This window comes from Antechinus flavipes, chromosome 2 (genome assembly GCF_016432865.1).
Source record: "Antechinus flavipes isolate AdamAnt ecotype Samford, QLD, Australia chromosome 2, AdamAnt_v2, whole genome shotgun sequence".
Taxonomy (NCBI): domain Eukaryota; kingdom Metazoa; phylum Chordata; class Mammalia; order Dasyuromorphia; family Dasyuridae; genus Antechinus; species Antechinus flavipes.
The window spans coordinates 492482065-492553289 of record NC_067399.1 but is presented as its reverse complement, the minus strand read 5'-3'; the positions used below and the strand labels follow the sequence as shown (position 1 = coordinate 492553289).

The following is a 71225-nucleotide window of genomic DNA, read 5'->3' as shown; positions in this document are numbered from 1 at the left end:
AGGAGTTATTTACTTTTTCCACTTCACAAATTCTGTTTTCCTGAGAGTTACATACCTTTTCCAATTTACAAATTGTTTTCCTGGGAGCTTTTTTACCTTTTCCATTTCACAAATTCTGTTTTTCAGGAAGTTCTTTTCATTTTCCATTTTATCAAATCTATCTTTTAATGAGTTATGTGCCTTTTCCAAACTCTCTTGCAAAGTTTTCCTTTCCTTTCCCCATTTTTCTTCTAGCTCTTTTTTGAGATTCTTTTTAATTTCTTCTAGAAGAGCCTTGTGTTATATCACCTTTTGGAGTTCCCTCTGTAGACATTCTGCTTTTAGTCTCCTCACTATAGAAACTATCTATAGTTAGCATTCGCTTTGCCTTTTTACTCATTTTTTTTTTTTAAGTTGGGATCTGCTTTTAGGGCAGGCTATGTTCCATGAGACTCCAGAGCTTTGATATTTACTTTTTACCTTTTGTGTTTGTGTTGGACATTTTATAACTTCTCTGATGATCTACTGGCTTGCAATCAGGGCAGAATGGCCAACACTTTGGTAGAGTCCTTCCCATAGATTCTTCACTGCATGGAATCTGCACCATCCTGTGGAGACTGCACCCAGCTCCATGTCTGCACAGCATACACTGGCCTCCATGCTCTGGCTGCCTGTCTGCCTGCACCTGGCCACCTCCCATCCTGGACCAAAACAGACTTTTCTAGCAACCTTCAAAATTATTTTGTGCTGTTAATTTGCTGCACTCCCAATATTCGTGGATTCTGCCAAGCTAGAAGTAATTCAGAGGTGATTTGATAGTTAGTTGAGGGTCCAGGGAAAAATTCAGAAAGAAGCATGTGATCTCTCCACCATCTTGGCTCCAACCCCTCCAGTTTCTGCATCTTTATTTCAATATTGTGGTGATAATTTTATGTGCTTTATTTTATGCTTTTAAAAACATTATTCTAAGAACAGTACCATGGGCTTCACCAAACTGCCAATGGAGTCCATGAAACAAAAAGATGGTTAAGAACACCCCATGAAGTATGTAAGTACAATTTTTCATAGATGGAAAGACCTCAGCTTTCTTGAATTGCTATACTTAAACAGGAATATCCTTTATAATATAATAGATATTGAGTACTCATGGTAGTGATAGTAGTGGTGGTGATGTGTGTGTAACAATCACTATAAAAGCATTCTATTTTGGGAATTCTGTTACAAAGGTTTTTTTTTTTTTCCTCAAATGGAAATAAAGTTTACTTTTTCTGAAATTTTTATTACTGTTTCTCTTTTAGCCCAACAAATCCATGAGTCTAAAACTTCCTTTTTATGATAGGCCTTCAAATCCTTCAAGAAAAGTTATCATGTTCCCCCAAAATCTTTCTTCCTCCTGGTTAAAAATTACCTACTTTATTCAACTGACTCAAATGTGGGAAATTCAAGATTACTTCCTTTTTTCCTCAAAAACAATACATTTTCCAAATCAGTGAGATAATTAGAGCATAGAAATCTACATTATTTTTCTGATTTGTTGTTTATATGATAATGTCAATTAAATGGAATGGTTATAGAGACATTTAACCCAAAGATAAAGTTAGGGAAAATATGATGATCTTTCTTAAAGTGATCCATCCTGCTTTCTCTCATCCCTATATGTAAGACTCTGTCTGAGGAAACACAATTGTATAATCAGAAGTAAAAAGGATCTTAGTAATTATCTAGTCCAAATCCTTTCTTTCAGACAAATGGATGACTTGAGACACAAAATTAAAGTTTGTTTCCTCAATTCATACAGCAAGTTAATAGACTTCCGGCCAAGATGGCAGAGAGGAGGCACACTGCTGTGTAACCTCCATGTTTTTCTCTCACACAGCAAGTTAATGATAGAAACCAGATTAGAATTCAGTTATTCTAGTTTAGGTTACATTCCAAAATACCCTATCATCTCTAAAGAGATCTCTAGAAAAGGTAGTTTTCAACTGCTTGGCCTGGATAGTTTCAACAGATACTTTCTGAAGTTCCTTTTTCTTTAGGTATTCTTTGACAAATAAGATTCTTCTCTCATTCCCCAGGTCTTCAGTGGATCCATGGAGAGGATTTATTGTTGTGTGGAAGATTCAATTCTTTTTTTTTTTTTTAATTTTAATTTAATTTTATTTTATAATAACTTTATATTGACAGAATCCATGCCAGGGTAATTTTTTTTTTTACAACATTATCCCTTGCATTTGCTTCTGTTCCGATTTTTCCCCTCCCTCCCTCTACCCCCTCCCCTAGATGGCAAGCAGTCCTATATATGTTAAATATGTTGCAGTATATCCTAGATACAATATATGTGTGCAGAACTGAGCAGTTCTCTTGTTGCACAGGGAGAATTGGATTCAGAAGGTAAAAACAACTCGGAAAGAAAAACAAAAATGCAAATAGTTCACATTCGTTTCCCAGTGTTCTTTCTTTGGGTGTAGCTGCTTCCGTCCATCATTTATCAATTGAAATTGAGTCTTTGTCAAAGAAATCCACTTCCATCAGAATACATCCTCATACAATATCGATGTCGAAGTGTAAAGTGATCTCCTGGTTCTGCTCATTTCACTTAGCATTAGTTCATGAAAGTCTCTCCAAGACTCTCTGTATTCATCCTGCTGGTCATTTCTTACAGAACAATAATATTCCATAACATTCATATACCACAATTTACCCAGCCATTCTCCAATTGATGGGCATCCATTCAATTTCCAGTTTTTAGCCACTACAAACAGGGCTGCCACAAACATTTTAGCACATTCCCTTCTTTAGTATTTCTTTGGGATATAAGCCCAATAGAAACACTGCTGGATCAAAGGATATGCACAATTTGGTAACTTTTTGGGCATAATTCCAGATTGCTCTCCAGAATGGTTGGATTCGTTCACAGTTCCACCAACAATGCATCCGTGTCCCAGTTTTCCCGCATCCCCTCCAACATTCATCATTATTTTTTCCTGTCATCTTAGCCAATCTGACAGGTGTGTAGTGGTATCTCAGAGTTGTCTTAATTTGCACTTCTCGGATCAATAATGATTTGGAACACTCTTTCATATGAGTGGTAATAGTTTCAATTTCATCATCTGAAAATTGTCTGTTCATATCCTTTGACCATTTATCAATTGGCTTGATTTCTTATAAATTTGAGTCAGTTCTCTATATATTTTGGAAATGAGGCCTTTATCAGAACCTTTAACTGTGAAGATGTTTTCCCAGTTTGTTTCTTCCCTTCTAATCTTGTTTGCATTAGTTTTGTTTGTACAAAGGCTTTTTAATTTGATATAATCAAAATTTTCTATTTTGTGATCGGTAATAATCTCTATTTCATCTTTGGTCATAAATTTCTTTCTCCTCCACAAGTCTGAGAGATAAACTATCCTATGTTCCTCCAATTTACTTATAATCAGTTCTTTATGCCGGTCATGGACCCATTTCGATCTTATCTTGGTATATGGTGTTAAGTGTGGGTCCATGCCTAATTTCTGCCATACTAATTTCCAATTATCCCAGCAGTTTTTATCAAATAATGAATTCTTATCCCAAAAGTTAGGATCTTTGGGTTTGCCAAACACTAGATAGCTATAGTTGACTATTCTGTCTTGTGAACCTAACCTTTTCCACTGATCAATTAATCTATTTCTTAGCCAATACCAAATGATTTTGGTGATTGCTGCTTTATAATATAATTTTAGATCAGGTACAACTAGGCCACCTTCATTTGATTTTTTTTTTCATTAATTCCCTTGAGAGTTTCAACTTTTTATTGTTCCATATGAATTTTGTTGTTATTTTTTCTAGATCATTAAAATATTTTCTTGGAAGTCTGATTGGTATAGCACTAAATAAATAGATTAGTTTAGGGAGTACTGTCATCTTTATTATATTCGCTTGGCCTATCCAAGAGCACTTAATATTTTTCCAATTATTTAAGTCTGACTTTATTTGTGTGGAAACTTTTTTGTAATTTTGTACATATAATTCCTGACTTTCCTTTGGTAGATAGATTACCAAATATTTTATGCTATCAACAGTTATTCTGAATGGAATTTCTCTTTGTATCTCTTGCTGTTGGATTTTGTTGGTGATGTATAAAAATGCTGAGGATTTATGGGGATTTATTTTGTATCCAACTACTTTGCTAAAATTGTGAATTATTTCTAATAGCTTTTTAGTAGAATCTCTGGGGTTCTCTAGGTATACCATCATATCATCTGCAAAGAGTGATAGTTTGGTTTCCTCATTGCCTACTCTAATTCCTTTAATATCTTTCTCGACTCTTATTGCCGAGGCTAGTGTTTCTAATACGATATTAAATAATAATGGTGATAGTGGGCAACCTTGCTTCATTCCAGATCTTACTGGGAAAGGTTCCAGTTTTTCCCCATTGCATATGATGCTTACTGATGGTTTTAAATATATGCTCCTGACTATTTTAAGGAAAAGTCCATTTATTCCTATGCTCTCAAGTGTTTTTATTAGGAATGGATGTTGAATTTTATCAAATGCTTTTTCTGCATCTATTGAGATGATCATATGGTTTTTGTTTGGTTGGTTATTGATATAGTCAATTATGCTAATAGTTTTCCTAATATTGAACCAGCCCTGCATTCCTGGTATAAATCCTACTTGGTCATAGTGTATTATCCTGGGGATGATTTTCTGTAATCTTTTTGCTAATATTTTATTTAAGATTTTAGCATCAATATTCATTAGGGAGATTGGTCTATAATTTTCTTTCTCTGTTTTCAACCTACCTGGTTTAGGTATCAGTACCATGTCTGTGTCATAAAAGGAGTTTGGTAGGACTCCTTCAATCCCTATTTTTTCAAATAATTTATTTAGCATTGGAGTTAATTGTTCTTTAAATGTTTGGTAGAATTCACATGTAAATCCATCTGGTCCTGGGGATTTTTTCTTAGGGAGTTGGTTGATAGTTTGTTCTATTTCTTTTTCTGAGATGGGACTGTTTAGGATATTTACTTCTTCCTCTGTTAGTTTGGGCAAGCTATATTTTTGGAGGTATTCTTCTATTTCATTTAAGTTGTCAAATTTATTGGCATAAAGTTGGGCAAAGTAACTCCTAATTATTGCTCTTATTTCCTCCTCGTTAGTGGCGAGTTCTCCCTTTTCATTTTTAAGACTAACAATTTGATTTTCCTCTTTCCTTTTTTAAATCAGATTTACTAAGGGTTTGTCTATTTTATTGGTTTTTTCATAGAACCAACTCTTAGTTTTATTAATTAATTCAATAGTTTTTTTACTTTCAATTTTATTGATCTCTCCTTTTATTTTTAGAATTTCAAGTTTAGTATTTGACTGGGGGTTTTTAATTTGTTCCTTTTCTAGCATTTTTAGTTGCAAGCCCAATTCATTGAGCTTCTCTTTCTCTATTTTATGCAAATAGGCCTCTAGAGATATGAAATTTCCCCTTATTACCACTTTGGCCGTATCCCATACATTTTGGTATGATGTCTCATTATTATCATTTTCTTGGGTGAAGTTATTAATTATGTCTATGATTTGCTGTTTCACCCAATCATTCCTTAGTATGAGATTATTTAGTTTCCAATTATTTTTTGGTCTACTTTCCCCTGGCTTTGTAATTTTATAGGAATGTAATTTTCATTGCATCGTGGTCTGAAAAGGATGCATTTACTATTTCTGCCTTACTGCATTTGAATTTGAGGTTTTTATGTCCTAATATATGGTCAATTTTTGTATAGGTTCCATGAACTGCTGAAAACAAAGTATATTCCCTTCTGTCTCTGTTGGAATCCTTACTAACTGCTAAGTAATTAGAGTTGATCTAATCTTACAAGAAGTTGTTTTGGCCAGAACCTGAAACAAGGTACTAAGTAGAACTAATCAAGACAAGGCTTGTGTTCCCACCTTTACTCAAAGTCCACACCTTAAAGCTCTTTGGGCCAGAGAGCACTATGGGAGAAAACCCATAATCCCATTCTCTCAGAAGGTTCACATATAAGGCGAGACAGCCATTCCAGAATACACATTTTTTCCTCTTGGCTGGCTGATCGCGCTAGACTCGAGAGAAAACGACTCTGCTGCAGAGAACACTTTTGACGGATTTCAGTGGAGCTGCGCCAGAAGCCCTCTCTCCGCAGCAAATTGGTGGCTGGGCCCCCCAGAAAGAGATAAGAGAGATCTTCCATCTCTGTTGGAGGCAGAAGAAGGCAGAGGCAGAGGCTGAAGGATTTATAATGAGTCACATCCATTTGCCAGATTTCATTGGGTCTCAAACCAGAGGGTTCTTCCCTGGAGGCAGTGTAGGAGCGTGGAAGGGAAGGCAAGCTGTACAGCTTTTCACTATGCTCCTAGCTTCTTCTTTTGTAATCCCAAACTGTAAACGCAAAGCTCGAGCAGCCTGATGGTATTTAGAAGATCAAGGGCTACTTGTAACTTGGGGACAGGCAGCTAGACTTCTGGCTACATTAAAACGCACCTCCCCTTGGCTCTTAGAGGAAGAGAAAATCTCTCTAAAAAACTGGGCATTGGTTGGTCAACAGCTCTCCTCATATTACAATGAAAACGGTCCTCGTTCAGTTTCCATTGAAGTATTCTTTTTATATAATACGATACAGATGGCCTTAAAATACCGTACTTGTTCTAGGAGAAAAGGAAAAAAACTCTAGGAATAGCCAAAGGGGGAAGCCTGAGATAAAGGAGGAAGACAAAGAACAGATTAATGGCCATATCCCCACAGGGCAGGGAGACTTAAGTAAGGCTCAAGGGTGGGGTGAATCTGAGGCAGCCTCAGCCCCACCTGAGGAGCAGGTAATTGACTCTCCTTCATCAACTCCACCCTCCTGGATGGAGGGAGGAGGGGTAGTGGGGGGAGCAGTGACAGCAACAGCACCTCCCCCCCAGCATCTAGCACCTCCCCCTCAGCATCCAGCACCTCCCCCCCAGCATCTAGCACCTCCCCCTCAGCATCCAGCACCTCCTCCTATGAGTAGATTGCAAAAGGGACTAATTAAGGCCAGAGAAGAAGGGAAAAATGTATCAGAATTTCAACACCACATTTTTCCTGTAATTCAACAGTTTAATTCTTCAGGTCAAGAAAGTAGAAGATACTCACCTTTTGATATAGAAATCCTCAAAGACCTGAAAAAAGCTTGCACTCTTTATGGGGCTACATCAGCTTATGTTAAGATGCTATTACAAAATTTATCTTTTGAAATCTTGACCCCTAATGACTGGAAATCGATAGCAAAAATATGCCTAGAACCTGGACAGAACTACTTGTGGCTTTCTGAATATAGTGAACTCTGTAGGATACAAGCCCAACAAAATATTCAAAGTGGAGTTCATACGGCAATCACCTGTGACCTACTAACAGGTACAGGTCCTTATGCAGATGTCACAGCACAAATTAGTTATTCTGTAGCAGCATATCAGCAAATTGCTGATAATGCTATCAAAGCGTGGGCTTCTCTTCACAATAAAGACGACAAGGGGGGGGCCTTCACAAAAATAACACAAGGGCCAAATGAACCCTTCGCTGACTTTGTGGGACGCTTGCAGACAGCTATCATAAGAACAAATGGAGAAAATGCAGTAACAGACATCTTGATAAGGCAACTTGCTAAGGAAAATGCTAATGAGGTTTGCAGAAGAATTATACTAGGACTGCGCAAGGATGCTCCTTTAGAGGAGCTCATAAGACGCTGGCTTTTTCATCAAAAATAGGTGAAATTCACTTACTTCGTTGAATGTCCATCTTCTTTCCTGGAAAAAGATGCTCATTCTAGCTGGGCAAGTTATTTTTGGTTGCATACTAAGTTCTTTAGCCTTTCGGAATATCATATCCCAGGCCCTTCGATCCTTTAATGTGGATGCTGCCAGATACTGGGTGATCCTTATTGTGGCTCCTCAATACTTGAATTGGGTTTTTATAGCTGCTTGCAATATTTTTTCCTTCATCTGAGGGTTCTGGCATTTGGCCACTATATTCCTTGGTGTTTTGATTTTAGGATCCCTTTCAGTGGGTGACCGATGAATTCTTTCAATGTCTATTTTATCCTCTGTTCCTATGACTTCTGGGCAGTTCTCTTTCATAATTTCCTGGAAAATAGTGTCCAGGCTCTTTTTTTCATCATGTTTTTCTGGGAGTCCAATGATTCTCAGATTGTCTCTCCTGGATCTGTTTTCCAGGTCTGTTGTCTTCCCCAGGAGGTATTTCACATTCTTTTCCATTATTTGATTTTTTTTAATTTGCTTGACTGATTCTTCTTGTCTCCTCGAGTCATTCAATTCCAATTGTTCGATTCTGATTTTTAATGAAGTGTTTTCTTCACTCACTATTTTAAAATCTTTTTCTAATTGTCCCATTGAGTTCTTTTGTTCCATGGAATTTTTTTCCATTTTGCCAATTTTGTTTTTTAGAGAGCTGTTTTCTGTTTCCAATTCACTAATCCTATTTTTCAAGGATGTTATTTCTTTTTCCAGTCTCTCTTTAACTGAGTGGGATGACTTCTCCAGATTCTCTTGCCAAGCCTCCCTCTCCTTTTCCCATTTTTCTTCTAGCTCCCATGTGAGAGCCTTTTAAATTACTTCTATGAGGTTCATCTGTGCTGAGGAACAGATGATCTCCTCCTTTGGGGATTCACCTGGGGACTGTCTGTTTTTAGTCTCCTCAGGATTTGGAGTCTGCTCTCTTTCTGTATAGAAGCTGTCAAGGGTTAAGAATCAAAGACAAACTAGCAAAAAGAGAAAAAGAAATCACCCCTAATTTGGAGTCTGCTTTTTGGGGGGAGGGGCTGGGTGGTGTTACCGAGCTTCCTCTACAGACTGCGGTGGAGGGTGGGGGGCAGCAGTGAGGCACTAGCCCTACTGTGCTGCGCCTGCGTTCTGAGATCCCAGAGCGTGCTGAGTCACTGTGGTGTGGGGGGGGGGGGACGGGGGTGGTGGCCAGGTCTTGAGAGATTCCAGCTGTTTGGGGTTGTATTCTTCACCCTGGTGTTTTTATCTTCTCTGCTGGGCTGCTGGCTTGCTGCCGGAGCAAAGTATCCAAACCTGTAGCAAAGCTCTCTCCACAAAAACGGCTGTGATCACACCCCACCCCCTCTCCAGTCTGCTCGGCTGTGAGCCGCCTTCTGTGCTCTCAGCTGCCTGCCCGCACCCTGCGTCCGATCCAAAACTGTCCCAGCCCTCGCACAAAAACAGACCTTTCTTGGCGAATCTCAAGGATGGCTTCTCTTGGTAACTATTTGTGGGTTTTTTTCAGTCAAGCATCAATTCAGAGGCTTGTAATGAAGTGGATAGTGAGAGAAAAACGCGGAGCTACACAACTGTGTGCCTCCTCTCCGCCATCTTGACCGGAAGATCTGAAGATTCAATTCTTGATGGTACATACTTCTCAACTCTTGAGAATGTTGTCATGGTGACCATTCAGTACTATTCTAGGAATCTTTGGATTCAATAAGACGTAAAGGATGGAAATTTGGCTGACACAAAGTAGTCCAGAGTGCTTCTTACCTTTCTTATCAGAGGTTCCAATGGCATAAATTTAATTAATTGACCCTGGCAGAAAATGCCTTTTTTTCTTTTTTATCCTTAGACACATGCAAAATTATAGAACTTTTTCCATTATGTAGTCTCTGTGGGTTCAAGGATTATAGCAAGTATGGCAGTTAGTACACTGTGAACATATAACAAATATGACCAATGTTATTGAAAGCCTACAGTGTACCATCTGTACCTAGGTGGCATTACTTTTTAAAATCTAATTTAGTAAGCATGAATTGAATAAAAGCTATGTATTATCTTATTCAGGGAATATTGAGGATCTTCTTGAAGCATTAAGTGTACAATATGTATGCAATTCAGAAGTTGTGGGTAGAATATAAAGCTATGTATTGCTTCCAAGAGCTTACTATTTCATGGAGAAATCCAACTACGCAAATAAAGGATAGAAATAAGAGGGACATAAGTGGTCAGGGGAGATACAGGTAAAAGCACCATGAAAAAATAGATCAGGAAGAGAGTATATTCACCTGAGTGGGAAGGGAGATTAGGAAATGATTTATGTAGGGCATAAATCTGAGATGGTCTTGAAGAAAATAATGATTTTAATAGAGTAAATGGGATGAATTGTCAATTCTAAACATGGAAATGTGTTAGTAAAGTCTTGAAGAGAGAAGTCAGGAAGAGAAAATAGTGCAACTAAGTCTCATTACAACATAAAATATGTGGAAGGGATTAATTTATCTAATCCTCTAGCCAGAGATAAATTTAGTCAGCTTATACTCAGAGATCCTTAGTAGACTTAGTAGAGAATCACTAGTGCCATGGTCAGGAATATAGTTACTGGGAAAAAGAGAGACAATGAAGATTTTTAGAAGTAGAATGACATAATGTTAGAGTTGTATTAGATAGCTTATTGAGGCAGAAGTGATAATTTATTAACTATTTCTGGATCTTGGCATCAACTGCTCCTTTTTTCCCTCCTCCTAAGACACATTTATAATTCACAGATCTAAAAAACAGAAAATCAATTTTAGCCTAAGCTCTATCTGCTGAATTTTGTTGAAGCAGTAATCAGAACCACTTTGTATTGGATTAGAAATAGAATAGTGGATCGATAGAATAGGTTAGTTTCACAAGATACAACAGTCAATGACTGTAGTAATCTTATGTTTGATAAACCCAAAGACTCCAACTTCTGGAATAAGAACTCACTATTTGACAAAAATTGCTGGGAAAATTGGAAAATAATATATAACAGAAACTAGGCACTGACCAACAATTAACACCCTATACCAAGATAAAGTCAAAATGGGTTTATGAATTAGACATAAAGGATCATACTATAAGCAATTTAGGAAAACACAGGATGGTAGTGAAGGTAGGAATTTATGTCCAGAGAAAAAGTAGATAATATTATGAAATGGAAAATGAATAGTTTTGGCTTATATTAAATTATTATTTTTTTTTGTACAAACAAAACCAATGCAGTCAATATTAGAAGGGAAGCAGAAAACTTAAAAAAAAAATTTTAGATCCAAAGGCTCTGATAAAGACCTCATTTCCAAAATATATAGGGAATTGACTCAAATTTATAGAATACAAGCCATTCTCCAATTGACAAATGGTCAAAGGATATGAATAGACAATTTTCAGATGAAGAAATCAAAGTCATTTCTAGTCATATAACAAAGATCAAAGATGACAGAGAACAGAAATGACTTTCTGTGACTTCCCCTGGCCTTCTTGCAAACCAGCAATAAGTTGAGCCTCTAAACTAGTTTTTGAATAATTTAATTATATTATATTTAATATTTAATAAATATTTGGAGTACAACACATTTCCAGAAGATGATACCTTGGAAAAACTTCAGAACAGATCTGTTTAAAATGAGCAAAGAGACAGTCTGTGAGTCCAGACTGTAGTACATGGATCCTAGGGCAAGGAGCTGGGCTGGGGAGCTAGAGTGCTGTACATTCTGTACCTGGGAATCTTCTGCAAGGCTCTTAAATTACTCTGTCCTGTTTGCAAGCAGGTGGTTTGGCATATTTGCTACTAAAGGCAAATTGTAAATCACTGAGTGAGCTCCGGAAAAGCACAGGACCTGGCCAACATTACCCAGCACTGGAAGTCAATCAGCAGGACCACCCCAGGGCAAATTAAAATAGCTGTCACTCCTTTGCATTAAGAGCAGACCTCAATACTTAAAAAAAAAATGATGAGCAAAACTCCCCAAAAAGACCTCTCACCATAGACAGCTTTTAGGAAGAGAGAGAATAGACCTCAAATGCTGAGATTCCTAAAGGCAAATCAATTCCACATGAAGCCCCAAAGGGAGATAAGAGTTGGTCCCCATTTCACAAGACTTTCTTGGGAGATTTCAAAAAGAATCTTAAAAGAGGGTTAGAATAAAAATGGGGAAAGGAAATGAGATCTTTGCAAGAGGGTATGGAAAAGGAAAAACAGAAATTTTCTGAAGAAAACTCCTTAAAAAATAGATTTGATGAAATGGGAAAAGCATATATCTCTCTACAAAATAGATTTGATGAAATGGAAAAAAAAGCATATAATTCCTTACAAAATAAATATGAAAAAGATATCAACTTGTGGAAAACAGAATTTATGAAATGGAAAAAATGCAATGAACAAAACAACTCATTTAAAAATTAAATTGGCCAAATACAAATGGTGCTAAAAAGGTAACTGAAGAAAATAATACACTAAAAACTAGAATTGAAAAAATGGAAGTCAATGACTCAATAAGACTTCAACAATCAGTCAAACAACCCCCTCCCAAAAAAAAATGAAAAAAAAAATAGAAGAAAATATGAAATATTTTCTTGGAAAAACAACTGACCTGGAAAATAGATCTAGGAGAGACAATATAAGGATTATTGGACTTCCTGAAAGCCATGATGAAAAAAAGGACCTAGACATTATCTTACAGGAAATCATAAAGAAAAATTGTTCTGATGTCCTAAAATCAGAAAATAAAATAAGCATTGAAAGAATTTAGTGATCACCTCCTGAAAGAGACCCCAAAATTAAAATCCCACAGAATATGGTGGCTAAATTTCAGAACTATTGGATCAATATAAAAATATTTCAAAGAGCCAGAAAAAACAATTTAAATATGGAGGACCCACAATCAGGATTACCCAAGACCTAGTATCTTCCACTTTAAAGAATCAAAGGGCCCTGGAATCTGATATTCCAAAAGTCAAAGGAACTTGGATTACAGTTAAAAATAAGTTATCCAGCTAAAATGAGCATTATCTTTCAGTGAAGCTGGACATTCAATGATATAGGTGAATCTCATTTATTTATGATGAAAAGATGAGACCTGAAGGAAAATGATGCTCTATATCACTATTGATTAAAGAAATGTACGTTAAGACAACTCTGAGGTATCACTCCATACATCTTATACTGGTGAAGATGATAGGAAAAGATAATGATAAATGTTGGAGGGGATATGGAAAAACTGTACACTAATACATTGTTGATGGAGCTATCAACTGATCCAACCATTCTGATGAGCAAAATGACTAGTGATAGTTCTAGTTGAAGTGGGAGATCTTGGCCTTTCTAACTTAAGATTTTTAAAAGGTTTCAGTTTGACTGAGAAAATGCCCATTTAGTGATTAAGAGTAGGTAAGAATTGAGGAAAAGAGTGACCTCTTTTATCTAATCAAAAAGAAAAAATCCAATCTGTTATTGTTTTAGTGTTAGTGTCTTTATTTTGGTCTACATTTTTTACATCAACTTGAGTTGTATTATACATGTATAACTTAAATCAAATTGCTTAACTTCCTTTTTAAAAAAATATATTTTTTATTATTATAGTTTTTTATTTACAAGATATGTGCAGGGGAAATTTTTCAGTATTGACCCTTGCAAAACCTTCTGTTTGAACTTCTCCCTTCCTTAGCCTAGCCCTTCCCCCAGAAGGTAGACCTATATATGTTAAATATGTTAATGTAAATGTTAAATACAATATTTGTTTACATATCCATACAATTATCAAACTTTGAAATAAGGTAAAATTAACCTAAGAAAGAAATTAAAAAATGCAAGCGACAAAAACAGATGGATTAGAAATGCTATGTAGTAATTCACACTTATTTCCCAGAGTTCTTTTGCTGGGTGTACCTGGTTCTATTCATTATTGAACAAATGGAACTGATTTGGTTCATCTCATTGTTGAAGAGAGGCATGTCCATCAGAACTAATCATCATATAGTATTGTTGTTGAAGTATATAATGATCTCCTTGTCCTGCTCATTTCATTCAGTATCAGTTCATGTAAATCTCTCCAGGCCTTTCTGAAATCTTCCTGCTGGTCATTTCTTACAGAACAATAATATTCCTTAACATTCATAGACCACAATTTATTCAGCCATTCTCCAATTGATGGGCATCCATTCAATTTCCAGTTTCTAGCCAATATAAAAAGAGCTGCCACAAACATTTTTGCACATACGGGTCCCTTTCCCTTCTTCAGTATCTCTTTGGGATATAAGCCCAGTAGTAACACTGCTGGATCAAAGGGTAAATACAGTTTGATAACTTTTTGTGCATAGTTCTAAATTGCTCTCCAGAATGGCTGGATGTATTCACAATTCCACCAAGAATGTATTAGTGTCCCAGTCTTCCAACTTCCCCTCCAACATTCAGCATTATCTTTTCCTGTCATCCTAACCAATCTGAGAGTTGTGTAGTGGTTGTTGGTCTCAGAGTTGTCTTAATTTGCATTTCTCTGATTAATAATAACTTGGAGCATCTTTTCATGTGCCTAGAAATAGTTTCAATTTCTTCATCTGAGTATTGTCTGTTCATATCCTTGACCATTTATGAACTGGAGATTGGCTTGATTTCTTATAAATTTGAGTCAATTCTCTATATATTTTGGAAATGAGGCCTTTATCAGAACCTTTGACGTAAAAATATTTTCCCAATTTATTGTTTCCCTTCTAATTTTGTTGCATTAGTTTTGTTTGTACAAAAGCTTTTTAATTTCATATAATCAAAATTTTTTATTTAGTGATCAATAATGATCTCTAGTTCTTCTTTGGTCACAAATTCCTTCCTCCTCCACAAGTCTGAGAGGTAAACTATCCTATGTTCTTCTAATCTATTTATAATCTCATTCTTTATGCCTAGATCATGAACCCATTTTGACCTTTTCTTATTGTATGGTGTTAAGTGTATAACATTTAGTTAGTATAAACTAGGACAAGCCTAGTTTCTGCCATACTAATTTCCAATTTTCCCAGCAGTTTTTGTCAAACAGTGAATTCTTATCCCCAAAGCTAGGGTCTTTCAGTTTGTCAAACACTAGATTATTAAATTATTGACTATTTTGTCTTGTGAACCTAACCTATTCCACTGATCAACTCCTCTATTTCTTAGCCAATACCAAATGGTTTTGGTGACTGCTGCTTTATAATATAGTTTTAGATCTGGTACAGCTAAACTGCCTTCACTTGATTTTTTTTTTTTCATTAGTTCCCTTAAAAGTCTTGATCTTTTGTTCTTCCATATGAATTTTGTTGTTATTTTTCTAGGTCATTAAAATAGTTTTTTGGGAATCTGATTTGTATAGTACTAAATAAATAGATTAGTTTAAGCAGTATTGTCATTTTAATTATATTTGCTAGACCAATCCAAGAGGTCTTATTTTTTCCAATTGGTTAGATCTGACTTTATTTGTGTGGAAAGCGTTTTGTGTTTTTGCTCATATAGTTGCTGACTTTCCCTTGGCAGATAGATTCCCAAATATTTTTTACTATTGGCAGTTACTTTAAATGGAATTTTTTTTTTTTGTATCTCTAACTGTTGGATTTTGTTAGTGCTATATAAGAATGCTGATGATTTATGTGAGTTTATTTTGTATCCTGCAACTTTGCTAAAGTTTTGGATTATTTTAAATAACTTTTTAGTAGCGTCTCTGGGGTTCTCTAAGTATACCATCATATCATCAGCAAAGAGTGATAATTTGGTTTCATCATTACCTACTCTAATTTCGTTAATCCCTTTCTCAACTCTTATTACCAAAGCCAGCATTTCTAATACACTATTGAATAGTAATGGTGATAGTGGGCAACCTTGTTTCACTCCTGATCTTATTGGGAATGGTTCCAGTTTATCCCCATCATAATGATGCTCGCTGATGATTTTAAATAGATGCTATTGTTTTAAAGAAAAGTCCATTTATAGTTTCAATTTCTTCATCTGAGAATTGTCTGTTCATATCCATTTATCAATTGGAGAATGGATTGATTTCTTATAAATTAGAGTCAATTCTCTACATATTTTTGAAATGAGGCCTTTATCAGAACCTTTGACTATAAAAATGTTTTACCAGTTTATTGCTTCCCTTCTAATCTTATCTGCATTAGTTTTCTTTGTACAAAAACTTTTCAATTTGATACAATCAAAATTTTCTATTTTTTAATCAATAATGATCTCTAGTTTTTCTTTGGTCATAAATTCCTTCCTCTTCCACAAGTATGAGAGGTAAACTATCCTACATGCATATGTTTTGAAAATTAAAAAGCTTTAATAAAAAAGAATGAAGAGAAAACATTATTTATGACTTATTTATGTAGTAAACAATTTACAACTATTATCCAATTTGATTTTTATGACAATCTTGGGAGCTATATGCTATTATTACCTTTGTTTTTAAAATTTAGGAAATAGGATAACAGAAATTAAATGAGTTATCTAAGGTCACATAGCTAGAAAGCATATCAGCCAGTTATGAGTTCAAGTTTTTCCAGTTCCAAGACCATAGTTCTATCCACTGTGCCACCCAGGAGCCCAAGGGTGGGAAGATTGTCTGAAAAGATCAGTTGTAGTGATTTTTTGAACAATAAGAAAAGACAGGAACTCCCCAAGTTTCTCTTCTCGTGACTGTCTAGTAACAGATATTGATAAAAAATTTTCTTCCTTCTTTTAACTAAAAAATTTAATATATATTGATTTTTGACTGAAACAAAAAAAGTCAGGGATTAGATGGAGATGAATCAACATTTAAATTAGAAGAACTAAACTATCTCTAAATTTTCTGTATTATGGGTTTTAAGCTATTAAGATTGAACTCCAAAATAACTTTAAAAAGCAATTTTATGTAGTAACAATAAATTTTAATTGTTAAGAAGTTTTTCCTGATACAAGTTCTAAATGATACCTTTGTAACTTCCACTTATTGTTTCTGATTTTCCCCTCCTCTTCAACCACATAGTTATCCATATATTTGAATCTGGCTGTTATTACACTCCCTCAGAGCCCTAACTTTTGTAAGCTAAATATTTGCATTGTCTCTAACCTATCTTTATGTCACATGAATTTAATACCTTTTACAATTATTGTTGTACACTCCTAGCTGCTCTTTGTAAACTATGACATGCAGACTGAACAAAACATTCAAGAGGATGTCAGATAAGTATGCTGCTCCCTCCTCTTGGAAACTTTGCCTCTCTTAATGCAGTCCAAGATTACACTACTTTTTAGTTTCCATATTAGCTTCTGTTAACTTTTATTGATCTTGTAAAAAGTCCTCAGGCCTTTTTTGTGAACTTTTATTTGACTATAACTTCTCCACACAATATTCTGAAATTTACTTTTGAACAGAAGTGTAAGACTACATTTATATCTGCAAAATTTGATTTTGTTAAATTCAACTCTATGCTATAACCTAGACCCTCAAAATATTTTTTTTGAATTCTGTCACCTCGCTTATTAGCTTCCCATCCTGTCTTAAGGTTATTTGCAAATTTGACATTCCTGTCATTGAAATCAATGACAAAAACAAAACAAAACAAAAACAATACAAGGCCAGGCATAGATCAATGAGCCATTTCACTGGAAATTTCCCACCTATTCCCACCAATATTGAGCTATTAATAAACACTATTTGAGTCTGGTCATTCAATCAATTCCAAATTCATCTAATAAGAGTAACATCTGACCTTTATCTCCCCATACTTTCCACAAGAAGATTATAAGATGCCTTTTCAGATGTTTTGCTAAAAATAGAGAATAGAATGCCAGGCCTGAAGATTGAAAGAATCATTTTTCTGTATCCAAATCTGACTTCAGATACTTTCTAGTTGTGTTACTCTGGGCAAGTCACTTAATCCTATCTGTCTCAGATTCTTCATCTGTGAAATCATTTGGAGAAGGAAATGGTAAACCATTTCATATATTTGCCAAGAAAAAACCCAAATAGAGACACAAAGAATTATGACTGAATAAAGAAAGTAAATTATATCTGTAGCAATTACATCATTTCCAAATAAATCCTGTAAAAAATGTCTGATAATCTGAACTGACTGATAATATTAATGAAACATGCTGGCTCTGTGGTCAGCTCTTCTTTTGTAAAACTATCTCCTTAGTGATTCATTTTAGGATTTTCATAGCAACAAAAATCATTCTCACTGGCCCATAATTCTGTTATCTTCCATTTATTAAATAAAATAGTATTGCTTTCCCCCTTTCCTATATCTAATACTTCTATTCTCCACAAACTTTTATACATCACAAAAAAGGCTCAATAATCTCATATAATCCCTATGAACATTCAGAGTAAATTCCCTAACTTTGTGCATCTTGTGTTTCTTCTGAGCAATTCAATTTTGTTTTGCTTACAAAGCACAACACATTCTTTGATGAGGGCATACCATGGTCCTGTACCAGTATCTCCCATGTCATGCAATCAGGTTTAAAGTTCTTAAGAGAAACCTTGAAACTGTGCTTGCATTATTTTTTCTGAGCACCAAATGGGCACCTGCCTTTTGGGAACTCTACATTTGCCAAAAAGATGTACATTTGACATTTGAACAACATAGCCAGGTCAATGGAATTGCAGTCTCTGCAGTGTTTTTATGCTTGGCAGTTTAGTTTAGAAGGATTGCAGTATCTGGTACCTTATCCTGCCAGGTGATCTTCAAAATTTTCCTAAGACAGTTCAAATAGAAATGATTCAGTTTCCTGGCATGGCATTGGTAATTGCCCTGCTTCACAGACACACAATGAGCTCAGCACAATGACTTTGCAGACTTCAGTTTGGACTAATCCTTCTCCTCTCCCACACTTTCCTTTAGAGTCATTCAAACACTGAGTCTCATTATCATGGTGGATATCTCTGGAAAGTGTCCTGCCAAGGTGAGTGAACTTATCCACAGCATTCACATCTTCTCCATTTGCTGTCTTTGATGTTTCCACATATGAATAGCATAGTGCAAGCTGATGGAGTACTTGTTAGGCCAAAATTAGCATAAGCAGCAGAGAACTGATCCATACCTTGCTGCATCCCAGCTTCAGAGGCTGCACTGAGTGCACAATCATCTGCAAACAGAAATCATGCACCAGCACTCCCTCCACTCTGTTTTTAACCTGAAGCCTTTTCAAGTTAAAGAATTTATTATCAGTGCAGTAGCTGACCTTGATACCATGTTTGTCTTCATTGAAGTCATTTGAAAATATGGCTGAAAACACCATGCTAAAAAGCATGGGAGCAGGAACCCAGTCTTGTTTCACTCCATTCATGACTGGGAAAGATCAAGACAATTGTCTATTGTCTAGAACCTGGGGAAGCATGCCATTATCAAATTGACGTAAAACATGGATGAACTTTTCTGGTCAACCAAATTTTGACATAATTTTCCATGAGCCATCATGACTAACAAGGTCAAAGACCTTGGTCAGATGTACAATATGTTCTACTACCAACATTTCTCCTGGAGTTGTCAGGTAACAAACAGCATATTAACTGCTCCTAAACCCTTCTGAAACTACACTGGTTCTTAGGCAGATGACCACCTTCCACCTGTAGGATCAGTCTATTAAGGAGAACTCTGGCAAGGATGTTGTATCAGTGACTAAGAGAGATTTCTGCTGAGATTGTCACAGGACAATCTCTTCTCTTTACCTTTATAGAGATGCACAATGGAGGCATCCTTGAACTGCTGGGGCATAACTTCTTCTTATCATATAACCTGAAAAATTTCAATCAGCCTTTGAATGAGCAACTGACCCCAAACCTTGTAAATCTGAGCTGGAATAGAACCAGCATTAAGTGCTTTGCTGCAGGAACAAGCTTAATGGCATTGAAGACCTCTTCTTTAGTTGAAGCTTCACCTAGGGAAGGATTGATTTCAACTTGAGCTAAATGGTCAGTGATTTCAGCATTAATTGATGATGATCTTTTGAGAACACAATAGAATTGTTAATCCCATTTCTCTAGATTCCTGCCCTCATCACTCATCAATATAGCTCCATCAGCACCGAGTAATTGAGATACCCCATGGGTCTTTGACCTATAAATAATTTTCAGTGTATCATAAAAGTGTCTTGGATGGTTACTATCCATATAAAAGTGAATTTCATCTGCCTTCTTACTAAGCCAAGAATCCTTCATTTCTCGAAATTTTGCTTATACTTTACTTTTGAATGCTACCTTTTTGGAAATAGATAAACTATTCTATTGGTATACCCAGTGGAGTTCTTATTTTTTAATTGTTTCCCCATCATTTTAATCATTTATGTCCTAACAATGACAATTAATACAAAAAAGAATGTGCCACTATAGTAAATAATGAGTTTTATCATCTGGAGATCTTTGAAAAGTGATCATTTGTTTGGAATATTTTTATCAGGAATCATATTCATGCTTGAAGTTAATTAAATGGTCTAAGGAGTCCTTTTTTAATTCTACTATTCTTTGATTCTGAACCCCTTGGTTATATATTTTATCATTCTAAGTAATAAGTAATGACTAGGATTTACTTATACTTTTGTAAGAACTTTGGTCAAGAATATAGCTCCTTTCCTCTAATGTTTTTGCAACACAGACAAAATATTGACAATAAGACAACAATAATAGATAAGATAACAAACTGGTTTCTAGACTTTGTCCTATAGGAGGAGTTTCAAACCTGAGTCATACTCCATAATTAAGTATCTGAGGTGAAATGGGAAAGTTGTGGTTTAAGATAAATCAATGAAGTACTTCAGTTTGAGAAATTAAGTGCTTAATACTTTTTTGACCTAGACAATTCTCAAATACCAAGATTTTCACATTCAAAAGATTAAGCATTTTTCTAGTTAAGAGGAGAAAAATAAGGCAAAGGTTAAGTGACTGGTCAAATGCGACATGACTAACAAGTGACTAAGACTGGATTTTACCATCAGTTTTCCTGACACTTGGTCCAACAAATTTTTCTCCTGCAGATTCTTCTAAATGTAAAATAATTATGAATTATTCACATTTTGTACCCTTTGTATAGGAACATGGCTTACATGGTGGCGTAGAGAATTTGTTGTGTCTTTTGAGTTTTAAGTATAGTTATTATTTTTATTGTTATTCCCAGAGGTTAATCTGTGAATTCTTTCTATTAACTCTTTTTCTTCTGTGTTCAGAAGTTCTATAAAGTTTCCTTGTATTATATTTCTACATTATGGTTTTCAGGGTTTTTTTCTTGAAATATTATTTTGGGAGATCTCAAATCTTTAAATTGTTTCAACTCATAATATTTTCAAAATTCCAATGTTTTGCTTAAATGGAGATCTTATCTTACATTACTGATGTAATAGAACTGTATCTCCCTGATATTTGTGGAGATGGGCCACCTGGTCTGGGGAAATTCCTAAAAATGATTCCCATCCCCCTTCCTGGTTCCCAGGGGAGACTCCCACCTGCAATTAATCTAGGAATCATATTGGTCTGGGAAACAATCTCTACCCTTTATTGATTTGGAAATTAACCCCTAATTACTCCCAAGCCCCATACCATAGTAGACTAAATAAATAAATAGATTCTGTATCCAAACCTTTGCTCTCTTTCTAATCAGAAAGCAGCCTGCTGAGGGAAATAGTTTCTCAGTGAAAATAAAGCCATTTTTTGGCCAAAAACCTCCCTTGGAGATTGGGACTCTGTGCAAAAACCTACAGCCTGAGGACCCCTATCCTTGTTAGGGTATCTCTCACCCCTCAACATCACTGCTTTTTGCTTCTCTTCTTCCAGACTGTCTTATTTCTCAAAGATAAGTTTTTATATGTTAGAAAAGCATTTGTCTCACTCATTTCATAATAGAGTTTTATTTGGCAATGATCAGATTAGTCAGAGTCCAATTATATTTTTTCAACTTATAGTGTATTATATAATAAACAACTTTCATTCTGGTGCTGTACTTAAATATGTAAGGAAACTAGTAAGCACTTTATCCTTGATTGTGAGTGATCTTAATTCCTAATTGCCTCTTCCTTTTACAAAGTTTCTGATGTTTTCTAATTATCTAATCTAATTAGTCAGGAATTTTGGGTTTGGCTTTCATTAAACGAAGATTAATTTTATAATAGTTTTAAATTAACAAAAACTCTTCTCACACTAATTTTATTTTAGGATCCAATTCAATCAAATATAATTGAATAATCACAGTTAACAATTTATCTCATTTTTTACAAAGATCATTAAGGCTAGTATTGCAGTTTTAGGAACACTATTATCAATCAACTTATGCTTTACCTTTCAAAATTAACTCATGTTGAAAACAGCCAGACTACAATTGTTGGAATGCAATTGTCAGTACCACATTGATTTTATGAAATGTAAATTAAATCTATAGTATCTTTTGACAGTACACTCATACAAAACCTTTGACATTTAAAAATACTTATATAGCCTTGATATAGTCTTTCTTATAACTTTATATTCCTTTCATCAGCTCTTTGATAGTAAAGTTAATTATTACACTTTATGACCTATAATACACATTTGTTTCATTATCAAATGGTCAAGAATGATTTGCATTTGAAATATTCTTTGATTTGTATCATAATTTTTTCTTTTAAATATCTACTTTTATTTAAACTTCATATATTCATTAGAGTTAATAGGAATCACACTACAAAAAAGACTGGCAGAGGCTAGAATTTTCTGAAGGAATCAAGTTACAACTTTTTCTCTATTTCCTTGGAAATAACTCTAAGGTTATCTATTCTGTTTTCTTGCTCTAACTTAATGAATCCTTCATTTTAAAATATTATATTTTACTTGCTCTTCGACTGCTTCCTGACTCTAAAAAAAACTTTTCTTTTTCTGGGAACACTTTGGGATTCATTTGCAATCTGAGAGTTCCAATACATGGCCTATAAGAGGGTGTGCTTGATTTCTTCAGTTTAGTTGTGTAAAAGCAATAAGTAAAATAAGGATTAATAAATTCCAACTTTTCTAACTTTTATTCTTTTGAAAACTGAAGATAATTTAAAGATTTTCTTTGTGCTACCTAATCAAAAAAATTGCATTTCTATTCTGCAATAAACTTTACATTTTTTTACATAAAACTTTTAATGATATTTTTTCTCATTTTTATTTTATTCTTTCCTTTAGATTTAAAAAAAAAAACATTTTAATATATTTTAAATGTTTGAGTTCCAGATTCTCTCCTTTCTCTCTCCTCCCCCCTTCACCATATGTGAAGCTATACAAAAATTTCCATAAATGTTATTGTGAAAGAAAATATATATTCCTATCTCCCCCCACCAAAAAAAAAAACCCTCAAGAAAAGTAAAGTTTAAAAAGTTTGCTTCAGTCAATATTCAGATACAATCAGTTCTTTCTCTGGGTCTGAATTGTATTTTTCATTATATGTTTTAAAGGTCTTTTTTCAATCATTTTATTGCTGAGAATAACAAAGTCATTCATAGCTGATTATCTTATAGTATTGCTATTACTTTTTACACAGTGCATTTCACTTTGCATGATTTAATAGAAGTCTTTTTGAGGTTATCCTGATCATCATTTCTTATAGTTAAATATACCTTTTAAAGAATTTGTAATCTATATTAAAGTTAAAACCAATTTTCCAGAGTACCATCCAAAAACTTCAGATTAAGAGACTAAGAAACAGAAACTGCTTTGGAAGTATTCTACTGAACTTAAAGTGAAAGTGACTCTTCATATTATATGTGAGCCTCAAAGAACTAGAAATTTAATTTCAATCTTTAATTCTCCAACATATGATGTTAATACCAAGTATCAAATTTATTTTAAGTTATAAGTTGTATAATTATTTAAACTTAATGGGTTTTACTCTAATTTCTCCCATAATATTTTCTTAAATTCTTATTTTAATACTTCCTTGAACTTCACTAAATCTCTTGTGAATAGATTTCTCAATTAAGGTTATAGTTTTTAAAATTCAACTTACAACTTTAAAAGCAGTCTCAAGTCATTTAAAGTACCTCTTTTATGAAGTGACAATCTACCAATTTTTATTTTCATCAAACTTTACAAAGTTTACTCCTATACCCAAAACTTCTCAAAATACTCATAAAACACTGAAATCTCCTTGCACTTTGACCTTGTTTAATGATATAAGTATTTAATTTTGTAACAAAATGTTTAATGATTAAAGTCCTGCCAAGAAAGAAAGTGAGTTGATTGTGGGTGGAGTCTCAAGATATTAAATTTGGTTCTCATCAGGAAAGAGAAGAATTCTTTTCTTTTTGTTTGATTTGGTTTTCCTTCATTCAGGACTGGGGTGAGTCACTCAACGAATCTACACCTGTGCGTACAGAAGCAACTTCAACCCTTAAACACAGCTCAAATCACGGCACTCAGTATGTGGCAAAGAACTGCTGCCAATGAAATGTGGCTGATTTTCCTGGTTATCTGCTCCTTTATTGCATTCACAATTCAGGGTAAGATTTTGGGGGATAATTTTTTTCTCTTTCAGAAACAAAGAAACAGAAAAAGACAAACATAAAAAATTACAGAGAGATTTTAGTAATATTTCAGCTAAAATGTCAGCAGATACTGATCAATCTTTTTGTAAAAAATAAATTTTCATGATGAATTAAATTATCAGCAGTTAATGCATTTTGCATTACAAGTGGGAAAATGGGGTAAAATAGTTTTTGTGTTACAGATATATACACAAAATTAAAAAAAAAACCTTTTCCATAATAATGGACAAAGGAGTTGAATAAATATTTCTCAAAAGAAGAACTGAAGATTTTTAGCAGTTTGCTAAAAAAGAAAACTCCAAATAAATAAAAATAAAAACATAAACTGCAACATAGCAAAGATATTATAATAGTGAAATAGACAATTAAAGATTTATACAAGATAGACAAGATAGACAGTATTATGTTTTTCATGGAGCTGTGAATCAGTACAACCATTTTGGAAAGCAAATGTATAATTTTCCAAAGTGTCTAAAATATCTATACTTCTTGGCCCAGCAATTTTTCTACTTGGCTCCTAGCAGTGCAGAGATGAAAGGACCTTGGGATCCTATTCATATTCGTATTCTTTTGTCATCAGGCGTTTTTGATGTGTTGCTTAGTTTTAACAATTTTTTATATTTTATTTAAAACATTTGATACAGGAGATGACTGGGAAGAAGTAGAGGAAAAATACTGAAAGAAATTTCAATGGTGTTAAAAAAGAGATCAATAAAAATTCATTTTTAAAAAGGGAAACATTTAGACCTATGTGACTTTGAATAAGGCATTTTTAAGTTCTTCAGTTTCACTATCTATAAAATTGGGATAATATTACTATTTATCTTGTTTATTTGTAAGCAATGGTTTTTGTAAATAAAAAAGATCTCTAGAAACATAATTGATTATTATTATATATTATATATAGCAATTTTATTTCTATTCTCTCATTTGATAATTAAAACAATCCTCTGGGGAGTTATTATTTCTTCTTACTTAGAAGTGAGGAGCAGAAAGTCCAAAGAGATTTCCTTATTTTCCAAGGTCATTCAGTATGGAACAGAGGTAGGTTGATACACATACTCAGGAATCCTTGTTCAAAGAAAGTCAAAATTGAAAGAGAACTTAAAATCATCTAGTTCTACTCCCCATTTTTGAGAGAAAAAAAAAAAAACAGTGCCATAGGGAATTCTTATTCAATGTTTATTCTTTTCTGCCATTCTAGTGCCTTCTCAAGTGAAATCACCTTCTTTTCTCTTAATGTTGCCCAGGGCCACAGTCCTCAGCACCTATAGTGGACACTGAATATGGGAAAGTCCAAGGCAAACAAGTGATACTACAAGAATTTGACAAATCTGCCAATGTTTTCCTGGGAGTCCCCTTTGCCAAAGCCCCCCTTGGATCCCTGAGGTTTACTCCACCTCAGCCCCCTGAGCCCTGGGACTATGTGAAGAGCACTACTACAAACCCCCCCAGGTAAAGTCATCAGTCTTTAGGTTTTCTGTAGAGGGAGGATTTTAAGTAGAGAAAATCATCATTTCCTAATTAAGATAATTATCTCCTAATGCTTTTATTGGTTTTTGCTATTTTAAATCCTCAAATCATTCCATAATTCTTTTTTTTTTTTTTTTTGCCTCTCTTCTCCTTTCCCTCAGAAATGTCATTTTTCTTATTCTTAACGAAAGCTTTGAAGCTACAAGAAGTTGGAGGAGTTTTAGATAGTGAAATGATCCTGAACTATAAAGTAATGCATCTCTCTTAGAATCTTTAGCTACACTGAACAAATAAAGGACCTGCTGCAGTCCCCCTATTAAATACATGCCGCTGGATATATCTCTGGGAACATATGGCCTGGAAAAATGACAATTTTCCCTTGCTTCCACTCTTTCTACATGCCAGACCACATCTAGGTGTAAAGCAGCCTCTCTATTGACATCCCTGGGCTCAGTGCTTTTAAAGTAGATGGTTTGGGAGAAAGAGCCTTGGAATAAGAATCATGATTTCAATCAGGACTCTCCAATCTCATAATTCTTATGTTGGGTTATTCCTTAACTTTTCTGTTTTTCTCATAAAGTTCAGTGGGGATAAGGTTTATCCCAAAAGCAGAAAATCCAGAGAATGAGAGCTCAGAAGACTTCCAGTACAGTTAGGAGCAGCTCTAGTGTCCAAGTTTTGAATTTGACTATCTCTGAAAGAATGCCAATGTTTCACAAATCAGAATAATTCCCATAGACCATCTATCTTACTGCAACTCCCCCACTTTCTTCATTCTATTTTTCCTGAGAACAAAAAGAAGTTTATTCATACAAAGTCAGAACTGAAAGATAACCTAAAAATCACTATTCCCTGTTTTCTAGAAGAGAAAACTAAAGCCCATAGGGAAGAAAGGACATGCTAAAACAGAAAGCAAGTAGCTCACTTTATAAACTAAAAGGAAAATAAAAAGGGCATTGAAAGTCATTTATCAATTCTCCCTTGGAAGGTGAAAGAGAGGCTCTGAAGGAGAGCAGGAGGACTGGGATGGAGGAGTGAACCTGAGTTGGAATCATGAATGTGTTACTCACTACTTATGTGGCACTGGCCAAAGTAATTTCCTTTCCTGGGCCTCAGGTTAACCTCTTATGTAAAATACATGTGTTGACTAGGTCATCTCTAAGAGCCCTACTACTTTCCAAATTTCTGAGCAGTGGTCCTTTGACTCCAATAGGATTTCTTGAAGTACTCTGTAAAAAAAGTGATTTCCCATGTTTCATTACATAGGTGTGCCCAGAATCCACTTGGAGGGGAGGCTATAAATAAATTTTTTGAGAAGATGAATGATATGTCCTTGAAAAATTCAGAAGACTGCTTGTACCTGAACATTTACACCCCAGCTGACCTGATATCAAAGACTAAGTTACCTGTAAGGAGTTTGTGGTTTGGGTTGTTTTTAACTTTGGATTTGTTGGGTTGTGGTTATTTCTTGTATCAGCATCAATAGCAGTTAAGAAAAGGTAGAAATAATTTTACTTCCTTAATCATTTCTCCTTCTTATCAGTCCTTCCCTTCTCTTTTTCCCCTTTCCTTCTTATTTCTCTGTTAAATAAGATTTATGACTATATTTTAATATATCAATCTATCATCTATCCATTTATCTATCATCTATCATTTCTTTGCATCTATCTTCAAGCATTACCTCTCCATAACCACTGGAAAAAAACTCTTCCTTATGTGCTTCTTTTCTTCCTCTTACTTATTTCTTCTCTCATTTCTCTTTTTCACTCCACTGTTTTTTTGAGATTGTCCTAACATAAATGATTCACACTCTTAATCTCTGTCCATGGGGACCTCCACTAAGGGTCCTAATAATGATATAGTTCTTAGGAGTTAATTTATCAATTTTCCATTTAGAAATGTAAATATTTGGGGCAGTGAGGTGACAACAGTGACTAGAACATTGGCCTTGGAGTAAAAAAAACTTGAATTCAAATCTTGTCTCAGACACTTGACACTTACTAGTTGTGTGACCTCTGACAAGTCATTTTTTTTTTAGTTTTCTTTTTTTATTAAACTTTTTTTATTTTCAAAACATATGCAAAAATAATTTTCAACATTTACCCTTACAAAACTTGGGGTTCCAATTTTTTCCCTCCTTCTCCTCTACTTCTCCCCCAGATGGCAAGTAATCCAATATATGTTAAACATGTGCAATTTTTCTACTCATATTTCCATAATTATCATGTTGCACAAGAAAAAATCATATCAAAAAGAGAAAAAAATGAGAAGAAATAGAATTCAAGCAAACAACAACAACAAAAAGTGAAAATACCATGTTGTGATCCACACTCTGTCCCCATAGTCCTCTTTCTGCATGCAGATGGCTCTCTTCATCAGAAGACCATTGAAACTGTCCTGAATCACCTTGCCATTAAAAAGAGCTATGATATAAAAGTCATTTAACTCTTAATGCCTTGCAAAAAAAAAAAATAAATAGGTCAAGTATTTTAATTCCTTTATGATTTCTCTTTCATGTTTTCCCTTTTATGTTTCCCTTGAATCTTATGTTTGAATGTTATATTTTCTATATTATTCTGATCTTTTCATAAGTAATGCTTAAAAGTACACTATTTCATCAAATATTTATTTTTTTTTCCCACCGAAGGCTTAGACATAATTTTGCTAGAAAAATTATTCTCAGTTGTGACCTAAGCTCATTTTCCTTGTGGAAGATTCTATCTAAGTCCTTCATAATTTTATCATGATAATTGTTAAAGTGATCCAAACTTTGATTCCATAGTATTTTAATAGTTTCTTTCTCTCTGTTTTTACTATTTTCTCTTTGATCTGGGAGCTCTAGAATATGGTTACATTACTGGGAATTTTCATTTGGGCTCTTTTTCAAGAAATATCAATGGATTCTTCAATTTCTATCACTTGTTTCTAGGATATTGGAGGCAATTTTTCATTGTAATTTCCAAAAATATGCTATCTAGGTAATTTTAAAAAATCATAATTTTTCAGGTAGTCCAATAATTTTTATCTCTAATTTATTTTTCAGTCCAATTGTTTTTCCAAGGAACATTTCACACTTTCTCCCCATTCTACTGCTTTAATTTTATTGATTCTTATGTTTCTTGGAGTTATTAAGTTCCATTTGCCCACTTTTTAAGGAATTACTTTCTTCATTGCTATTTGGATAATTTTGCTTTTTTAGGGGAGTTATTTTCACTAATGAAGTTTTGTACATCTTTTACCAATCTGCTAATTCTTTTTTTCCCACTCTTTTCTTTCATTGTTTTCACTTCCCAATTTTTCCTCAACCATTCTCAGTTGGATTTAGTTAAAAAAATATTATTTTTTTTTCATTTTTATTAGTTCTTTCAAGAATTCCTGTTGAACTTTTGTTTAATTGGCATTTTTTCTTTGATGTTTTGCTTATATATATTTTCATGTTGCTGTCTTTTTCTAAATTCATGTATTTAGTTTTCCTGCCACCATAGTAGCTTTTGTGATTTGTTTATTCCTTTTTTGCTAATTATTCATTTTCCTAATGCATTTCGTGACTGAAATTTTTGCGAGAGTTTCATTTAATTCACATAGATGGATAGAGGCAATCACTATCATTAGATTCTGGGTTTTTAGTTTTCACAGTTGATTCTGAGAGGGGGATCAGGGAAAAGGTGTCATCAATGATTTGTGCTCTGGTCCTTACTCAGTAGATGCCCAGCTCCCTTGAAATCACAAATACTCCTCTCAGCCCTGGAATTGGGAACCAAAACTGAGTAATGAGCAATAGATTGCTCAACAACGTCCAGTCCTGTGCTCAGTGCCAACATGGTAGCCCCTTGAATTTTCTTTCTGACTAGTTGTTTTTACCTTTGAAGAGCTTCACAAATTGCTGTTGTAATCATTGGTATAGCCTCGAGGGCCACAGCTGATGTTATTGTTGCACTCTACATCAAAGAAGTCCCCAATTCAGGTTACCCGACCTCTTCTTCTGACTTCTTATGTTATCTTGGGCTGGAAAAAATGCCTCAGCCTAATCTTTTATTGACTGAGCCACACTATATTGTAACCTCTTCTTTACCCTTTAACTGCAACTTGGAACTGAGCAATGGAAGAAGGAGCTGCCAAATGGTACCTGATACTGCTCCCATCACTAGCAAAAAGGTCTTTTGTAATATTTTTCTGACTAGTGTATATTCACTTACTATCTTTAGTTCTACTGCTGCTGCCAGGACTCACAGCTCAAGTGCCTGGCCAGTTCCTCCAAAGCTTTTTCTCTTTGCTTATTCCCACTGCCCAAACAATGTCTATAAGCAGTCTTTTTTCCCCTCCAATCCTTTTAAACCATCCTGGGTTGGAAAAATAAGACACTGTGACTTTTTTTGGTTGTCCTACTCATAATATGATTTAGACATTTTTAAAAAGTTGATTAAAGGATTAGGGTGAGTGATCTCACCAGAAATGCTCAGTACTCCATCTCTAACTTAAGCACTCTTAATCAATTATAGGACAGTTTTGAGTGCCTTCATGATCTTAGATAGTTTCCTCTCTGGAAGTCATGAATTTTAAGGAGGGGGAATACATAATTATTTAAATATCACTGTCTTGGGGGGATAATTTTATGTGGTTTATGTTATGCATTTAAAAAATTATTCTGACAAGGTTACCATGGGTTTCACCAAACTGCCACTGGAGTCCATGATACACACAAAAAAGTTAAGAACTCCCCATTAAGCATGTAAGTATAATTTCTCAAGAATGGAAAGACCTCAGAAGTTTTCTAATAAAACTCATACTTGCACAGGAATCTCCCCAATAACATACCAGATAAGTAGTTACTTAACATCTGTTTGAAGACTCCAATGGTGGTAGTGGTGGGGCAGTGGGAGTGGTGATGATGGTAGAGTGTGTGTGTGTGTGTGTGTGTGTGTGTGTATGTGTGTGTGTGTGTATGTGTATGCAAAACAATTACCTATTAAAACATTATATTTTGAGAATTTTGTTAGAAAAAAATTTTCTACATGGAACTAAAGGCTACTTGTCTCCAATTTTCACTCTTTTTTAATTTTAACCCAAAGGGCAAACAAAATGAGTCCAAAGCTTCTTTTTCATGACAGCCCTTCAAATCCTTTAAAATAAACTATGATATTCTTCCAAAGTTTTTCCTTTTTCTGGCTTACACATATCTACTTTATTTAACTGACTCAGATATGGAAAATTCAGGAATATTTTCTTTTTCTTCTTATCAACAATAAATTTTCCAAATCAGTCAGCTTGTTAAAGCTTTGTGATCTGCTTTATTTTTTTCTGGATTTGTTTCTTATGATAATATCAATGGAGTGGAATTATTTTAGAAAAGTTTAACCCAAAGAATAGAGGCTCAGGAAAAATATAATGACTCTCTTAAGCTGTATGATGCATCTTGGCTTCCCTCTTCCCTATATGTGAGACTCCATCAGAGGAAATACAATTATAAAATCAGAATTAAAAAGTACCTTAGAGATTATTTAGTCCAAACTTTCTTTATACACAGGTGGCCAACTTGAGACTTATAGAAGTGTTTTCTCAATTCACATAGCAAGTTAATGATAGAATCCACATTAGAATATAGTTTTTCTGGCCAGTATTCTAGGATTCATTACAGCAAACTCTATCATCTCCATAGAGATCTCTAGAATGAGTAGTTTCAATTATTTGGTCTCAATGATTTAAGCATGTGCTTTCTGAGGTTCCTTTTTATTCAGGGATGTAGTGATCAATAAGATCCTTCTCTCATTCCCAGGTGATGGTGTGGATCCATGGAGGAGCTTTTTTGGTGGGTGATGCTTCATCTCTTGATGGGACAAATCTCTCAGTTCTGGAGAATGTTGTGGTGGTGGCTATTCAGTACCGCCTGGGAATCTTTGGATTCTATAGGTAAGACCTCGAGTGTGGGAACTTACTTACACAAAGCAGCCCATGGTGCTTCTAAATCTGACAGGTGTATAGTGGTATCTCAGAGTTTTAACAAGTTTTTAAAAAATGTATTTAATTATCTGATCCTGGGAGATAATATTTTTCTTCTTTCTTTTTTCCCCTTGGATATGTATATATCCAATAAACCCATATATATATGTACATATATATCCTGGGTTTATTGGATTTTTTCCATTATGTGGTCTCTTTGGATTTACAAATTGTGGCAAGTAAGGTGCTTGGTGCATGATGAGCATATAAGAAATATAGTCAATAGTATTGCAAGCCTACAGTGGATCATCTATTTCTAGAGAGTATAAGTTCTCAGTCTAGTTCAGTAAGCATTCGTTGAATTATTGTTTTATATTAGCTTATTCAGTAAATTTGTTGAGTATCTTCTATGTGCAAAGTATTAAATTCAGTGAAGCATTTATTAATTGTACAATATGTGCTCAATTCATGAGTTATGAGTAGAAAACAAAGATATGTTTTGTGCTCATATTGCTTTCCCCTTCCAATGTACAGCCTAATGGAGGAAAGATAAATAAAAAATAAAATGAGAGATAAGTCTGAAGGAGCAGTACAGATAAAGTTTCTATAAGTAAACGAAAGAGGGAGACACCATTCTCACCTGAGAGAGGAGATTAAGCAATGATTTATGAAGGAGGTAACCTCTGAGTTGGGCCTTGAAGGAAAGAAGAATGTTAATAGAGTAAATGGAGTGAATTGTCCATTCCAAATATGTAGATGTGTTAGTAAACTCTTGAAGATAAGAAGTCAGGATGGACTTCCGGCCAAGATGGCGGAGAGGAAATACACTTCTGTGTAATCTCCGTGTTTTTCTCTCACTATTCATTTCATTTCATGCCTCTGAATTAATGCTCGACTGAAAAAAAAAACCATACAATTACTTACCAAGAGAAACCATCCTTGAGACTCGTCAAGAAAGGTCTGTTTTTGCGCGAGGGCGGGGACGGTATTTGGAAGCAGTCTGCGGGTAGCAGCAGCTGCAACCAGAGCACAGATAGCAGCTCAGAACCGGGTGGAGCGGAGAGGGGGTAGGACCGCAGCCGTCTCTGCGGTGAGAGCTTTGCTATAGGAGCAAGTCAGCAGCCCAGCAGAGAAGCTAAAAACACCGGGGGTGAAGAATACAATCCCAAACAGCTGGAGTTTCTAGGGACCTGGCCACCCCTCCCCCACAGTGTCTTAGCCCGCTCGGATCTCAGAGCGCTCGGATCTCAGTGCGCAGGCGCCATAGCACAGTAGGACCTGTGCCTCACGAATACCCTGCCCCTCCCCCAAAGAAAGCAGCCTCCATTCAAGGGGTTTTTTTTCCTTCTGTTTCTTTGATAGTTTGTCTTTGATAAATAGACAGAATGAGCAAGAAACTGAAAAAGAATTTAACCCTGGACAGCTTTTATACAGATAAAGAGCAGACTCCAAACCCTGAGGAGACTAAAAACAAACAGTCCCCAGGTGAATCCCCGAAGGAGGAGACCTTATATCCCTCAGCACAGATGAATCTCATGGAGGAAATTAAAAAGGCTCTCACAAGGGAGCTAGAAGAAAAATGGGAAAAGGAGAGGGAGGCTCTGCAAAAGGAGAGGGAGGCTTGGCAAAAGAGCCTGGAGAAGTCAGTTAAAGAGAGAGTGGATAAAGAAACCAAATCCTTGAAAAATAGGATTAGTGAACTGGAAACAGAAAACAGCTCTCTAAAAAACAAAATTGGCGAAATGGAAAAAAATTCCACAGAACAAAAGAACTCAATTGGACAATTAGAAAAAGATCTTAAAAAAGTGAGTGAAGAAAATACCTCACTGAAAATCAGGGTCGAACAATTGGAATTGAATGACTCGAGGAGACAAGAAGAATCAGTCAAGCAAATCCAAAAAAATCAAACAATGGAAAAGGATGTGAAATACCTTCTGGGGAAGACAACAGACCTGGAAAACAGATCCAGGAGAGACAACCTGAGAATCATCGGACTTCCAGAAAAGTATGATGAAAAAAAAAGCCTGAACACTATCTTCCAGGAAATTATCAAAGAGAACTGCCCAGAAGTCATAGAAACAGAAGGTAAAATAGACATTGAAAGAATTCATCGATCCCCTACTGAAAGGGATCCTAAAATCAAAACACCAAGGAATATAGTGGCCAAATGCCAGAACCCTCAGGCAAAGGAAAAAATACTGCAAGCGGCTAGAAAAACCCAATTCAAGTATCAAGGAGCCACAATAAGGATCACCCAGGATCTGGCAGCATCCACATTAAAGGATCGAAGGGCCTGGAATATGATATTCCGAAAGGCTAAGGAACTTGGTATGCAACCAAAAATAACTTACCCAGCGAGATTGAGCATCTTTTTCCAGGGAAGAAGATGGTCATTCAACGAAATAAGCGAATTTCATCTATTTCTGATGAAAAAGCCAGAACTTAACAAAAAATTTGATCTACAAGCACAGAACTCAAGAGAAATCTAAAAAGGTAAAGATTAATCTTGGGAACTATATTTCGGCTGTAAAGATGTATAAAAAATACATGTATACCTTGTTCTAGAAACTAGTTGAGGAAAGGACATTGTACTAGAAAAAAGGGAAAGTGGGGGTACTACATTTCATGAAGAGGCAAAGAAAACCTAGTATATCTGAGAGAAAGAATGGAGAGGAATGAAAATAGTGAGTATTTTACTGCTTTCAGAATTGGCAGTAAGAGAAGAATTTTAGACATATTCAATCTATGGTGAAACTTCTCCCACCTCATTGAAAAGTGAGAAGGGAAAAGTGAAAAAGGAAGGAATAAGCTAAGTGGAAGGGAATACGGTAACTGGGAGGGAAAGGGGTAAGTTGGGGGGGGAACTCTAAGGGGAGGGGAGGGATACTGAAAAAGGGAGGGCTGTGAGAAGCAAGGGGAGCTCACAAGCTTAATACTGGGAAGGGGGGTAAGGGAGGGGGTAAGGGAGTAAGAAGGGAGAAAAGCATAAACCGGGGTCAACAAGATGGCAAGTAATACAGAATTGGTCATTTTAACCATAAATGTGAACGGGGTAAACTCCTCTATAAAGAGGAAGCGGTTAGCAGAATGGATTAAAAGCCAGAATCCTACAATATGTTGTATACAGGAAACACACCTGAAGCGGGGTGATACATGCAGGTTAAAGGTAAAAGGTTGGAGCAAAATCTACTATGCTTCAGGTGAAGCCAAAAAAGCAGGGGTAGCCATCCTGATCTCAGATCAAGCTAAAGCAAAAATTGATCTAATCAAAAGAGATAAGGAAGGGCACTATATCTTGCTAAAGGGTAGAATGAATAATGAAGAAGTATCTATATTAAATATATATGCACCAAGTAGTGTAGCATCTAAATTCCTAAAAGAGAAATTAAGAGAGCTGCAAGAAGAAATAGACAGTAAAACTATAATAGTGGGAGATCTCAACCTTGCACTCTCAGAATTAGATAAATCAAACCACAAAATAAATAAGAAAGAAGTCAAAGAGATAAATAGAATACTAGAAAAATTAGATATGATAGATCTCTGGAGAAAATGTAATGGGGACAGAAAGGAGTACACCTTCTTTTCAGCAGTTCATGGAACTTATACAAAAATTGATCATATATTAGGACATAAAAACCTCAAACTCAAATGCAGTAAGGCAGAAATAGTGAATGCATCCTTTTCAGACCATGATGCATTGAAAATTACATTCAATAAAAAGCCACAGGAAAGTAGACCAAAAAATAATTGGAAACTAAATAATCTCATACTAAAGAATGATTGGGTGAAACAGCAAATTATAGACATAATTAATAACTTCATCCAAGAAAATGATAATAATGAGACATCATACCAAAATGTATGGGATGCAGCCAAAGCGGTAATAAGGGGAAATCTCATATCTCTAGAGGCCTATTTGTATAAAATAGAGAAAGAGAAGGTCAATGAATTGGGCTTGCAACTAAAAATGCTAGAAAAGGAACAAATTAAAAACCCCCAATCAAACACTAAACTTGAAATTCAAAAAATAAAAGGAGAGATCAATAAAATTGAAAGTAAAAAAACTATTGAATTGATTAATAAAACTAAGAGTTGGTTCTATGAAAAAACCAACAAAATAGACAAACCCTTAGTAAATCTGATTAAAAAAAGGAAAGAGGAAAATCAAATTGTTAGTCTTAAAAATGAAAAGGGAGAACTCACCACTAACGAAGAGGAAATTAGAGCAATAATTAGGAGTTACTTTGCCCAACTTTACGCCAATAAATTCGACAACTTAAATGAAATAGAAGAATACCTCCAAAAATATAGCTTACCTAAACTAACAGAGGAAGAAGTAAATATCCTAAACACTCCTATCTCAGAAAAAGAAATAGAACAAACTATCAATCAACTCCCTAAGAAAAAAACCCCAGGACCAGATGGATTTACATCTGAATTCTATCAAACATTTAAAGATCAATTAACTCCAATGCTAAATAAACTATTTGAAGAAGTAGGGATTGAAGGAGTCCTACCAAACTCCTTTTATGACACAGATATGGTACTGATACCTAAACCAGGTAGGCTGAAAACAGAGAAAGAAAATTATAGACCAATCTCCCTAATGAATATTGATGCTAAAATCTTAAATAAAATATTAGCAAAAAGATTACAGAAAATCATCCCCAGGATATTACACTATGACCAAGTAGGATTTATACCAGGAATGCAGGGCTGGTTCAATATTAGGAAAACTATTAACATAATTGACTATATCAACAACCAACCAAACAAAAACCATATGATCATTTCAATAGATGCAGAAAAAGCATTTGATAAAATCCAACAGCCATTCCTAATAAAAACACTTGAGAGCATAGGAATAAAAGGACTTTTCCTTAAAATAGTTAGGAGCATATATTTTAAACCTTCAGTAAGCATCATATGCAATGGGGAAAAACTGGAACCTTTCCCGGTAAGATCTGGAGTGAAGCAAGGTTGCCCACTATCACCATTATTATTCAATATTGTATTAGAAACACTGGCCTCTGCAATAAGAGTCGAGAAAGAGATTAAAGGAATTAGAGTAGGCAATGAGGAAACCAAACTATCACTCTTTGCAGATGATATGATGGTATACCTAGAAAACCCCAGAGATTCTACTAAAAAGCTATTAGAAATAATTCATAATTTTAGCAAAGTAGCAGGATACAAAATAAATCCCCATAAATCCTCAGCATTCTTATACACCACCAACAAAATCCAAGAGCAAGAGATACAAAGAGAAATTCCATTCAAAATAACTGTTGATAGCATAAAATATTTGGGAATCTACCTACCAAAGGAAAGTCAGGAATTATATGAGCAAAATTACAAAAAAGTTTTCACACAAATAAAGTCAGACTTAAATAATTGGAAAAATATTAAGTGCTCTTGGATAGGCCGAGCAAATATAATAAAGATGACAATACTCCCTAAACTAATCTATTTATTTAGTGCTATACCAATCAGACTTCCAAGAAAATATTTTAATGATTTAGAAAAAATAACAACAAAATTCATATGGAACAATAAAAAGTCGAGAATCTCAAGGGAATTAATGAAAAAAAAATCAAATGAAGGTGGTCTAGCTGTACCTGATCTAAAATTATATTATAAAGCAGCAGTCACCAAAACCATCTGGTATTGGCTTAGAAATAGATTAGTTGATCAGTGGAAAAGGTTAGGTTCACAAGACAGAATAGTCAACTATAGCAATCTAGTGTTTGACAAACCCAAAGATTCTAAATTTTGGGATAAGATTTCATTATTTGATAAAAACTGCTGGGATAACTGGAAATTAGTATGGCAGAAATTAGGCAAGGACCCACACTTAACACCACATACCAAGATAAGATCAAAATGGGTCCATGACCTAGGCATAAAGAACGAGATTATAAATAAATTAGAAGAACATAGGATAGTTTATCTCTCAGACTTGTGGAGGAGAAAGAAATTTGTGACCAAAGATGAACTAGAGACCATTACCAATCACAAAATAGAAAATTTTGATTATATCAAATTAAAAAGCCTTTGTACAAACAGAACGAATGCAAACAAGATTAGTAGGGAAGTAACTAACTGGGAAAACATCTTTACAATTAAAGGTTCTGATAAAGGCCTCATTTCCAAAATATATAGAGAACTGACTCAAATTTATAAAAAATCAAGCCATTCTCCAATTGATAAATGGTCAAAGGATATGAACAGACAATTTTCAGATGAAGAAATTGAAACTATTACCACTCACATGAAAGAGTGTTCCAAATCACTATTGATCAGAGAAATGCAAATTAAGACAACTCTGAGATATCACTACACTCCTGTCAGATTGGCTAAGATGACAGGAAAAAACAATGATGAATGTTGGAGGGGATGCGGGAAAACGGGGACATTGATGCATTGTTGGTGGAGTTGTGAACGAATCCAGCCATTCTGGAGAGCGATCTGGAATTATGCCCAAAAAGTTATCAAACTGTGCATACCCTTTGATCCAACAGTGTTTCTATTGGGCTTATACCCCAAAGAGATACTAAAAAAGGGAAGGGGACCTGTATGTGCCAAAATGTTTGTAGCAGCCCTGTTTGTAGTGGCTAGAAACTGGAAAATGAATGGATGCCCATCAATTGGAGAATGGCTGGGTAAATTGTGGTATATGAACGTTATGGAATATTATTGCTCTGTAAGGAATGACCAGCAGGATGAATACAGAGAGGCTTGGAGAGACCTACATGGACTGATGCTAAGTGAGATGAGCAGAACCAGGAGATCATTATACACTTCGACAACGATATTGTATGAGGATGTATTCTGATGGAAGTGGATTTCTCTGACAAAGAGACTTAACTGAGTTTCATTGGAGAAATGATGGACAGAAACAGCTACACCCAAAGAAGGAATACTGGAAAATGAATGTGAACTATTTGCAATTTTGATTTTCTTCCCGAGTTATTTTTACCTTCTGAATCCAATTCTCCCTGTGCAACAAGAGAACTGTTTGGTTCTGCAAATATGTATTGTATCTAGGATATACTGCAACAGGTTTAGCATATATAGGACTGCTTGCCATCCTGGGGGGGGGGGGGGGAGGAGGGAGGGAGGGGAAAAAACGAAACATAAGTGATTGCAAGAGATAATGTCGTGTAGAAATTATCCTGGCATGGATTCTGTCAATGCGAAGTTATTATTAAATAAAATAAAATTTATTATAAAAAAAAAAAAAAAAAAAAAAGAAGTCAGGATGACAAAATAATACAACTAAATCTGTTTACAATGTAAAGTATGTGAAGAGAATTAGTTTTGAGAGAAAGTTAGCTACTAAGTAAACTAAGTCAGATTGTAGAGAGCCTCCAGTTCCAGGATTGGGAATTTGTTAGCCTGAACAAAGGGAGACACTAAAATTTTTTACTAGAGGAGTTGCATGATCCTTACAGCATATTGAGAAGTTTACTCAGTCAGAAAAATGAATGATGAACTAGAATGGTGATAGACAAGAGGCAAGTAAAATGAATAGGCATATAATAATTTTTAAATATTTTGAATGCTGGTAAAACAAAAATTTTGGCAGTTCCTAGAAGTGTAGAAAGAATTTAAGTGCAGGCTTAACTTTTAAAAAGTCTACCATTTATGAACAAGTGTAGCTGTTTGGAGAAGCTTATTACCAGGAAGAATTATTCTATATACTCAATGTATATGTATGTGTGTGCATATGTGTTTTTGTGCACATGTGTGTATACAAATAGGGAAGAAAGAGGAGACCATGGTCTATGTTGGCAGAAGATGTATCCACACCTTTGGAAATCATGACTCTTTTGAAATATAGCTTGTTGGAGTATTTGTGATCCCAAATTGGTGATCTCTAGCTCTCCACTTATTTTCTGAATATCCTAGGATAGCTCAGTTCATTTTTCTGATCCTTAGTTCCCTGAGCTTCCAGAAAGGGGATTGGACTGCATGATTGATTTCTGAAGTTGTCATTATCTCCAAATAATTGACAAGATTATTCTATTCTGTGGGTCTTTATTTGCTTAAGACCATATCTCATGAGCACCTCAGTGAGATGGTTTTATTTACTAGTTATCCAAGTTACAGAATTCATTGAAAGCAAAAGTAACAAGTTACAGAATTCATTGAAAGCAATAAGATCACCACTTTCCATAAATCTGTGCACTTTCCCCCATAATTACATGTATAATAAAGAGGATGAATTAATGTTCCTCACACATAGCCTTCCTTTTTCTATCACTGCATCTTTGAAAAAATATTCCTTCTATTTAGGTAGTACTATCTCCTCATTAACATCTTTCACAAGCCCTTGTTTCCTTCAAAGCTCATTTCAAGGACAACCTCTTATATGATACCTTTTGAAGGTCTCAGCTGTTATTGCTTCGTTACTCCTTTAAAATCACATTTATTTACTTTGTACATATTTTATGCTTAATTATTTGTGTACATATTGTTTCCTTTAACAAAATAAAATCCTTTTGGGAACAAGGATTATTTGGATCTTGTCTTTGTACTCTCAGTTATTGATAGAAAGTAAGTGCTTTAAAATACTTGTTGATTGACTGAAAATCAAATCACTGCCAAAAGCCACATTGTCCCTTTTGGGTGTTCTCCCCACTCTTTTTGCTGAGTATAACCTTGTCTCTGCCAGACTTCCCTACTCTTTTGTGGTGAATGAGCTCTACTTTCATGTCATATGTTGGATTTTACCTTTTCATGTCATCTGCCAGACTCTCTGGTCTTATCTAACATCATTCAATGTCTGGCCAGACTCTCTCTTCCAAGTATAGCCTCAGTTGTTCTCACTAAATAGATATTAAGTCTATGAAGCCACACATCAATCCAACAACCAAAAAAACCCAGTGGAATGTGCTCAGATTGAGACTGACTTGCTATTTCCAATATTTGTTACTATGTTAGTTCATTAAATGCCTTTGCTTTCCATGAATTCTTTAACCTGGATAACTAATAAATAAAACCATTTTAGTGAGATGCTCATGAGATAGGGTCTTAAGCACAAGAATATAAATCAAATGCACTTTTTTTTCCTGAGACAGATTTATAATCTATAATCATAGACAATATGTGGGTAAATTAGCAATTTTCTTTTAATTTCTATTATGTCCCAGACTGGGGAAATTTCAGGAACTCTTCTCAAAATAATGCCACAGAAACTATGTAAAAGGTAGGTAATTAAAGTCCTAATCACTTTCAAGATCCTGACTGATTGAAAAGGAGATATATAAATGAAGCTAGGTCAAAATACTTTAAATATGTGATTAAGTGAAGCAGATGAGCTACACTCTTTTCTTTACTATTTTCTGGGTAGTGTGGGGTAAAGTGGAAATAAATCTTCTATTGTTTATTTCTGTTCAGCACAAAATACTATCTCACTAAGCTGAGTATTAATAAGGCAATTTTTGATAAATAGTGAATGAGAATTACCAGCCCTAATAATTCTTCACTACTGGAGTTCAGATGATATAGCAGTTACCACTGGCTTAGGTGAAATTCAAATTTCCTGTAAGAGATAGGAGGAGAACTGTGCCATTTTAATAGACAGGATGGAAAGATATTCCAGAGAAGAGAAGAAAATGAAGAAAAGACAATACCATGGTATTAGTGAGGAAAGCAGAAATGATAACCAAAGATATAGAGATTTCACCTAAGGTTTATTGGTTATGGAGATCAATAATACTTATCAAGTTGAGGACTTGTTGGGGCCAGAAAGTTGACAGAAGAAAATTGGAAGACCTTCATCAAATTATATCTAAAAGAGAAAACGGAATCTACCTATAGAGTTAACAATAGTAAGGTGGTAAGTGACCAGCATCTAGATGGCATAGTTGTTAGAGTGCTTGGGCTGGAGTCAGGAAGGCTAATCTTCATGATTTCAAATCTGGCCTTAGACATGTAATAGCTGTGTGAGCCTGGTGAAGTCATATAACCTTGTTTGCCTCAGTTTCCTCATCTGCAAAAATGAGCTAGAGAAAGAAATTGAAAACCACTCATATCTTTGCTAAGAAAATCCCAAATTGGGTTATGAAAAATTAGACGTGACTGAAAAATGTCTGAACAATACCAACAAAAGCTGACCACACATTGGGTGAGTTTAGGATTGTTCTATATTTCCCATAATGCCACTTGTTCCACCTTTTTATAAGGTTTGAGTCTCACCACCACTATATGTGGTAAGTGTTGTTGATATGTCCATTTTATAAATTAGGAAACAGGTTGAAAAAGATTAAGTGATTTATTCCTGATGATAAATTGTATCTCCTAGGCCACATTATGGGTATTTTCTGACTATTAGTCAATCTTTCCACTTCATCTCACTTTTTCCCATTTCCTTCCTTGCTACTGTAATAGTAGTTGTCCCTTCCTTTCTTATCATTCATCTTCCTTCTCCTTTCTTCTTTCCCTTGTAGCACTGGAGATGAACATGCCCGAGGGAACTGGGGTTATTTAGACCAAGTGGCTGCACTCCAGTGGGTTCAGAGGAACATTGCAAACTTTGGAGGAGACCCAAACTCAGTGACCATTTTTGGTGTGTCAGCAGGAGGTATCAGTGTTTCAGCACTGGTGAGTTTTCATGATTCCATGCTTGGATTCAGGAAATAAACATTAAATAGCTTATTTGTTTGTACACAAATACAATGTTTATTTGTACAAAGTGAAAGCTCCAATTACATGTAGATGCTGTTGGAATTGACTGCTAGTGCTTTAGTTCTTCTACAAGACTATGTGATTCTTGGCAGTGATTACCTAAGCAGGTAATAAGGTAGAGAGGACAAGAGTGAGACAAGACTTACAATAAAAGTTTAACAGTGAAGGTCTATGGAATGACAAACTTATTCAGTTTTGTAATATGCTATTTCTTTTATAATAACAGTAACAATTTACATTTAAAAAGTACTTAAAATTACTTTCCTAATAACTATCCTATGAATTAGGTAATAAAAGGACTATTATTCATGTTTGTACAAATGGGAAAATTGAATTTCTTGGTGATAAAGTGACTTGCTTAAAGTCACATAGTTATAAGGAGGATTCTGGAAAGATGGCAGAGAAAATTCCCACCTCTCCAGATTGACCTTGCCCCCCAAAAAGCAACCCCAAATTGCACTTTAGGAAGACAGTGAAAATCATATAAGACTTGGGGCACAACTGGGGGCCTTCTGGGACAACCTGAGAAGGCCAGAAACAAAACCCCAGAATGAAGGATTAATCCATTTAAACTGAAAATACTTCTAGGCCAATTCCTTAGAACTACATGAAGGGAGACCTGGGGCTAGCTGGGTTTGGGGATAGCCTTAGCACAAAACATGAACTTCCACCTTCAGGACAGTAAGAGGGAGAGAGGGGTCTGAGTCTGGGAAGAATGAGGGAACCTTGACTGAGTAGGAATGCCGGGCCCAGGTGTGTTGCTGAGGCAGGGCCCTGAATAAGATGGAACCAGCACACAGGGAGTGCAGATGCAGTGGGGCAGGGACACAGAAGGTGGATTTTTTGATTTTGACTTCCATGGCCTTGGTCTTGGGATCCAGAGGGGACATTTGAAGTGAAGCGAGAGGTGATGTTTAGAGGTACCCTGTTGCTTGGGACCCCACTTCAAAGTGAGTGAGTCAGTCCCATAGGTGGCATCATAGAGTGGTCTAGCTATGACCTGAAAATTTGGATACCAAATGTGACAAAATCTAGCCATTCCAAGGAAGGTCTGGATATAGGAAGGGAGATAGAAAGAATGGTTTGCTTTTTCTTGGTAGTTATAGAGAGAAGGAAGTGATGGAGTAGGCTAAGTATGTGACAGGCTGTACCTTTGAGGGAGAAGCTTAGCATTAATTGATTGAAGACCTACTCTAGCTTCTGGCTTGATGGGATATTGTTTTCGGTAGCTATAATAAAAGACCACAGGTTCTGGAATATTATATATTGACAATCAAAAGAAGAAGGATTGCAGGCAAAAATGTTATATTCAGAAAAATTAAGCATAATATTAAATGAAGAAATGAATATTGAATGAATGTCAGATTTTTAAGATTTTGTTTCAAACAAATGTGAACTCAATAGAAAATCCAACACGTAAGAGCCAATATCAAAAACTAATTTCAAAGGACTCTATAAAGACAAATTGTTTATGTTTTATATGTGGAAATGTGAACCATATGTCAAAGTTAACATTAATAATTGGGTAGTTCAAAAGAAATATTTGGATAGAGCTGAAAATGATGTGACTCCAAAAAAGCAAAAAATGTCTAGGAAAAGGTAAAAACAGTAATTATGTTTTATGAATGAAGTTTGCGATTTTTTTCTCCCAACTTATTTTACAGATGAGGAAAATAAGGTAATCAAGGTTAAGTGATTTGCCCAGGGTCTCACAGCAAGTGAGTGTCTGAGGTCAAATTTGGAACTCAGAGTAATCCAGACCAATATTGTCTCAGTATCCTTTGATCAAAATGGAAAGTGTTGTTTTCTCTTCTTGTAGGGTCTTCAGAGTTAAGCAGTGTCTACAACAACATTGATGACTCTTATTTGCTTTTTTACTGTTCAATTGTTATCAGTCTCTTTGTGACCTCATTTGGGATTTTCTTGACAGAAAAACTGGAATGGCTTGCCATTTTTCCCTCTGGCTCATTTTGCAGATGAATAGGTTGAGGCCAGCCAGATTGGGTCACTTGTCCAGGGTCACACAGTTAGTGAGTGTCTGAGGCCAGATTTGAACTCAGGGAAATGTCTTCTTGATGCCAGACCTAATACTTTTTTTGCTGTGCCACCTAACTGTCCATGCCAGTTCTTCTTACTAGACAATAAAGTGAACTACTGTTCCTGCCATCTTTCTTTTCAGAGCACATTTTTATACCCCCTGCTTAGTCACTTCTACACAGTTCAGAGAGATGCAAGCACCAGATATTCTCAAATTTGCTTCTAAATATCCCATTAAGAGAGACCTTTATCCCAATGTGGGCAAGGGTAAGCTTTGGGGAAGAATTCTTTCCTCAGCATCTCTTATCCTTACTCTCTCTCAAGAAGTGAGTTGTTTGGGGAATGGTGGGAAAGTCCTTAGGAAAGGAGATAATCTGGAGCAGGATCCAATAAGAAAATTTACTGGATCATCCTTGTTTGCAATATGATAAACTTGTAGGATCTGGGACAAACCTTTGAGATCAATCTTTATTCTTTGAGGGCCTTCCTGCTTTGAAGAAACCTGTCTCTTTGATAGGTTTGTCCTGGACCTGCTCAAAGCATTATCTCCATATATACTTTTGGTGTGACAAGTTTAGCTTTCTGTCATCTCGACCTGTCATATGTATAAGTGCCCAGAGCATGATCAATAGTCATTCCCCTCTATTTGGTAGCAGTTATCCATGATTATTAACATCTCAGAACCTTCACAAGGGATGACTAAATCTGAGAAGGCACTGCTGGGGATGGTCCATGTTGGTTTGGGGCTGTGTGTGTGTGTGTGTTTAAGTGTATCACTTACAAAGCATTACTAGGCAGGGAAAGGACAAGTCGTGGCTATAGGTGAAACATTTAAGGTCTTAAGATCTAAAAATTAGACAAAACAAAAAAAAATCAATTTTGTTTCTGTTACCTTATTTACATTGTTAGACTCATTGTTTGTGGTCTTCTTTTGGTTCTGCTAATTGCATTTTTTATTAGTTGAAACAAATATTTCTATATTTCTTTGAATTTCTTATTTCTCATTTCTCATTACAAAACAATATTCTTTTACATTCATAGCCATGATTCTTCAGCCAATTCCCTAATTTTACAAATAATAATTATATTGGTATGAATATCTGATTCCTTGAAGTGTTAAAAAAAAAAAAAGAAACAAAAATATTTGTCTTTTCAAAGGTTTTCATAGCAGCATGAAAATTCCTGACAAATATAAAAGAAATATTAATTGCACTAGTTAAATTTATGAGGCCAATTAGTAAAACAACTAGATTTTATAAATTGCTTACTATTTACTAAGTGCCAGGTATACAAAGACAAAAATAAAATCAGACTTCCCATCATAGTTCTATTCTTTCCAGGAAGCTAACATGCTTATTTATAAATCCAAACAGAATATATACAAAAATAAATGTAAGTATGAAATATACAAAGAAATCTTGAAAAACTATTATGAAATAATGCAAAATGAAAAAGAAAAAGCTTAAATTAATGCACATTTTCTAGGATCATATGGGGGGAAACATTTTAAAGCATTTTTAAAGATTTACCTTGAATTATGTTGAAGTGTTGTTAATTAGTCATTTTGGCATCTGGAGCAAGCATTTAGAAATATGCCCCACAAGTAAAAAAGTTAAGATAAATGAGAGAGGGGAGTAAAGGAAGAGAGAAACAAAGCTAGAAATAAACAGACTTTGTGCTAGAGCTAGTTATTGGGACTATAAAGACAAAAAGAGAATTCCTGTCTTTGAGATGCTTATATACCATTAAAAAGAAATAACTGAGACAGATATAATTGAGCATCTGATTTTAGAAATCTTCCATTGGGTTGGGTAGGAGAGTTCACAGACATGAGATAGAGAAGAACTCAGTTGAGGAGAACTGACCAAGAGGAGGAATTTTGCTTTTTGGAACCTTCCAACTTTAACTCTTTGTAGAAGTGTCCATATTATTTCATTACTTAAAAGAACTTCTGCCCTCTTTAAAAGCAAATTAACAATAGAGGTGCTAAGAAAGTGTTGCTTGTTCAGTATGTGTCAACAATAAGACTTACATTCAATTTTTCTAATTTTAAGGCTGGACCTCTAACCATACTACAGATCTTTTAGTCTCCATTTTTATCTAATTATGTTTTGTAGCAGGGACTATTTGCGTCCAACCTGTAGCAGAGCATTCCGAGCTTGTATTGGTCTGTCAGCCACAAATGGGCACACTAACTCAACTCTAACATAGCCATGTCATTTTGATCCTCTTCAAGTACAAAGGACAACAACTAACCGATCAACAAACTAAGCCTCAGTTTTTATGTCAATGAAGGATTATTGTTAGCATTCTCCCAATGTCTTGAGGCAAAGCTACAATTTTTCTAACTTCCTTATAGTTCTAGTCCTAAATCATAATCTTACTTCCTCTTTCCTTTTTTTTTTTCTTCCCCTCAGGTTCTTTCTCCTTTGACGAAAAATCTCTTCCATCGAGCCATTTCCCAGAGTGGAGTTGCCCTTATGGAATCCCTGTTCAGTTCTAACATCACATCAACAGCTGAGGTTGGCTTTTGGCATTATATGACTCTCCAAAAACTTGACTGCATTTATAAACATTCAAGATTTAGAGTTATAATGAATATTTAAAATAATTTAAGGTACCCTCTCAGTTTGTAGAAATAAAAATTGAAGTGCTGCATAGAGAAATGATTTATCTGAGTCACACAGGAAGGCTTTTTAAAAACTAAAATTCTTCAAATTAGTAAGAATTTATCTTTTTCTTCCAATTCACTTTCCCTCTAGCACAGAAAAAAAAAAAAGTCTTGTAATAAGATTGCATAGTCAAGCAAATATTTCCAGAATGGCTAAATTAAAGAATGTTTGTCTTCTTTTGCATATTAGTCCATGTTTTTCAGGATTAGACAACACTCTTCAGCATCAATACTTTGAAATTATTATTGATCATCTTGTTGATCTGAATTCTTAAAATATTCAAAATTGCTTGTCTTTAATTTTTTTTTTTTTTTTTTTTGTATTATACAAATTGTTCTCCTGGGTCAATTTACTTTGTGTTCAGTGCATACAAGTCTTCCCAGATTTCTCTGAAACCATCACTTTCATCATTTCCTGGAACAAAATAGTTTTCTATTACATTTATATACAATAATTTCTTACCTATTCTTTATATGTTTGACTTTATGAAAAGCTTTTCTAAGTTTGTTTGTATATATAGCACCTTTTCCTCATTTTAAAACTCACTTTGTGCATATAGCCTTAAAAGTTATATCTAAGTTACAGTGTATGTCAAGTTTAGTAATATTTCAGCAATAGTTTTAAATTCATTTAATTTCACAGTGCCATTAGCTGCATCAATATTCTTTCCTGAAGGTCTTTCAACATCTATAATTTTCTATTTTTTATCAATTTCACCATTCTGATGGATGACCTCACAGATACTTTCACTTTTCTAATTGTTGCCGATTTCAAACATTTTAAAATGATTTTTAAGTAGCCTAGATGTTTTTTCACTTGAGAATCAACTTTTCACATATTTATAATTTTCCAATTGTTAAACATTATATATTCTTATACATTTGAACCAGTTCCTTTAAATATCTTAGAAATGCATGCTTTATGTGAGAAAGTTGTCACAGAGATTTTTTTCTGCTTTACTGTTTCTTTTTTTAATCTTTCCTGAGCTATTTTTTTCCCATTAAAAACAACTATATAATCAAAATAATTTATTTATTTCCTGTGATCCTCTCTGTTCCTTGTTGGACCATGAACTCTTTCCCTATTCATTGATTTAAAGATGTAATTGTCCTATAATTTGTTTATGTGTGGGTTATGAATCCAGTTAGCTCTCATCTTGATACATCATATGAAATTTTGATCTAAATCAAGTTTCTATCACACTGCTGCCTACTTTTCCTAATAGTTTGTCAAATAGTAAGTCCCTACTCCAATTTTTGAGATCTTTGAGTTTGTCGCTTCAGCAAGTAGTGCACCTAGTCTATTTCTATGACCTTAAATCATAAAGGAAGGATCAAGACTATTTGAATTTCATTCTTCTGACTTCCATTATAGGATTTTTTCCAATGTACTATGTCACACCTTCAGGAATATGAAGTTTTTGTTAAATTTTGTTGCAGAAAATTGCAGCCTTAGCTGGGTGTAAAACCAGCACTTCAGCCAGTATGGTTCATTGTCTGCGGCAAAAGACTGAAGAAGAGATCCTGAACACTGCTCAAAAGTTGGTAGGTGACCTTAGGTATATGACCCTTTATCTCTTTAAGAAGACCCATTTTACATGTTTACTTCAGGCTCTTTAACTCCTCTAGGCAGCTTGAATAGTCTGCCAAGGATGAGAAACATTGATGGACAAAACTACAGATTAGTGACATGGGAAGGAATATTTATTTTCACCAGGAGCATAATTGACAATTTTTGCATCTTTGAACATTGCTAGGTGGAAACCTTGGTTTGGGCTGCAGTGTGTGAGGAAAAGAGGTTGGTACTGGTGTAAAGACCAAGGAAAAGCTTACTCTTTTATACATGAACTAAGTATTATATTATTATTTTTTTAAAAATGTAATGCTATTTATTGAAATCAATCTCTTTAGTATCTTAGAAAAAATTCCTGATTTCCCCATCTTAGTTACAGGTATGACCTAACTCACCTTGCTTAAATTGAAAATCACCCAAGTCATGATCTAGATAAGGTTTTATAGCTTTCATTTCTGATATTTATCTGCTTTCATTCTCACGGCCGATTCAAAATTCTTGGTGTCTCTCCTCACACTAGGTTCTATATAGTCAGAATTTCTGGAAAATTATTATTGTGGAGAAGACTAAGGTGTGTGTGCTGGGGTTAGCAGGGGAAGGAGGTGTTCCTTGGAATTACAGGGAATGTGGTATGTGCTATTGCTTTGCCTGAGGAAAAGAAGCTTCATTACAGAGGTCATTCTCCCAGAAAGCTATCTACTGTTCATAGTGAGATCAATTTGACAAAGGACTAAGAGAATGTTTAAATGTCCAAAACAAAATACAGCTTTGGGATAATTATTTAGATCTTCTCTGATCCTAAACAAATTGACAGTGATACATGCCTAGATAAGTGAAGTCCAAGTAGTTTGTTGAACCAAGAATGATTTGTATAATTAATATAATTTATTGCTTTGTGCACATGAATTCAGTTTGTTAGAGACTAGTAGATAGTTTTTTAGAGAATCCAGTCATTCAGTGGATTCAGACCAAGGACTTCATCTTTCAAAAGTGTTCAAAATGCTACATAGCAATTATGGGATAGTTTCTGCATGAATTTCAAGATTAGATTAGATTTATTGAAAAATCTGGGCCGAGTTCAAGCATATATACTTCTGGTTTTTCTTCCCGAGGTCTTAGTTGGAGGAAGGATAGGTAAAAGAGAAAAGAGCTGTAGATCCTCAGGGGATTGTTCCAAGTTGGAATTCTAATAGACTTTGTGACTCTCTTCCAGTATCCTATAGCCTGACATTACTTCTGCTGTGAAGGGCAGGGACGAGAAGTCACATGCATTTCATTCCTGAATCTAATCTTGACAAAGAATGAGAAAAAAATTTAATTGGTGAAGTCCCCATAAGCACTTTTTGGGAAATTTTACTCACTTAACTTTCTTTTGTCTGTTTTCACAGGGACTATTCACCTTGGATTTCCAGGGAGATCCTACACAGGTTGCATATCTTTTTTTTTTTTTTTTTTAATTATTTGCGTCTTGATTTTTTTAAGCTCCAGTTAAACAAAAGGAAGACAACCCAGTTTGGATAATCATTTCAGTCCCATTCCTGTTAGGAGCAGTCTGTCCCATTCTCAGGTTATTGTCAGGTAGTAATCTGAAAAATTACATATTAGCCACTACTGAAAATGCCCTCTTCAAGAGGTCAAGTTTATTTTTGCCCTTTTTAGAGCAGCCCCTAGGGAAACCCTGATGTGGGCTTAATAATTATTTCAGAAGTTATGAAAAAACTTGGCAAGGCTCCAGGCAAGGAGGACTACGATCTTAATGCCAACCACCTCATATATCCTATAGGGATAATGCCTATAATTGCTAGTAGAAGTATTTACTTTAGGCTAATTGTTAAATTAAATGTTGGGGGAGCAGAATAATTGGTCCCCATCAATTCCAACATTTTCCCACTCCATTTGGTAATAATTAATTTTTCCCCTAAGCCTACAATTTCCACCACCATCACTATAATATCTGTCCTTGTTACAATATTTGTAGAAGACTCTAGGGTCATTTTTAGTTAGTTTGTTTTTTCAGAGGCAATTAGGATTGTGACTTGCCCAGGATCACACAGCCAAGAAGTGTAAAGTGTCTGAGATCAAATTTGAACTCAGGTCCTCCTGACTTCAAAGACTTGTGTTCTATCCATTATGCCACCTAGCTACCCCTTTAGCGTCATTTTAAAATTAAAATTATCACTTAAATCCCATTTATTCTTGGGATTAATCAAAAGAGAATAATTCCCCTCCAATCCCTGTCTCTACTTTTAGACTTTTGATTTTTTTAAATTCTAAATTGATTTATTCAATATTTCCTCTAGTTACATTGAAAACAATTTTTATACTTTAAAAAAATTTTTGAATTCCAGATTCTTTTCCTTATCCCCATTTGCAGCCCCCTTTAAGGAACCATATGTGAAGTTTTGCAAAGCATTTCCATAAAAGTCATGTTGTGAAAAACAAACACATAGATCTACCCTAATTTTAAAAAATCCTCAAGTTGAGAGAGAGAGAGAGAGAGAGAGAGAGAGAGAGAGAGAGAGAGAGAGAATGCTTCAATCAGTATTCACACACAATCAGTTTTTTCTCTGGTTATGGATAGCATTTTTCATCATACATCCTTCAGAGTAGTTATGGATCATTGTAGTGCTGACAATAACAAAGTCATTTACAGTTAGTAATCCCACAATGTTTCTATTATTTTGTATACAGTACATTCCACTTTGCTTGAATTCATAAAGGATTTTCCAGGGTTTATTGTTTTTTCTGAGAACCCCCTACCCATCATTTCCCACAGAACAATAATATTCCATGAGAATCACATACAACAATTTATTGAACATTTCCCAATTGAATTTCCTTTTTTTTTTTATTTTTTGCCCTGAGAACTGTTATACAAATATTTTTATACATAGAGATCTGTTTCCTTTTTTAAAAATCTCTTTTGGTATTTGTGCCTAGTGGCATTGCTAGGTCTAAGAATATGAATGCATTTATAGCCCTTTGACATAAATAATATCTTTTGATCATTTATTAATTTTGGTAAGGTTCCTTTATATATATACACATTTGACTCAGTACTCTCTATGTTTTAGAAATAAGGCCTTTTCACTTATTTCAAAATTCTTTTTTATAACTATTGCTAACTGTACTCTGGACTTTTGAATTTCCAGATTCTTACCCCATCCAAACTATCCTCATGTAAATGTTCTTTCCTCTTAGCCTAGTTGCCACAATGAATTCATGTTCCACAATCTGTCTTGCATTAGTGGCATTATGATAAAATACAAAGGACCCCAGATTAAAAGTCAGGTATTAGGAAAGTATATAAAAATCCTGATTGTCACTTAATAATCACTATACTATGAGATCTTACTTCCTCCCTGACTCTCAGTTTCTTTCTATTCAAGAGAAGGAAACATAGAAATGTTCAGTTATAGATGACAATGAAAGTTTTGAGAAGAAGGACTGCTTAGATTTTATCTTTGTGTTTCCCATGACTAAATCTCAATAAGTACTTGATCAATATTTGTTGAATAAGAGTTAGTCTAAACTATCTCTAAGTCTCTTTTATCTCCAGGAATAAAAGAGTTTATAATGTTTTTCAGCCAAAGTAATCTCATTTATAATTATTCCTAAATGGTTATGATTATGACTAAATAAAAAAATGGGCTTCAGCATGATTTGTAGGTCAGGAAATTATATATATAGTTTTATTCCTATAATCACAGAATTTAAGAATTAGAAAGACTAAAAGTAGAATGAGAGATAATGGGTTCCTCTTTTTTCGAGGGGAAATACTGATATGATGACTTTCAGGCAAATGCTAGTGGAAATTTCTTTCACTTATGGGTTGTACTATATAACTTCTCAAAAGCAATTTCCAGTTCCTAAAGTCTCTATTTTATTTTTTGTAATTTCTACATATTGCTCCTAGTTCTACCAATCATAGCCAAAGAAAACAAATCCAATCTCTACTTGCCATGAGAGCATTTTCATACATGAAAAAAACTGTCAATAATTTCCCTTAGTCTTTAGTTTTTAAGCTAAAACTTCCAAGTTTATTCAGTAAATTTTCTTTGATATGAAATTGTGGACCTTTACCAACTAGATTTCTTTCTGTGGAAGCTTTGTTTACATTTCCTGTATATACTTTTGAAAATATTGCAGTTGGTTGGAGAGTATGCTATGTCACTTCAGACAACTATTTTTCTTACTCATTGGCATTGCTTCTCTTTCTATCTTCAGAATTTTATTCTTAAGAGGTTCTCATCCTTCTTGGATTGACTTTCCCTGTAGAATTTATGTCCATCCCAGAAGCAATTAGGTGGCACAGGGGGTAAGTTGGCTAAAAAGGGGAGTGATAAAAACAGATCAAATATGGCCTTAGATACTGTGTGATCCTTGCCAAGTTATTTAAACCTGTTTGCCTCTGTTTCCTCATATATCAAATGAGTTCTAGAAGAAAATGGCAAATGCCTAAAGAGTCACAAAGAGTTGAACATGATAGAAAAAATGACTGACAAAATATTTTAATTGATTTAATCTAACTTGACATGCAACTACAACCAACTTGTTTTGCTTTCTTCATAATCTTATAGAGTACAGGAATCATTATCCTCATTTTACATTTAAGTTAACGGAGGTATAAAGAGTGTCTTGTACATAGTCTGATAACTATATAAACATATATATTTGTGAATATATGGGCATATACACTCATATATGTATATTTGTGTATATTTTTGCATCTGTGTATATACATGTGTGTGTGTATGTTCACAGAAGGGAAATGTCCACATGGCTAGTGAAAGAGACTAACCTTGCATCTGTGAACCTGATTTGTGTTTTTGTAATTGAAATATTTCATTATCATTGCTTTTTTTGCAAACATTTATGTTTTATTTTATGCATTTAAAAACATTCTGAGAAGTCCATGTCACAAAAAAAAAAAAAAGGTAAGAATTCCTGGGTTAGAATACTCAGGAAAGATTCCTTACTAAATGTAGCACTTAAAACATGGTGTGAAGAAAACTACTGGGAAAATTGGAAACTAGTATGGAAGAAAATAGGCACAGACCCACACCTAACATTGTATACCACAATAAGGTTGAAATGGATTCATGATCTAGACATACTATACTAGATACTATAAAAAATGGTGTGAAAAAGATGGGAAACCATTCAATACTTTTCATTTTGCAGTCAGGACAATATTTATTATGGATTAGTTTTTGTAACCTGATGTTTAGTTCACATTTTCCCATGTAAACTGAATGAAGTTTGCTTGCTTGGTTTTCTAATACATTTTGTTCACATCAGTTATAAGACAGCAAAAGTAATTGATTCACAAATAATCTATAGTTGAGATAAAGATAGTACCTGTAAAAGTCCTTGTGGTTTAGAATAAAGTTTCAGGTTCTTGTTGATCTCATCAATGGACTGGGAGGATGTGTCACTCCATAATTCACAAAAGAATTTCATTCAAAAGTCACATAATTTAATTCTTTTAAGATTAACATGAGAAAAAAGTTTGTATTATTATTTTTTTCTTTCAGAAAATCATATTGCTACCTACAGTTGTGGATGGAATATTTTTCCCCAAAAGTCCCAAAGAGCTCCTTGCTGAAAAACAGTTCAATCATGTTCCCTATATTGTGGGAGTCAACAGTGATGAATTTGGCTGGATACTTCCAACTGTGAGAAAATTGTGTTTCTTCTTTATTCTCATGTTTTTTTCTGTCTCCAAGACCAGGAATTCTCTACTAGTTGACTAAAGAAAAAATTTTCTTCAATGTGAGGGGACCATTCTGTGCTTTTCTTCTTCAGCATAGCAACTCAAAAGATCAGTGACTTTAGAGACCATTTAGTCTAAATACTTCTTTTTGCAAACAAGAATACTAAGACCCCAAAAAGGAAAGAAATATCAAGGGGTTACATATAAGTTATTGGCAGACATAGGATAAAAATTTAGGCCTTCTTCCTTTTGGGGTTTTTGTTTGCCAACCAAGTATATAGGACTTTTATGATCTCTTCAACTCCATAGTTGATCCTAGTTGATAATGAGTCATTAAAGTTTATTGAAATAGATCACTGTTTTAGTAAAAAAAAAAATAAATAAATCACTTTAGCAGAATAAAATTATCCAAGTTGGGTTAGATCAATTCATTCAGTTAATAAAATATTCCAGGAAACCACAAAAATAGGAATATATGTTTTTAATTATAAAAATCATAATTGCCTCACTTTTATCCAAATGATAATATCCTAGGGTTTTTATTGTGTCTAGAAGGCTGGCCAAAGAACAGATTCCTGATCATTAAGGCTTACATATTTTTGATTACACATTATCTCATATCCCCTATATCCAAGCTTATCTTTGTAATATTTTTCAAACATTCCACTTTCTCTCCCATCAGCACTTTGGTGCATGCCCTCATCAACTCATATCTGGACTATTCTAAGAGCTTGTTAATGAGTCTGCCTGCATCAAATGTCTCTCTATATAAGTATACTAGTTAGGCATCTCAACTTTCCTCTTTTAAAACTTAATAAATCCATCCAAAAAATTAAAAAAGTATGGGGAGAGGATTCTGAGAAGATAGTAGAGGAGGTTAGAAATTTACAAGCTTTCTAGATTTCCCTACAACAAGAAAAAATTGCCACTATTTCTTATCTTTATCACTGGAATAAGATAATAAGCAAAATTTTCCTCAAGGAAAATGTAAACTGGTTCAAAACAAATAAAAGTTGGGCCCCAGAAGAACAATAATAGACCAAAGTCTTGAAATGCTATATATCAAAGAGATATGACCAAAGAATTAGAGTTATGGCCAAAAATATCATACCCAACAACATTAGATATAGTCCTGAATGAAAACAAAACAAAACAAAACAAAAAACATTCAATGAATTGTAGACTTTCAGAATTTTGTTACAAAAACATGAACTTAATAAAAAAATTTATATATATAAGATCCAAGAGAAATAACATCAAAAATTAACCTCAAGGCAGTCAGTAGAAGCAACTATTTATGTTTTATATGTGAAAATGTAAAACATATGTATAAATTGTCATTAGTAAGTGAGTAGTTTGAAAGAAGATTGGAGTAGAGTTGAGTATGATGTCATTCTAAAACCAAAACTGCATAGAAAAACATCAAAAATTGATTAGATTATATGAATGATGTGCAATAGCAAGAATTATCACAGAAGAATCAGAGGAGAGAGCGCTGGCAGAATCCTATTCATACTGAGAATGGGTTAGAGGAATATATATATATGAATCTAGAAGCGTATAGAAGTCTTATAAATGGAAATAATGGGAAGAAGAAATAGGATAAAGGGTATCTATAAGGGAGCATATATTAATGGGAATGGGATAAAGAAGGAGGAAAAATGAGGAGAGAGGCTGAAAAGGATCCTTTGAGTGGGGATAGCTTAAGCAGAGCAAGGCAAGGTAGTGTATAGAAATAAAGTAGAAGAGCCAGAAGGGATAGAAAACATGAAATATACACCAACATAATAATAATCAGGAACAGAATTTATTAGAAAAAAGTTGGAGTTGTAATCATTGATTTCACACAAAGTTAAAGTTAAAATAGATTCAATCAAAAGTGAAAAACAGGGAAACTATACTAGATATATGTCAGCCATATTAATTAATATCTTTAGACTATTTAAAACAACTAGATGGTTGAAGATTGGAATATTGCTATGGTGTAGGAAATGATGAGTTGATGCATTTAGAAAAATCTGGAAAGATTTGGACCTAAGAAAAATGTTATCCACCTTCAGAGAAATAGGGAATAAATAAGTATAGTACAACTTTATATAAATGTATATGAATGAGTATATATGTGTGTGCTTATCAATATCTATGTGTGTGTGTGTATGTGTGTGTATGTATGTATGCATTTGTATATGTATGTATATATATATAAATATACCCACACTTAACTGTAGTTTGCTTGGGAGAGATAGAGGGGGAAGGAAAAAAGAATAAAGTAAAAAGTACACAGGAGAAGAAAAAAATAAAACAATGAAGCAAAAAAAAAAAGATGGACAGTTATGAATACAATATGTAGTATTTATTATATGTCTTTTCTTGAAATGGAAATTTGTTATTTATATTTTGAATCCTCTCATATTTTTCTATGCATATAAAATGTTTCCTTTTTCTGTTTTTTTTTTTTTTTGTTGTTGTTCTTTAGTATTTAGGTTTTAAGTAAATACATTTTTTAAAAAAGAAAATTAAACAGGGAGGAAACAAATGAAAGAAATAGAATATTAAAACTGAATGGAAATAGAAATAAATATGTTTTTTTTCTCAGAAGCATATGGCACCTATTCAAAAACTGACTGGGTTTTAAGGCATAAACCCTCAAAATCAAATATAGAAAGGCAGAAATATTAAATGTATTATTTTTGGATCATAATGCAATAAAAATTACATTCAATAAAGGTCAGTGGAAGGATAGATTCAAATTTGATTGTAAACCAAGTATTTTAATCCTAAAAAAATAAATGGAATGAGTCAAAGAGCAATTATAGAAGCAATCAATAATCACATTAAAGAGAATGACAAAATGAGAAAACATTCTAAAATTTATGGCATATGGTCAAAGCAGTACTTAGGGGAAAATTTACTTCTACAAATTCTGTAAACTGGGCATGAAATTGAACTTAAAAAAACCTCTAGAAAAAGAACAAATTAAAAATCTCAAATTGATCACCAAATAGAAATCCTGAAAATCAAATGTGAGATTAATAAAATTGAAAATTCAAAAGAAATATTGATCTAAGAAGTAAAACTAGGAGTTGCCTTTTTAAAAAACCAATAAGAAAGATAATCCATTGGTTAATTTGATTACACATCTAGTATCAAAAGTAAAATGGGTGAAATCACTACCAATGAATAAAAAATTAAAGTAATCATTAGGCCAGGAATGCAGGATTGTTTCAATATTAGGAAAATTAACATAATTGACCCTATCAATAATTAAAGCAACAGAAATTGTATGATTATCTCAATGGAGGCTGAAAACATTTTGGACAAAATACAGCAGCTATTGCTATTAAAAACAATAAGGAACATAGGAATAAAGGAAGATTTCCTTAAAATGATAAGCAACATCTATCTATGTCTATCAACAAGAATTATCTGTAATGGAGATAAGTGAGCAGCTTTCCCAATAAGATCAGGTATGAAACAAGGATGTTCATTATCACCTCAATTATTCAATATAATTTTAGAATTGTTTGCTACAGCAATTAGAAATAAAAAAAGATATCAAAGAAATTAGGGTAGGCAATGAGATAAAAATGTCATTCTTTACAGATATGATGATATGTTTAAAGAGCCATAGAGAACCAAATTAAAAAAAAAAAAACTACTTGAAATAACTAACAGTTTTGCTAAAGTTGTAGGATATAGGATAAGCTCATATAAATCATCAGCATTTCTTTATATAGCCAATAAAGTTCAGCAGCAAAAGATAGAAAAAGAAATTCCAATCAAATAGCTGTATAGTTAGGAGTCTATCTGCCAAGACAAATCCAGGAACTATGTGAACAAAAATATAAACTAATTTTCATAGAAATAAAGTAAAATCTAAACAACTGAGAAAATATCACTTGGGTAGATTGAGCCAATGTAATAAAAATGACAATTCTACTGAAGTTAATTTGTTTATTTAATGCCATACTAATCTAATTACCAAAAATTATTTTATAGAGCTAGAAAAATAACAAAATTCATATGGAAGAACAAAAGATCAATATCAAAGGAATTGATAGAAAAAATTATAAAGGAAGGTGGAATATCAACGTAAGAGCTCAAGTAATATTACAAAGTAATAATCACCAAAACTATCTGGCACTTGTTAAGAAGTAGATTGATAGATCAGTGGAATAGATTAAATAGGTATCCAAGACATAGTAGTCAATGATGACAGTTACCTAGTGTTTGATAAATCCCCAAACCTTAGCTTTTTGCATAAGTACTCATTATCTGATAAAAAAAATCCAGGGAAAACCAGAAAATAATAGGCTACAAATTAGGGATGGTCCAACATCTCATATCATATGCCAAGATAAGGTGAAAATTGGTAGACATAAAAGTTGACACCATAAGCAAATTAGAAGGGCAAGTCATAGTCTATGAAGAAAGGAAGAATCCATGACAAATTCATGAAAAAAAAGAGCATTATAAAATGAAACACAGATAATTTTGAATATATTAAATGAGAAAACTTTTGTAGAAACAAAAGCAATACTACCAAGTTTAGAAGAAAAGCAGAAAACTGGGAAATGATCTTTATAGCAAGTGTCATTTATAAGTTCTCACATATATAAAAGATTAAGTCAAATTTATAAGAATCCAAACAATTCCATATGAACAGACAGTTTTCAAATGAAGAAATCAAAACTATCTCTAGACATATGAAGAAGTACTCTAAATTGTTTTTGATTAGAGAAGTGTAAATTAAAACAACTTTGAAGTACCACTTCACATCTCTCAGATTAGCTAAAAAGAAAAATAATAATTAGGAAGAATGTGAAAAAATTTGGACACTAATGCACTTTTGGTGGAGATATGAATAAATCCATTCATTCTGGAGAGCAATTTGGAACTATGCCCAAAAAGCAACCAAACGTTGTCTATCCTTTGATTCAGCAATAGCACTACAAATCTGTATCCTAGATAGATCATAAAAAAGGAAAAGGACCTACATTTGCAAAAATATTTACAGAAACCCTTTTTGTGGTGGAAAAATATTGGAAGTTGAAGGGATGCCCATCAGTTGGGGAATGGCTAAACAGGCTATGTTATATGGCTTAATGATATTTTATTATGCAACACAAAATGATGTACAGCATATTTCAGGAAAAAAAATAACCTGATGTGAAATGCGGTAAAGTGAAATGAGAAGAATCAGAAAAAGATTGCATATTTAATCAACAACACTGTTTGAACATCAAAACAAGTAGAAAGGACTCATGAAAGAAATTGTTAACCATATACAAATAAAGAACTTGTGGATTCCGAATGCAGATAGACGTATACTTTTTTCATTAAATTCTTTTTCATGTTTTCCTCCTTTCAGTCTATTTCTTCTTTCACATTAGCAAACAATATGAAAATAAGTTTTACTTTATAGCACATGTATAATATATCAAATTACCTACAATTTTAGAAAAAAAGGAGAGGAAGAAAAAGGGAGAAAAAAGGGACAAAAAAATGGAACTCAAAATCTTGTAAAAATGAACGCTAAAAATTGTCTAAACATGTACTTGGAAAAAATAAATATTATTTTTATTTTTATTGAATTCTCTAAATAATTGATTTTTTGTTTATTCATTTTGCAGATCCTGGAATATCCTCTATCAGGAGATACATTGGACCAAGAGACAGCAACAACTCTATTATGGAATTCTTACCCATTTGTTGTAAGAGATCAAAAATTGTAGAATGTCAGAGCTGAGAGGAAACTTAAATATAAATTGGCAGATAGGTTGGTGAGGAAGAAGTTTAGAGTAAAGAATGTTTGAACTCAAGGGCCTAGAACTAAAGTGGTTTAATATTTTCATTGTAAATATTGGGAAACTGTGCCCTAGTAGGGGAAAATAATTTTTCTCTGGACAGTCATTCTTTGACAAAATCAGGACAAGAGTGCAAGTTTTCTATTGAGTACTAATGGTTCCAAGATCAGCTCAGCAGTATAGTGGATAGAATATGAGGCTTGGAGTTTGTAAGATGTGAGTTAAAATCTTACCTCAGACACTTATTAGCTATGTGATTCTGGGAAAAAATCACTTATATTTGCCTCAGTTTTCTCATCTGTACAATGAGCTGAGGGTGACAATGCCAAATCATTTCAGTGTCTTTGCTAAGGAAACTCCAAATTGGTTCACAAAGAAGTAGACATGAAAAAAACATAATGGTTTCATAAGTACTATATTTTAAATTAAATAATATTTTAGCGGCAATTAGCTTTAACAAGTAATATTTAAATGAGTAATTGGCTGAACATTTTATAACAAGGCTTCATAATAGTATAATGAGGCTTAGTTACAATGGATTGACAATGTCATTGAGAAAAAGTTTCTTGGGCCAATTTTTTGTGGGCATAATGTCAACCAACAGATAAATGATATATGGATGTATGGCAAAATGGAAGGTATTAATGATTAATCAATTTTTTCCTTGCCTCATGATCCATTCAGAAAATCCCCAGAGATCTTACTCCTGTGATAACTGAGAAATACCTTGGAGAAACAGAAGATCCTGTTAAAAAGAAAGGCCGATTTCTGGATATGATAGGAGACTTGATGTTTGGGATTCCATCTATATTAGTGGCTCAGCTTCACAGAGGTAGGACACAATGGAAGATGGCAGCATGAAACTTAGTCCTTCCACTTTTTAGCTAAGGATGCTAACTCATTCTACCCAGAGACAGAGTAAATAATTGTATATACAAATAAAACAGTAGTGCACTTGAAGATAGAAGACTTGAGATCAAATCCTAGCTTGAATATTTTTTATATCCAAATAATAGGGATATAAAGATTTTGATAGAGAAGAAAGCAACAGGTTGTGAACAGGTGACATTGCTCAGCTGGGGATAACAATATGATGATATTTGCTACTTGGTAATTTAGAAAGATTTGCCTTTATCAAGCAGAGATTTGATTAGTCTATATTAAAGATTCCATAAGAGATCATGAAAGGTGATGTCAAATATTCTAGCCATCACTAAGATTCTGTAATCAAGGAAGAAGGGCCGTAGTTTCTTAATAAACAACTTTAGAGAAATTAAATAATGTGCAATATCATTCTGGATGCCTCTTCTGTTAAGTCTAAATATTATGTTCAAGACCATAGTTGAATGTTCAAAAGCAGATTTTTATTACTTTTTAAATGATCTCCAAGAAGATCTATCATTAGCAAGAGATTCAAAGTTTTTAATTTTCTGTCATTTTCTTTTACTTTCAGCTTCAGGTGCACCTACCTACGTGTATCAATTTCAACATCGACCAAGTGTTTGGGGAAATCTGAAACCAGCAACAATAAAGGCAGATCATGGGGATGAGTTTTTCTTTGTCTTTGGAATTCCACTTGGAAAAGGTAATGTATCTTTGCTTACTAGAACAGCCCCATAAACAATATCATCTGCCATGCATTTCTGGAAGTTAATTATTAACTTTTTCATAACCCGTTTAATTTACTAAATGAAGTTCCTCTGCATTATTTTTTGGATAATCACCACAGTTCTGTGGTTTAGAAAGCATGTTATTTTAGTATATATACTTTTCAGATGAAGTATATATACTTTTCAGTAGATATATACTTAACTTAGTAGTTAAGTTTGGATAGAATTATATATAACTACAACAATCATTAATTGACTTCTAGTCCCATACACGTACTAATAAGTGTCAAAACTGTGTAAAAGCCCTTTATTTTCCATAATAAGATATACAAGGCTGAATTTCCCATACTAAGTGTGGTTAGGCTGCCTTACCAGCAGTCTAGTATTTAGAACAAGGAAGATCATAGTTCTCCTATGTTCTAGTCAGTACTGGTCAGACCACATCAGGAGTATTCTGTGGAAGTGATTGAAGGAAGATTAGGGAGGAACGTGGAGGGCATGTTGAAAGAGAATAGTCAAAGTAGTTGGGATATTTAGCATGAATAGAAATCTGCAGGATCATGATCACTAGCTATCTTCAAGTATATTAAAGATTACCATTTGGGATTAGATTCAGTCTTGGCTCAAACTAAGAGTGATGGATAAAAGTTACATAAAGGTGGATTTTGAAATGATATAAGGAAATATTTTAGGTTTTCAAAATCATCCTTGCTCTTTCTATTAAGGTAAAGATGCCCCTACTTGATTATTCCAGTGAAAGCTATATGACTACTTGTTAGGGGAATTGTAAAGGTTTAATGTCAAATGCTTTAGACTAGATGCTATTTGAGGCCTCTTTTAGTTCAGAAAGAATTAGATTCTAAGTATATTTCTTAAAAATAAATTTTCTTTCATTTCTTTTTAAAAAACATCATAATAGTTCTCCATATCATTCCTGCCCCTTCTCCTCCCAGAGAGTCATCCTATATCACAAATTATATTTTTAAAAGAAAAAAGACAGACAGCAAGATGGTGCAGTAGATAGAGCATGGGTCCTGGAATCAGGAGAATCTGAATTCAAATCGAGGCTCAGACACTTAACACTTCCTAGCTATGTGAACTTGGGTAAATCATTTAATCCCAATTGCCTCAGGAGGAAAAAAAAAAAAAAAGATGGGGAGTGGGAAATATTCAGTATAACACACTGAAACACTTGCTACAAGGGGTAGAACCTGTGTTCCTCCATTCTCCCCAAAGGACCAGATTCAGAATTTCTCCCAGTTCTTTTGAATTTTGCCATATTCACTTTTGATTTTGGGGTGTGGTTGTTCTTTTTGTTTACATTGTTGTAGCCACTGTGCATATTGGTTTTTTTGAGCACTGTTAACTTTATGTAAATCTTAACTCGTGATTTTTTTCATGTTTCTATTTATTTGTTACATTTATCAATTCTTATAGCACTGTAGTATTCAATTACATTAATTTTGCACATTTTTGAGCCATTTCCTAATCAATGGCAATTTATTTTATTTCCAATTCTTTGGTATCACTCAAAGCTAGTGATATAAATATTTTGGTATATATGGGGACTTTGGTCTTGTTGATTACTTCCTTGGATATATGCCCAGTAATGGAGTCTGAGTCAAAGGATATGAATAGTTTAGTAATTTTATTTGCATAATTCTAAATTTTTTAAACCAATTCACAGCTCCAACAACAATATCATACTCCAACATTAAATATTGCCATTCTTTGTTATCTTTGCCAATTAACAGGATATAAGGTAAAACATCAGGCTTGTATTCCTCTTAATATTATTTCTATTCTTCCTCATATTAGTTATTTGGAATATTCTTTCATGTAGATATAAAAATTCATTTGATAAATATATCTTTATATCCTTTGACCTCTTATCCATTGGATAATAGCACATACACACACAAACACAATTTGGTAATCATTTATATATCTTTAAAACCAAGCACTTGGCAAAGAAATTGGATAAAAATATTTTTCCATTCAACCATTTCCATTCTTATTCTAATTGCATTAATTCTATTTGTACAGAAGCTTTTTAGTTTTATATAATCAAAAATATAAATTGTATCTATTGTCATTGCTTTAATCCACTGTTTGGTTAAGGATACATCTCGTATCCAAAGCTGCCAAAGATTTAGGATTTGCTTCAATTTTTATTATATGATCTTTTAATATTAAAACTGTATATCCATTTATAATTCACTGTGGAATATAGTATAATATGAGTGCATTTCTATAAGGGGAATAGCATCAATATTCTAGACAACTCTACTCAAGGAACACAATTCCCTTTGATTATTGTCTGGATTAAAATAAAGTATGCTGGTAATGAGGTTCAGTTCAGTTGTTTTTGTCATGTCATGACATTTTCCAAAGGGGGAAAGCCATTTGAAATTTTCTAGGCAAAAATTCTAGCATGGTTTGCCATTACCTTCTCCAGATCAATTTTACAAAAGAGGAACTGAGGCAAACAGGATTAGATGACTTTTCCAGGTCACATGGAAAGTAAATATCTGAGGCCAGATGGGAATTCAGAAAGATGTCTTCCTAATCAGAGGCCCAGTAGTTAGAGTGCTGCCCTTGACAGTGATATTAGGAGAGAACATCATGCCATCCTTTGTCAGAGTCAGAGAATCCATCAGTGTTCAGATGGTTCAGGTTACAGCCCCATGATTTCACCTCTTTCCATCATAGAATTCAGGCCTCTCCATTTTCCCCCCCCCCCATTAAAAAAAAATCAAGTGTTGTGAGTTCTAGCTGATTTCATGGAGCTTCCTGAAGATTTAGAAAGAAAACCTGCATCCACTTTCCCCTTTGCTTTTCCATTGCTAGGAGCCACAATGACTTTTAGGGAGAATCTTAATAGTAAGGGTACTCAGGTTTTAGATGTAGAGCTGGATACTGGCAAAGTGAGAACAATGAGTTTGGGTTTTGAGAATCTGCAATCAAATCTTAGCTCTGCTACTTATACTTGTGCAGATCACTTGACTCAGTCCTCAGATTCCCAATCTGTAAAATAAAAGGGTTCAACTAGATGGGTCCTATCACAAGCTATAAAGTCTTATGACACTAAATAATATCTATCTGCTATGATCAGTCATCATATTTCCCAAAAACTTGTTAGAATTTGAAATTCTATAATATAGAACTTTAATTCCCTTATGATTTTCTTTTGATAACAGGTAAATTTTCCTGGGAAGTAGGATACGTGAAAAGCAAAACTTTTTTTTTTTTAAAGTTTCATGGCTAAAATGAGGACATTGCTTAGGGAGAGTAAAATAGAAAATTGGAAGTTTATGAAGAGGAGAACTCCCTAAAGGAAAGAAGGTGTGAAGACAAAAGTGATATGGAAACTTGAAGAGTAATTGGTTTTGATCCTTAACATCTGCTATTATTTTCAGAGGGTTTTCCAGAAGAGGAGAAGCAACTTAGCAGGCAAATGATGAAATATTGGTCCAACTTTGCTCGGAATGGGTAAGACCAGTAACCAAGAAGAGGGAAGCATTTTTCTCAAAATGTTACTAATATCTTTTTACTCCTGTCATCTTTATTTCCTATTAAGTATCTGTACTTTCATTCTGTCCTAGAGATGCTCTCATTTTTTTCAGTATGGATATGTTTTATTTTTAAAATAACATTTTATTTCCCCAATTACATGTAGAAACAATTTTTAACACCTTTTTACTTCTTTTTAAAAATTTATGTATTTAAACAAATACAAAATAGAAAAAAAAAGAAAAAGAAAAAAAATATCAGGTATAGCAGAACACGAGAGGATTCAAAATATTAACCAATAAATTTCCATTTTAAGAAAGCATATATAAAAATACTACATTGTATTCAGAACTGTCTATCTTGGCTTCCTTCCGATTTTCATTGTTATTGTTGTTGTTTTCTACTGTGCACTTTTAATTTAATTTTTTTCCTTTCCCCACCTCACTTCCCCAAGCAGTAGCACACACACATGCGTACATATGCATATATACATATATGTATCCATCATCATACAGATATATATACATGTATATTTTCATATACTTCTACGTAAAATTGTACTATGCTTTTTTTATCTTCTGATTATGCAAAAGTGGATAAAGTCATCCTTGTTAGATCCAAGTTTTTCCATATTTTTCTCAATCTGTCAACTCATCATTTCCCACACTGCAGCAATATTCCAACCTTATACTATCCAGTTGTTTTAAATAGTCTAACAATAAATAATTAATATGGCTGACCATGCTGTAGTTTCCCTAATTTTTTTTCTCTTTTGATTGAATTTATTTTAACTTTAACTTTGTGTGAGATCAATGATTACAGCCCCTACGTCTTTTTCTATTAAATTCTGCTCCTGAACATTATTATTGTATTTGTGTGTATTTCTTGATTTCTATTCCTAGTGATGACTGCTTTACTTCTTTATCCTATCTTGTCTTGCTATTACTTAACCTACCCTCCTCCAAGGATCCCCTTAGCCTCTACCCAAATCTTTATCCCATTCCCGTTAATCTACAATGCCCTCTATATCTCCCTTTATCCAGTTCTTTTCCCCTTTTATTTCTTAATAAATTTAGAAGATTTTATGTAACATTAATTCTGACATATAAACATAATTCAGAAGTTGGTAAATATGCACATTTCTTCTTTGGAGTCAATCATGTTCAGTAAAATTGTGAGATCTACTTGTTACATTGTATATATGTTTTTTCTTGGTTCTGTTAATTTTCTATCAATTCATGGAAGTCTTTCCATACTTCTATGTATCCATATTTCTGGTATTCAAATGCAGTGATATTCATTACAGCACATGTGGCCAGTTCCCAATTTATGGGCATCTACTTTGTTTCTATTTCTTTACTACTACAAAAAGTTCACTATAAGCATTTTGATGGATAAGTGCCCTTTCATAATTTATTATTGACTTAATTGGAATATAAGCATAGCAATTAGCTATCTGGGTTAGGGGTATGGAAATATTTCTTTGCTCTCCTAACTAAAAATTATTTTTCATAATGGTTAGAGCAATTCATAGTTCTATAAATGGTGCATTATTACTTTGCTTGATTTTTCATACTCCCTTCAATATTTACTCTTGTATCCTTTGTCACCTTTAGGATATCTTAAGTATGAGGGGAAACATTAAATATTTTATTTTTGTAATATTTGTTTCTTTCTTAAGATTAATTTGGAGCATTTTTGGTTGGTGAAAAGTATCTTTTGAGAACTATTTGCTTATCTTACCTGATGAGTTCTCTAGTAAAGAATGGCAAAATTTTATATTTTTGTATTACTTCCCAATAAAACATGGTGATCAAACCCTCACCAAAGATAGTTTAAGCAAAGTTTCTCCTCCAATAGATCATTTCCCTTCTGATCTTACTTGAATTAATTTTTGTTTCCTGCAAAAACTTTTCAGTTGATATAACCTAATAACCTATTCTATCTTTTGGGATCATGTTTATCCTTTGGTTAAGGATTCATCCCCTAGTTATAATTATGAAAGATAAATTTTCTGGTTTACCAATTGTTAATAATATTTTAAATATTTGGTTTATATATCCATTTTGAGCTTGCTGAGACATGCATTGTTGAAGTTATTAATCTAGATATAATTTCTACCAAGTTACTTTTCAGTTTGACAATTTTTGCTGGAACAACACCTCTGGGCATCTTCACAGATTAGTTTTCAAGAGGGCACTTTATATTCCTAAATTCTAGGACTACTCCTAAAATTTGGAAATCCTAAAACTATGTAGTTCCGCAGACTCTTGCTTACCCCATTGTACTTCTGAATAGTAATCAATCAATAGGCAAAATTGGCTTTAAAAGAAATACATTTAAGAAGAGTACACAATAAGAGTAGCTACAAAATATTCGCTGTTTGAACTTGGGTCACAATTTCCCACAAATACTTATAGCCTATGTGGAAAGTGAATAAAAATTTAGAGTTCATTGATAGTGAGACACCCTTGTAGAGAACACATAAAGCTATTTGGCTACTCCAAGACACTGTCAAGTAGTCTCTATCAAATTCTTCCCAAGCTCTTATCTCTTGATTTATCCTATTTTACTCCACTCCATCCCACCCTACCTAAAATAGCATAATATATTGTCTTGACTGACAAAGTCTAAATTTCTCACTGAATAATGGCTCTAAATATTCAGAATTCTCTCTTGAATCTCTACCAAACTTTCTCCCCCCCCCATATTACCATAACTCCTATTTAATATTGCTCCTAGTCTTGAAAAAACATTTATTTTTCATTCCCTTTCAAATAGGTCTCAACTACTAGATAGAGTCTCTCTTTTTAAACAGTAGAACTCATAGTTAGAGATGGGGAAGGAGAGAGAAATTACTTCCTTTGCCTTCATTACATCTCAAGGTTTAGGTTCTTTGTGGGATTGCAGAACTAGCAACTCAGACTTAGGAGACCATGCCAATTTTTGCCCGGCCAATTGGTGCCACTTCCAATTCAATTTGAGACAGATACTCACCTTTTTGAAATGGATTACAATGTATTAGAATTTTGCTAAACCATTAACATTTTGTCAACTGTGCTTGTTTCTTTCACTTGCATTAACTGAGCTAGAAGTAGGGGAAGGAACCAATTTTCTTCCACATATACCTTTTCCACTGTCAAATATGTCCCCAAGTAATTTTTAAATTTATGTTCTTGGGTTTATAAAATACTCAGCTTTTGGATTCAGTTGTTCATGATTCTTCCTTATATAGATTTCTGCTGATTTCCTTTTTTGTTTGTTTTTTTTTTTTTAGCCAGTACAAATGGTTGATGATTACTTTTTATTGCATTATATGACAACTTGAAGTACAGTTGAGAAGGTAGAAATTTAATAACACCCCAAACCTAGGGAAATCAGATTTTGTGACTACTGAGTTCTTTATCTCCTACATATTTTTTTTAAACTATGACCATCATCAGTGTTTAAATTATTAATATATTTTAAACATTTTTGTTTCTTTTCCAGAAACCCCAATGGTGAAGGCCTGTTAAAGTGGCCTGTATATGATCAGAATGAAGAGTACCTTCAAATTGACATTACCATGAAGACAGACAAGAAGCTAAAGGAGAAGGAAGTGGCACTTTGGACTGAGTTCTTGTCAGAGAAGCCAGTTGGAGTCAAAAGAGATATTACAGAGCTATAATTTGAAAAGATGCACTATTTTGCTTTCACAGAAGGCATCCATGCAACTTGGTGAGGATACCTTTCAGACTTGAGATGGGCATCTGGTTATTTAGTGGTGTGAGAACTTTTCAGCATGAAAGTAAAAGGAATCATATGAGACCAGGGACGGTTGGGACCAGCCAAACATCAACATATTGGACAGTTATTGGCAGTTAAGAGTCCAGAGCTCTGGCACAAGGAGACATTATGAGATTGTTGTTGTTGCTGTTGTTTTTGATCAGAATGCTGGCGTTTACCTAATGTATTAAATGAAATCCACTCTGTTCATGATTCTTATTACCTTCCTTTCTTGCTACCTTGCTATAGAATTTTAATTTTCTAAATGGAAACAAATAAATTTACATTTGAAATAAGATTTAGTCCATATGTGAATTCTAATTAGGATGTCTCTATGCTACATTCTTTTCAAGAATAATATGAAGGCTGAGACTTTTAAAGATACAGCAAAGAATCTTTAGCATACTATGTAATTTAGTTTAGTCAAAAGATATCTGCTTGCAATCCCACTTAAGTGCCTTGAGGGCATATGGTAGTATGGTAATGAATCATAAGTTTAAGTACTTATTTATGATTCATTATCTTATTCTTTCTTTTCCTATGTTATCTATCCATTCTATTCCCTCAAATTCTCTATCCATAGAAATGTAGTTCTTATAACATATATACCTATTAAACCTTACAATCATTATAGCACATTGTTGCTCAGCTTTCTTCCTCTTTTTTCTTCTGCTTCTTATTACTCTTCTTCTTATTTCTCCTGTTCCTCTACTTAATGTCCCCCTTTCTATGACTTTTTTCTTTCTGTTTTCTATTTTTTCCATTTTCTTCAATAAACCAATAAACATTTATTAAATAAGGATGCATTTTGGAAAGTATGGCTAGCAATAAATGTCATTTACATCCTTGGGAATGTGTGACCAGAAATTCAGTGGAAAACTAAAAGGACCCCTAAAACAAAGTGACATTTCTTAGGTCTTTGGAGGTGATGCACTACTATCCAACATTTGTTGACCCCAAACTAAGAAAGTTTTTTGGTGTTTTCTTTGGTTTAAACTCCCTAGATATTATGTGATTTCATCAGCCCCTTACATAGTCAGGTAAACCACAACTGCATGTACCCTGAAAGATACTACTGCTTTTCCACTTATACTTGCAGACTTTCAAAGACATTTTTGTGTTCATAAGTTCAATGTTAAAGGAAGGGAATATGGGAGACACAGAGGACAGCTAGAGACCACAGGAGAAGCAGAGCTGTCTGAGTTGACTCTCTATATGGGGATAGCTACTACTAAAGAAGATTCTGAGGAACATCAGATAATTTAATTAAAGAGAAAGTTATGTATGTTTGGCAAGTTGACTAATGAGCCTTCCTCCGAACTCTCTTTTGGTGCATCCATCAATGAAAGAATGGGGTGTGTGAAGTTGAGCTGAGACAGGGATAGGGATAGCTCTAATTTCAACATGGTTAAACAGAACTTATTACTTCCCAGAGTTCCTACCATCTTTTAAGTTGTCTAAATTTGCAATCCCCAAATTATCTCCAGCACTTACTTCACCAACATTCTCAATCAATCAGTGACAAGTGATATATATTTGTTTCTATAAAACCTCTCTTAACATTGTTCCCCTTTTCTTCTCTCCATCTTTCTCCAGTATAATGACATTAAAAAACTGTGACTGTCTACTGTTGTAACATAAGAACACAAGGCTTTTTCATCTTACTTGAAACTGCAGCCTCCTATATTTATTTTGTAAACTCCTTAGACCAGGGACTATCTTGCTTATTTATATAAATCTGCAAGATTTTGCATAGGGCTTTGCATGGAGTAAGCTTTTGCTTTCCTTCTTTTATTCCCTTCTACTTGTAAAGCCAGAGAAACTGAGCAAGATAGAGATTAGAGAACAATTTAATAATTGATTAAATGGGAGAGATTTATTGGGACCAAATGGATCCATGGTTTGGTCCCAAAGCTGAATGAGACTATTGTCTCAAAGAATCCAGCAGTGGATATCAAATACAAGATTCTTTTATAGGATAACAAGAACAATGACATAATGGGGGAGGTACCTGGATGGGGATGACCTATTGGGGAGAGGCACCTAGGACGACATAATGGGAGGTACTGGAGAGACTGCTGATATTCAAATGACATCTAAAGTGGATAAAGACTTTTATCCCATTAAACATTAAGAGGGAATGAGTATAGCCTAAGGACTAAAATATAAGACCTTTATCCTATC

The 71225-nt window shown here is 34.1% G+C and overlaps 1 protein-coding gene across 1 annotated transcript; it reads left to right on the top strand.

Moving 5' to 3' along the window:
* Nucleotides 1-24030: 24030 nt before the first annotated feature.
* LOC127550725 (liver carboxylesterase 1-like) lies at nucleotides 24031-69337 on the top strand. Its single transcript, XM_051979869.1, has 14 exons — nucleotides 24031-24202; nucleotides 25498-25702; nucleotides 26987-27128; nucleotides 31494-31627; nucleotides 42112-42265; nucleotides 46804-46908; nucleotides 48498-48602; nucleotides 50019-50057; nucleotides 54168-54308; nucleotides 59980-60060; nucleotides 60838-60985; nucleotides 61607-61738; nucleotides 65183-65255; nucleotides 68766-69337. Exons 1-14 carry the CDS (start codon nucleotides 24124-24126, stop codon nucleotides 68941-68943), a joined length of 1716 nt encoding a protein of 571 aa, XP_051835829.1. The 5' UTR covers nucleotides 24031-24123; the 3' UTR covers nucleotides 68944-69337.
* The last annotated feature ends 1888 nt before the right edge of the window (nucleotides 69338-71225 follow it).

Coding starts and splice junctions, on each gene's coding strand:
- LOC127550725 (XM_051979869.1), top strand. CDS start 24,124: ATGTGGCAAAGAACTGCTGCCAATGAAATGTGGCTGATTTTCCTGGTT. Junction 54,309..59,979: donor TTGGCTGGATACTTCCAACT/GTGAGAAAATTG, acceptor TTCATTTTGCAG/ATCCTGGAATATCCTCTATC. Junction 65,256..68,765: donor TCCAACTTTGCTCGGAATGG/GTAAGACCAGTA, acceptor TTTCTTTTCCAG/AAACCCCAATGGTGAAGGCC.